Source organism: Rhopalosiphum padi, chromosome 2 (assembly GCF_020882245.1).
Source record: "Rhopalosiphum padi isolate XX-2018 chromosome 2, ASM2088224v1, whole genome shotgun sequence".
In the NCBI taxonomy this organism is placed as follows: Eukaryota; Metazoa; Arthropoda; class Insecta; order Hemiptera; family Aphididae; genus Rhopalosiphum; species Rhopalosiphum padi.
The window spans coordinates 42,157,915-42,230,003 of NC_083598.1; the positions used below are offsets into that span (position 1 = coordinate 42,157,915).

General features: G+C 28.5%; 6 protein-coding genes and 1 long non-coding RNA gene across 9 annotated transcripts; 4 read left to right on the forward strand and 3 right to left on the reverse strand.

Moving 5' to 3' along the window:
* Nucleotides 1-11,967: 11,967 nt before the first annotated feature.
* On the reverse strand, nucleotides 11,968-23,911 carry LOC132920354 (DNA ligase 1-like). Its single transcript, XM_060982681.1, has 9 exons — nucleotides 23,765-23,911; nucleotides 23,487-23,576; nucleotides 20,779-21,094; nucleotides 17,216-17,394; nucleotides 16,617-16,740; nucleotides 15,441-15,556; nucleotides 15,192-15,365; nucleotides 14,410-14,994; nucleotides 11,968-12,461 (listed from the first exon to the last, which is right to left on the reverse strand). Exons 1-9 carry the CDS (start codon nucleotides 23,909-23,911, stop codon nucleotides 12,198-12,200), a joined length of 1,995 nt encoding a protein of 664 aa, XP_060838664.1. The 3' UTR covers nucleotides 11,968-12,197.
* On the forward strand, nucleotides 23,838-24,950 carry LOC132920356 (uncharacterized). The gene is made up of 4 exons (XR_009660722.1): nucleotides 23,838-23,978; nucleotides 24,057-24,202; nucleotides 24,490-24,672; nucleotides 24,802-24,950. It is a non-coding gene; the product is annotated as an uncharacterized LOC132920356 (long non-coding RNA).
* LOC132920355 (crossover junction endonuclease MUS81) lies at nucleotides 24,326-26,942 on the reverse strand. The gene is made up of 8 exons (XM_060982682.1): nucleotides 26,592-26,942; nucleotides 26,107-26,248; nucleotides 25,892-26,022; nucleotides 25,545-25,648; nucleotides 25,253-25,454; nucleotides 24,982-25,188; nucleotides 24,788-24,901; nucleotides 24,326-24,709 (listed from the first exon to the last, which is right to left on the reverse strand). The coding sequence occupies exons 1-8, from the start codon at nucleotides 26,715-26,717 to the stop codon at nucleotides 24,467-24,469; spliced, it is 1,269 nt and encodes a 422-aa protein (XP_060838665.1). The 5' UTR covers nucleotides 26,718-26,942; the 3' UTR covers nucleotides 24,326-24,466.
* A 7,973-nt stretch (nucleotides 26,943-34,915) lies between these two features.
* Nucleotides 34,916-45,439, forward strand: LOC132921512 (EH domain-containing protein 1). The gene is made up of 6 exons (XM_060984572.1): nucleotides 34,916-36,091; nucleotides 42,460-42,568; nucleotides 42,699-42,863; nucleotides 43,006-43,195; nucleotides 43,930-44,100; nucleotides 44,384-45,439. Exons 1-6 carry the CDS (start codon nucleotides 35,292-35,294, stop codon nucleotides 44,587-44,589), a joined length of 1,641 nt encoding a protein of 546 aa, XP_060840555.1. The 5' UTR covers nucleotides 34,916-35,291; the 3' UTR covers nucleotides 44,590-45,439.
* A 1,135-nt stretch (nucleotides 45,440-46,574) lies between these two features.
* On the reverse strand, nucleotides 46,575-50,710 carry LOC132921513 (1-acyl-sn-glycerol-3-phosphate acyltransferase beta-like). 2 transcript variants are annotated; one of them, XM_060984574.1, is made up of 6 exons: nucleotides 50,387-50,710; nucleotides 48,460-48,690; nucleotides 48,259-48,392; nucleotides 48,007-48,188; nucleotides 47,601-47,766; nucleotides 46,575-47,269 (listed from the first exon to the last, which is right to left on the reverse strand). In XM_060984574.1, the coding sequence occupies exons 2-6, from the start codon at nucleotides 48,651-48,653 to the stop codon at nucleotides 47,115-47,117; spliced, it is 831 nt and encodes a 276-aa protein (XP_060840557.1). In that variant the 5' UTR covers nucleotides 48,654-48,690; nucleotides 50,387-50,710; the 3' UTR covers nucleotides 46,575-47,114. The 2 variants fall into 2 exon arrangements, with proteins under 2 accessions (XP_060840557.1, XP_060840558.1); XM_060984575.1 differs by lacking the exon at nucleotides 50,387-50,710 and adding an exon at nucleotides 49,704-50,321.
* A 142-nt stretch (nucleotides 50,711-50,852) lies between these two features.
* LOC132921511 (formin-binding protein 4-like) lies at nucleotides 50,853-57,544 on the forward strand. 2 transcript variants are annotated; one of them, XM_060984571.1, is made up of 10 exons: nucleotides 50,877-51,348; nucleotides 51,981-52,061; nucleotides 52,133-52,252; nucleotides 52,366-53,031; nucleotides 54,035-54,265; nucleotides 54,343-54,458; nucleotides 55,235-55,368; nucleotides 56,056-56,272; nucleotides 56,344-56,556; nucleotides 57,302-57,544. In XM_060984571.1, the coding sequence occupies exons 1-10, from the start codon at nucleotides 51,222-51,224 to the stop codon at nucleotides 57,392-57,394; spliced, it is 1,998 nt and encodes a 665-aa protein (XP_060840554.1). In that variant the 5' UTR covers nucleotides 50,877-51,221; the 3' UTR covers nucleotides 57,395-57,544. The 2 variants fall into 2 exon arrangements, 1 of the variants encoding a protein (XP_060840554.1); XR_009660898.1 differs by lacking the exons at nucleotides 56,344-56,556; nucleotides 57,302-57,544 and having other exon boundaries at nucleotides 50,853-51,348; nucleotides 55,235-55,864; nucleotides 56,056-56,088.
* Nucleotides 57,545-67,075: 9,531 nt separating this feature from the next.
* Nucleotides 67,076-67,834, forward strand: LOC132918963 (uncharacterized). The gene has a single exon (XM_060980319.1). It carries the CDS (start codon nucleotides 67,076-67,078, stop codon nucleotides 67,832-67,834), a length of 759 nt encoding a protein of 252 aa, XP_060836302.1.
* The last annotated feature ends 4,255 nt before the right edge of the window (nucleotides 67,835-72,089 follow it).

The window sequence follows — 72,089 nt, forward strand, 5'->3', positions numbered from 1 at the left end:
ATTATTGTAAATAGTAATAATGGAAATAATTTTGTTGTAGGTATGTCATTTGGCATTTACTATTGATGATAACACCCTGTGTGGGAAAAGAATAGGATATTTAAAAAAAAAAAAATTATAAAATGGGGATACATGCAATTTTTTTTAAAATATGATTTAGATAACCGATTTTATTTATATTTTTATAAATATATAAATATTATACTTAAATTACAGTATAATACAGGGATAAGTTTTTTTCGTTTGTCGATAAAATGAGAAATTATATTTTTATACGGTTTTTGATATAATCGTTTTTGACAACGTACGTATATATAATATTAGGTACCTATATTGAGAGTGAGTAGATCCGAGAACAATAACACGAAAGAAAATAAATAATATTGATCATTTACGGTAGATACATAATATTATTACATTATACAACAGTAATTCGAAGTAAGTACAATATTATAATATGAACAGTAATATCATCATAGCATCGCAGCTTTCAAAGAAATACGCTTTTTTTTAGAGGGATGTGTGTTATTATTTTTTTTTACGAGCTACATCCTTCACCATTTATTTACACGTCAGAGCTCTCTGCAAGTCAATATGAAATATTTAATTAATATTTAAATTATATAACATATTATGGAACGTCTCAGTCCACCTCTTACCCCCCCCCAAAAAAAAAAAAATAAATAAATAAATTTTCTAACTATTGCTATTTCAAAATGTCCAATGATACCGATATATTAATATACCTAACTGATATTAAAAATATAAAATTTTTATATTTATTTATTTATTTAATGAACAAAACCGCATGAATAAATTTAACCTAACCAAACCCATTATGCATAATTATTATATTATATAATATATCTCAGTTTTCAATGAAGAAAAAATTAAAGAATATATCTGCAGTACAACCCTAGTACCAGAAGGCGGTGAAAACTTCTCGAATCGGCTTTTGTTAGCTGTTTTTGATAATTACTCGCGTACATATTATTATTAAAATCATTATACATAGGTAAACGTAACAGTGAGCGCGGGTGTCGTAGGTGTCAGTTTGTCTTCGTTCTCCGTGCCAAAAATTATAGTAGGTATTCATTAGCAAATAATTTATATTACAGTATGCAAACAGAATAATTCATCATGCATGCTTACGTCCACCCCCATTGTTCCTTAAATTCACCTACCAAAAAATTATATTATCAAATACATCGATTTAGTGGTATTTAAACACTTTATTTTTTTAAATGAGAACTTATTTTTTTTAGTGTAAATTATTAAGCAGATGATTTTTTTTTATTTGAACTTCAAAATAAATTACCCTTGTATTTTTAGAATATTAAACAGATATAAAAATAAATAATAATAACATATTATGTGGTATATTAAATTCAATTTTCTTGACTCAGGAATACATTTTTTTATCGTAATTTACGGAAAACAAAATTTAAAAATCAAAAATTTCTTATGCTTATAAAAATAGCTCAACAAATTTGAAATATTTTCAAAATTATACCATGTATAGAAAATAATAATATAAATAATTGGTGAAATTTTCAAGTTTCTATTCGTTTTTTAATTACAACAAATAATAAAAATCATTTGAAGAAAATTTGTTATTTATATTATTATACAGTTGAATCCATTATCGTAAAAATTTAAATTTCGAACTATCATAAAAAATAAATTTGAATTGCTGAATTTTTTTTTTTTAAATATTGAAAAAATGATTTTTATATTTAATTTTTGAATCACAGGTGAAACTGAATTTTTTATAAACTCATCCAACTTAAAATACTTATAAAAAACTTTTGCGACTAACATTGTTTATTTTTTTCAATTAGGTAATTAACATCTTACATAATACAAAGTATGATATTTCTAACAAATACATTTTCAAGCATTTTTACGCACACAAATTTGTTATCAGCATTTAAAAAAAAAATTAAAAATTTCAATTAGGTATCTAAAAGACTATTTATAGCCCAAAAATAATTTGAAATTTTGCTTTATATAGAAAATAATAACATAAATACTTGATGAAAATTTAAAGTTTCTATTGTAATTTTTAACAAAATAAAAAAATCTATTTTGTAGAACAATTGTTTTGTAAAAATTTCCGTTTTTTGTTAATTTTAAATTTTTTTGTTTTTTCAAAGTTACTATGAAAAGTGATATAAGAATTTCTTTACTTAAGATTTCCTAAAATGCCAACTAGATCCAATTTGATACTAGAAACTATCCTCAAAGTTAAAAATCGAAACATTTTTATTGCATCAAACGGTGATGACAGAAAAAACACATCGTTGTAAAATCAATATATTCAACGCTCCACTTAAAATCTAAAATTCTGAACGATGATGGTCTAAGGTTTCGGTAAAATAAGCCATAATAATATTAAATTGTTAACAAATTTTCATTTTTTTAGGTGGGAAGTTTCTGATTATTTAAAAATACTTATAATTTCCAATTTTGACCTCTCAAAAGAACCAAGTTGATCTAATTATTTTCTACCAGAAACCTCTAAAGATGTAGATGGATAGAAAAAATTTTTTATACAAGAAAAAGTGTTTCTAGATACAAAAAAAAATAAAAATATAAGACACACATTGTCGTAAGATCTATCAGTATAAACCGTCAATTCCTTTAAACAAAAAAATTACTATCTATTTTCAATAATACAAAAATCGATTTCGAAATAACTTTGCGTGTACGATAATAATTTAAAACCTCACCTTGTCTAATATAATACCTGCAGTAAATACTAATATTAAATACAGGAAAGGGAAACTGTTTGCGACGAGGTTAAGCGAAAGAAGAAGAAGAAGAAGAAGATGATGATGAATCAAGAGAAGTCACAAAGATATATGTATAGTAATGATAATAATAATAATAATAATAATATAACAACATTGCGAAGGCCAAAGGGCGGAAGTGCTTTCGTTCCGGCGCGGCGGTGGCGGTTTTAATTCGTTTCTCAGTTTGTTTTGTAGTGTTTTAACGCGTTCGCGCGCCACGACTGTACACCGTTCACCTATATAATAATATTTTATATGCATAATATTATATATATAAAATTGTAATATCGCGCAAAACGAGCGCTACACGACCGGATATATCGTTCAATCTTTGCCGTCCATAAATTATTACGCAGCCGGTGCCCGCCGGTTTTCTCAACTTTGTTTCAGCAGTATGCCACCCGAAGCGTTAATTAAAACTTTAAAGCTGCCGTTTCTGCGTGTACACAACAGCTCTATATGCACTACGTACTACCTGCTGCTCAAGCAGCTGTCGACCTGACAGCGTTTTTATATATAAAACAATTTTTACAATACCCTTCCTCTTATAGTATATACGATAGTACAATAGTATATATTAAAATTAATAATATATGGTAATTTGTATAATATACTGAGTGATACTTTTTGCCGAACATCATTATGTTTTTAATAGATAATTTCAAATAGTCAATAAATTAATTTTTATATTTTTATTATTTATTATCGTTATAATTATTGTTAAAAGGATTTTTTTTATTTTTTTAACGATACAACTTATTCATTTTTAATTTAATGGTACATACTACATAGCAGGATATTTTTTAGAATACTATAGAAAAATTAAATGAAAATATAAGTACAAATACTCGTATATTATCTGTGTATATAATTAATACTCTTATAAGTAATACTATGAATTTAATGCGTTAAAAAAACCTTAGGAAATGCACTTGAAATCTCAAAAACGATTCTCGTCTATATATTTACAATTATTTTTTTTTTTTAATTTACTTAGGTTTTAAACACTGGTATTAACACACATATCAATCCGAAAAAAAATAGTGTTACTATTAACAAGCAAACGTTTGTTTAAATTTTTTTTATTCCGGCGTCTGAAACCCGCATCCAGCATCCAAAACCCGGATAAATGATTCGGATGCAAAATCTTGGTTTTATCGTCGATTTCGGCGTACATAGACGTGTAGTAAACTATAGTAACTAATAGCAATAATAAACGGATAAACGGATTCTAAGCTTATTGTGGGCGTATCAAATATAATGTTGTGTAATAATATATAATATACGCCCCTTGTGCCGGGAATTATAACGAAATAGACAATTTATATACGGTAAACTGCCAACCGGCCACTTGCCGTTCGTCTTCTCAGCCCATCCCCGAGGAACGCAATCTCATCATCACATTAAACGTTGTTTACGGTCTTCGGGCCTTTAATATCCGTTTATATGTTATTACAGCAGATTCATCATCATCATATCATATAATCATCATCATTATCGTGTATTCGTTCCTAAACTGCTTTGAACAATCATAGGTATTTGTTTTCCCAGTTGTTGTAGACCTGTAGGATTTTTCCTGTGTGATTAAAGAAGACTTACAAATTATTATAAAATTGACGATTAACTAGGATTCTTTATGACTCGCGAGTTGCCTGTTTGTACGATGGCTAAAAATGCATAAATGTATAAAGAAAAAAATGATTTTTTATATTAAAATTTATCGCGTATAATAAAATATAGATGATACTATTCTGTGTTCCGTAAATGTTTCCATTGATAACATAAATTGATGAGGTGTTTAAAGTTAGAAACACCACCTTACTAATATATTATTCAAGTTGAGAATTTCTTTTAGCTAAACATTTTGGTTATTTGGTATGTGTAGGTTTTAATGTTAACACAGTATCTAAAACAATCCTGTGACGCTTGGATCTCTATACTCCCACTTTAAACGTAACCTCTTCAGTGATGTTGTTATAAACACCGCCGTTTAAAGACAGCGCGATGCTCTGCTATATTTTACACTGTGTCTTTGGTTGTATCCAAAAGATGACCATTATCAGACCATTCTTTGCAACACAGGCGATTGTAAAATAATGGTTGATAGTATAACTTATTAATTTAAAAAGCAATAAATCAATAATTTACTATTTGTTAACACGTAAAATTGTAATTTATAATACACACATATTACATACATACACATAACTGGACTGAATGCCGACAAGACCGGAGCCAATCTGTTGCGTACGAGTATAAGCAAAAAAAAAAATATTGAAGCCCACATACAAGTGTCTATATATCTAGTAACATAAAGAGTACAATAAATTATGTATATTCTACACGTAGTGGTGAGCACATAATAATAATATGCTTTAGGTATATATAATATATATATATATATATTATTATAAAACGTTAGACTTTTGCAGCAACCTTTGTACGAACTAAAATTGTAATACGCGGTCCACTGCAGAACACTGAGAGCATTTATATACATTTATACGTTTGTCGGTGTTTCGTCGAGGGCTGCATCCACCCCTTACGCTACCAGTTTTTTTCCACGCGAATATCGTCAATTAAAAATAAAAAAAACCGTATAATATAATTCTAGCACGCTATTTCGTATTTAACATGAGAAGTCTTGATGAAGTGCTCATGAATTATACACGTGATGGAGGAGGGATGAAGGTTGTAGGTACCTATTGCGAGTTTCAAAAGTAATACCGACATAAAAGGTACAGCGTGTTGCGACCCGCGATTAAACAAACGTGATACAATTACGAGTATAGTGAGTAATGAAAAAACAAAAAAAAAACTCCTAAACCAACTCGATTTTTTGCTTGTTACTTCGCTGTAGCCCGATGAGTATACGTTTAGCGTGGCAGCTATAATATAATCCGCACATATAGTTACGTCGTCGTCGTCGTCGTCGTCGTCCCGCACAAAACCGCCATTAAAGTTTAACAGATCCTTGAATATTCAACAGTCGTCCATTAAACATCAGATAGGTTGTATAGTCGTTATAGCTAGGTAGCTATTTGTGGCATATTTGTGGGTCCACGATAGGCTCCATTATATTTTAACGAGCCGTTAAATTTATCGGGTGCAACTGTGCACTGCAGCGTAACTCAGCGTTAATCTATAGGTATAGGAAGAATTATTTAATACATAATATTATGTAGATCATTAAAATATTTTATTAGCGCATTTAAAAACTTCTTCTTAACGTCCTCTTTAGTCTTTGGAGAATAAACTGACTTTATTTTATCGTTGTACGAGTATAATATAGGTACAGCAAAACCTCGATTATCCGAATCTCCGTTATACGAACCCTCTATTATCCCAGCTGCAATTATTAGCGTATCCGAACGCGGGGAGTCAAAAAGGGTTAAGATATTTCGGATTACGGGTTTTGGGTTTAAAACCAGTTAACATTTTTAGCGGGTTTCGGGTTCATCACCGGGTAAATTTAAAAAAAAATGTAATTCTAATAAAATATTAATAATAATAATAAATATGTATGTACATAATATAAAATTTTAACTGTTTTAAATTTCCAATATCCGAACTTTTGCGTATCCGAACTAGGTGTGGTCCCAATCAGTTCGAATTATCGAGGTTCTACTGCATATAATATATGTTTGGCGCTTACAATTTTTATCACCACAAATGTAGTTTTTGTAATTTACATGATATCACGCGTATAAATGCCGGAAGCACAGAATAGATTAGATTTAATCTATTCTGTGCCGGAAGTCTGGTAGGCTTTCTAGTTCGCGAATACGCATTTAAGGCCGTCACTTTTTTGTTACGCGTAGTCCGGCTACGAAACCAATTTTTAAGTGCGAAAACAATAACATACGTGGCAGCCCGGAAGGGTGTATGATAATATTATAATATAATTATTAATGAGCGGCGGGCTGCACTGGCTGCAGTGATTTAACACGTAGTAACACTATTGTATCGTCGGGCAGCCGTTTAAAGACTGCGCACTGCATAGGGTGAGTACCAATATACTTAATATTATATATTATAACATAATATCGACGAGTCGATTTCACACGCGTCACAGTAATATCCCGTCTTGTGTATCGTAGGTGTGTGTATGTGTGTGTGTGTGTTATTACTTATTATTATTATTATTATTTTACAATCACCCCGTGGCAGTAGTGGCGGACGCGTCTCGTCGTGTACACGCGTATATACGCGCGCAGCATCTGGCGCAGAATTCGGAACTACCGCCGCTGCCGAGGAACGTCCCGAGGGAGGACGACGGCCCGAACAGCGCGCACACTACGCACATCACCACACTGCAGGCACACCTATATTTCTATGTATATTATAAGTGTGTGTGCGTGTTATTATATTCTGTTGTTCGGTGGCGGGTTTTGTTTACACTGTGGGAAAGTGGTTAGTCAAGTGCTCCCAGCAATAAAAACACGCGCCACCACTGTCGCCACTGCCACCGCGACCTTTGTGCGTTTCTCATATAATCTATATATTCACGCGTATACACTGCAGTGGCTGCTACCGCAGCTTTTGTTGTCATTGTCGTCGTCGTTGTTATTGTTATTGTTGTTGTTGTTGTTGTCGCTCACGGAGACAACGGCGGAGAGACACTTGATGTTGAAAAATTTTGATACAGCCACAGACGGGCGAGTACTATACCTACACCTACGCGCCCGCCATCACCCGTCCGTCCGTTTGATCAAGTGCGAGTATAGGAATTTTTTTACGCCTTTATAGCGACCGTTATGGAGTGTGTTAACCTAAAGAGTCATTGTGCAGGCAAAACGATATGGTAAAATACTGCAGCGGTGATCGGCTGCCATAATTAAAATTATGGTAAATACCGAAAACGTTTTATTATATCACATATTTATTGTATCGAAATCGGGATCCTAACGACCTTGGAGGGTGCACAATTTTCCACTTCTGTTGTCGGCATTCATCTAGATAACCCCTAACTGCATTGTTTAAATCTTTTTTCCTTATAATTAACTCAATAATTATTAATCATACAATTATATATATTTAACGTAATTTGTATGTAATTAACTCACGATTATACGAGGACATGTTAAATATATTATATCATATTATTGTCATAATAAAAATATACTTTATGTTGTTTAGTTTATGTTGACATTAAAAAATACAATGGTCAAGGTGTATATTATGTACATAATATTATGGCCCGTTTGAAACATTTTTATGTTTATAAGATCGACAAAATAGTATATTACCTCATATAATTAAATAAATATTATTATTTTTTATAATGTGTTAAATGTGTGTGTGTATGTTTTTTTTTTTTTAATAAGCACAAGTACCTATGTAATTGTATTATATATTTTTTTAATATATCTACTTATATAATACTCGTATTGTACAAACTATGTAACAAAATATAAAAGATCAATGCATACGCTCATACGCATTACAACATATTTTTACTGTTAATGTATTATTCATGTTGATCATAGTTTTCAATTGTATTTAAATGAATTTATATTGCCTCGTCTAAATCAGTCTTAAAATTCATCTAAAGTCTTATCGATTGTAGCAATATATTTTATACATGATGAGTAAGAATGTAAGAATAATAGATTATTGAAATCACGGAGAAAAAATGTACGGAAAAAAGTATTTATTTAGTATGTTTATCTACTTTTATAGTTTTAAAAATGGTTTATCATAAAATTCTTTAAAGTTTAGAACATGCGCCTAACTTTGAACTTTAAAATATTAACAAAGACATTAACTATGCACTATAGTTTACAGTCAAAATTATTAACTTTTGCTTGAAATAAGTAGGAATATAATCAAACTAATCATTACGTTTACGTGATATAAATGATAACGTTGTGAATGGCGTTGCGAACTGCTGTTTATGTAACTATGAAATTATATTATAGGTTTTTTTTAATTAAATTATTAACTTGTAGATTTATATCTTCTGCAATTGTTACTTAAAAGTCAAAATGAGGACAAAAGTGCAATAGACTTACATTTTTTTTTTCAAAAAAAAATAATAAAGGTTTTAATGGATGACGCTCATAGATTCATATTTCCCCGGCCGAAAAATATCTGCACCGGTCATCACCGACCCCCGACCACGAACTTTTACTATGCCTATGCGCATAATCACCCATATAATAAATATTCGTGTAAAACTTATAAAAAAAAAGTTCACACATTGGCCAACGTCGAATACTTCGTGTGCAAAGGTTTAATGGTCGTGTGGATGGTGCGACAATGCAGTGATAAAGACAGCGGCTCGGCGCGCGGCGGCGCTATCCCCAGAGGACGCCCGGAAATTTCCCGACAACGGTTCGCACGATCGTCAGTCGGGGCCAATATTATTATTGCCTCTGCACTTTTGTAGCCGTCTGTCGCGCATATTAAAATATTATAATAACAAAATGTTAATCGCGTGAAAAAAAAATCATCATTTTCTGAGATAATACTCAGCTCGTTTAGATCATCATAATACGTGTTAGATATTATTATATTATAATGTCTGTAAATTGTTATATTCTAAATGTAATGTGATACGCGCGTTCGACTTTACACGGCAGTGTCGTGTAAGCGTTTGCTTATTGTTTTATCTATTGCTATTGCGGTAATAATGAACTCCCCGCGGATGTTTCGAATTTCCCATGCTTGCCGAGGCCCCGTGTCTTTTTTGCTGTTGTGTTATAAGAAATGCTATGGTATTATAATATGCAACTGCTGCAACTTCGGCGGAATAAAATTATGAAAAATAAACGTAGTTTGGAGGATCTGAGTTACAACTCACAATATTACAAATATTTTAATATCTTACCAATAACTACATACGTTTATAAAAAAATATATGCAATTATGTGCGGGTGATGTAAAATATGGAAAACTGATATAAATATAAAAGTTTATGTGAATCAGAAAAAAATAGCAAAAGCATATTATTTTAAAATTAATTATACAAACTTTTCTTTTAATAAAAAATGTGTGGTTCATCGTATAATCATATAATTCTATATAAAATGGTTAGATGTAAGAAAAAATTACCCCCCCCCTCACCCAAAAAAAAAAAAAGAAATATTGTAAAAAGCTGGTCAACACTGAATATACTCATAGAATAAGTTAAGATATATTATACGTTAATTAATGCCATTATCCGTTTATATAAACACTCTATAGTATAGCATTTATATGCAATTAATTATCATAAGTTGTAAAACGTAATCTAAATTCTGTAGATCAATTTATTGTACTTATAAAATATTAAACATGTTTTTAAAATTCGTGTTATTAAAAGATGTATAAGCATTACGTAGTCTAACTACTCTAACTCCCTATCTTCAATACAATCAATAAAGTTAAGAAGGTAATCAAAAATAAATATGTCATTACTTATAGTAAATATTTGCGAACTGTATTTATTTGATTTAATTTAATAAAAAAAAAAATATTTTTTTTAGAAAAAACTTAAAAATACAATATTGTTAATTTAAATTTAGCCATTTAATTATAATATATTATATATTATTTCATTATTATTATTATCATTATTATTACCATAACGGCAATAATTCAATATTATAAATTGTACACGAATTTTATTTAGTGCAACTACAGCTAGGTAACCTACTCGCTAATTTATTTCAGGGACCACTAATTAATATTTTTAGAGTAGCTAATCTAGTAATTCTAGAAGTTTTCGGAGGCCAAACTTACGTCAATGATCAAGTTATTTTTATATATATAACAGTTTGAAATATTCGTGGTTGAATAACCGAACAAAGTTCAATACACTGCTATACACGCCATCACCGCAATCAACCATATTATATTATTTACATAAAGTTTTCTATAATATACAATTTATAAGATAAGTTGATGGTTAAGTGTTCATTTTTAATAAAATGTATTGCATATTTTCAATAAATGCAATGAATTTTATTAAAAACGAAAACTTAGCCATAAATTTATCTTATAGGTTGTATACTATAGAATACTATACAAAATTAATATAATATGGTAAAAAAAGTCAATATTTTAAAAACGAAGTGATATAAATATCTAATAAACATTTTACACTATTTAAAAATGTATTTGGACAAATTGTGCAGTCAAATGAATAAAAAAAATTCGTATTTTACATGACGTGTACTCTGTACGGCTGTACCTCATGTAAAATACGAAGTTTTAAAAAACAATAATGTGTGTCTATATGCGTATAAATAAACAATGCAATTAACTCAACGTCATACATACAACGATATACCCAGCCCCTCCGTTTATCCCCTCAATATTATAAAACTTACTTGCGTACATATTTCAGCCATTCGGGCTTGTCAATTGACAGTTACAGTAGTTGCAGAAACAGTTTTTTTTTTTTTTTTTAATTACAATAATGTTGTGTTTGAAATATTAGAAGAAAAAAAACATTGAAAAAAACGGCCGTATAGTTACTTATAATTGGCGTATTTACAAGGATTCAACATGTGGGGGTATAAAATATATATAACATGTATACGTATTAACGTATATAATATATACTATATATATATATATATTATATTCTCGCATCTGGATATATTATATCTAAGGTTTATATTATTATACCTTTATTTCACCAAACATGCCCGCCTCAATCAGAAATCAAAAAATAATATTTACCTTTCCGACAATTATTAATTTCTACACGTAGTTTCATTGCTTATTTATAAAATCAAAAATTATATATGTTATAACTTGCAACTATACCGCATATTATTATAATTTGAAGAGCCTTACTGAAATTGTACACGCGGGCCAGATAAAGTCACATTACTGTATAGTAATTTTAAAGTATATTGTTCGTTTTCTGTAAACACCGATGAGTATAAATCGTATTTATAAATTTTAAGTGTGAAAATTCAAACTTGAATGTATACCAAATACTACTTGCAAATGAAAATGTTTTATATGAACTGTTTCTTATCTAGATAAACATTTTAAGTGTTTTCTATTATCTTATCTTGATAAAATTTCAATGAATTATCTATGATCTTATATGTAGATATTTATTGGACTATCATTGTACTCGTACAACACTGGTTGTGGCACTACTTTAATTCTGCCTTTTTGTGTATTATAAATAGAAAAAAATTGTTTCGTAACAGCTAAAAACTCGCACAAATCATAATAAATAATATTTATTTCGTTAAAATATCATAATAATTGTGTCATATTATAATAAAACGGGGCTAAAACCACGTTATATAAATATAATGCTATAATAGAATAATGACAATTTATTATAACGTATAGGTATATTATACTTTACAGCACGAAATCGATGTCAATAATAATTATTATTATATACGCGCGTGCCGGCCACAGCGGTAAACTGCAGTATTATTTTTATTTTCATCCGAGTTCGGCCAACACCGAATTCAAGTCTTCTTGCAACACCAGCGACATCTCTTTTTGTTTGTTAACGTCATCCTGGAGTCGTTCCACGTTGGCCTTGAGCAAGTAGTTTCCTTTTTTCAGCGACGTCAACCGCCCCTCGTAGTACTTGGACCGGCGGCATAGGTTGTCCTTCTTTTGTTCGGGCGTGGCCGACGCGGGTGCTTCACCCTCGCTCTGCGGTTCGTCGTCGCTCTCTTCGCTCTCAGACGATTCGCTTTCCTGAAAACATATCACGTGCCGTAAACATAATAGTTTTTTTTTCATAATTATTATCGTACAACACACGGCAATAAATTTCATGATATTATTGATATCTGATTAAAATAAAAAATATATTAGTTCAAAATACCGATGTTAAATAACATCCCCCAATCGTACATTGCATAATGATTATACTATAAAGTAATAGTAATAAATAATAATAATAACCTGAAATTAAACTCTCACGCCTTGTGAAATAATTACCTAATTTTTTTTTTTATCTGGTCGATGAAGACTTTTTACAGGTCACATTGGGTTCTATAGTTAAACTCATTTTTAGAAGTAATACTTTATATAGTTTAAATAATCAACAATTTTTAAGTATTTTTAAATATTATTTCCTTAATATTATTACTAAATTGAGATCTAGTTATTAATCCAATAGATCAGACTACAGTTTTCCTTTTTTAAATTAAAATTTGTGAAATTTCTAAACCATAATCTGAAATGAATTATCATCCATAACACATCATGGAGTCCAGTATTTCATATTTGGTGTACTACTTTATCAAAATATAGATTATATTAAATCTATGTATTATATTATAATATAATAATAATATTTAGATTATACGATCAACAACTAACAAGTGAAATTAGTGATTAATAATTTAGCAAAGCTGTGATTTGAATGCACTAATAGTAAAATATTTTTTAATTAAACATGAACATGCGCGCACTTATACCAAAAGAAAATATAATAAAACAATAATGAAAAAATATTTTTAATAAACCATTTTCAATAACTATAAAAGTATATGATAATTCATATTTACATGTTTTTATTGTTAAAAGTATTATTTTGTGTTTAAACATAACAATCTTAAGTCTTGCGTTATATTTTATATTGAAATTTGTATTTGTCAGCGTTATTGTCAACAACAAATATAAAAATGATTTAGTCAGATTATTGTTGAAATTAACCATAAAACTCATTCGTCTTGGAGACTAATGACAATAGCTAAAAAATAACTGTGTACAGCAATTTTAAATTACACAATTATGTATAATGTTCTCAACAATTCTCAAATTTAAAAAAAAATATAAAAATTAATTTTTATACATACACTGTATAATTTTAATGTACAACTTTTACCAAACTTTATGTTTTTTTAAAAAACAAAGAAAAGCACGTAACGCGAATAATGCAACCTTGCCTTGCAAATAACTTAAAATTATATAAAAAAAATTAATTTTTTTGAACCAATTGAAATAATTAAGTAATTAACTATTGTTATTATACTATTTTTCAATGTTAGTTATCGCAGGATTTCTCATAGGTTCCTATATTGACTTTATAATATTATTGTGTAATTTATGATAATTTTAAGTTTATTATTGGATAAATTAGTTTAAGAAAAACATAAACATTATACATATGTAGTAACATACAACGAATGACAGGATATCTGTAATTTTCCCAGTTTGCCACGGCTGGTAATGAGCAGCAAACTGTTATTTATTATAATTAATAGGGCCCAAAAGTTCATGCATTTGCATGTTTTTACTAAGTGAATGAAAAAGTTGCTGGATGAGATAAAAATTTGAATCACAATCTAATGAGTTCAAAAATGAAATTTTGCATATTTTCACATACTTTAAGGTTTTTAAAAATATATGTACATTTTAAAATAAAATTAATTGCATTTACTTGTGTTAATTATTTTTTTATTGATATATTTCATGAAAATGTTGGACTTTGGGTATATTTAAAAATCTATTTGTAAAAAAATATGTCCTTATGAACACTTAAAAATTATTATATACCTATAACTATAACTATATTATCCTACGTTGATTGTAACACGTAATAATCAATTAACAATGACAACCCATCTATATCCATGATACGGTCTACCCGAGTTATAATTATTTCTACATAGTAAAGCACTTTTAGTGCACTCACTTCTTCCTCTTCTTCTTCCTCTTCTTCTTCATCTTCTTCCTCTTCGTCAGTGTCCCTCATAAGTTTGGCCATCTTGTCCACTTCTTTCTGTAATATTTTGTACTTTTTCTTCTCGGACTTGAGCTCTTTTTGCTTCTTAGCCAACTCCTGTTTATACATCCGGCGGTCCTTGAGCGCAGAATTCTGCTTGTCACGGACGGCTTTCAGTTTCACCTCCAACAGTTTCAGCTCTCTGGCCGTCCTCCTGGCCTCGTCGATCTCTTGTGACGCGTCGCTAGAACCATCATCTGAACTGTCGTCATCATCTTCGTCCTCGTCTTCTTCCTCTTCCTCGGACAGGTGTTCGACAGACGGCATCACAGATAATTTTTTCATGGACATTTGTCGGGGAACCGGCTGTTGAGCGACCACTCTGCTAGACAGCGCGGCTTTCAGCTCCAACTCTAGTTTTTGATTTCTAAGCCAAGCGCTTTCGAGTTTCCGTCTAGTGCTGTCCAGTTCTTCGGCCGTCACATGATACTTCTGTTCCATGTCTTTGACAATATGATCAGCTTCTGTTGCCTCTGCTTTTAATTTATTAATGAGCTACACAAAAATAAGACATAAACATTTTAATGTATGGCAGATATTCTATGAGCCGTTATTACGCTAATCGCAGAAATATATGGAATGATCAATTTAACATAAGACGCTCATCGTTTCGCAAAATACTTATGTTCTTTTAAATAATTTTGAGTAATTTAACTCGGTATATATAATTAATTATATAGATTATTATGCACCTGTTGATCCGTGTCTGATCTCATCGGCCCCGAGGTGCCAGTTGACTTGTCTTTGAGTTCTTCTTGTAGATTTGCAACTCTAGCCAAAAGTCGTTTGTTTTCCCGTTCTAATGCCTCTTTGCTTCGCAATTCCAAGGCGAGCATTTGCTTGGCCGATTGCAAATCGTCTCGAACCTAAAACAATAATCAATCTGGTATAAAGTAAATTAAGTGACAAAATTCTTAAGACGATCAATTATATGGACAAACTTTATCAATGTCATCGAGTTCATCGGGCTCTGCAGCGGCAGCTACGACGTCAGCCATCGACACAGACTTTTGAATTTTTTCATCAATCGTTTCCTGTCTTCTAAACTTCCTGAGACCTAATACAATATATATATTATGAGTTTCTACTCGCTACATTTTGCGAATAGTTAAACATATTATATTAAATACATTTAAAGTGGAAACTGTATCAACTATTTGAATACAAAATTAATTGCTTTGATTTTTTATTATTTAGTATTTATTTTAAGGTATTTTATGCTTATATAATATACGTACATAAAATAACCTTCTTATGATGGATTCACTCTAGACCAACTGATTTTTTCGTTATAAACGAATTTCCGATATAGAAATACTAAAATATACGGAATATAGCCAAGGAATGTATAAGTTATACGAAACTGTTATTATTTTCCATACAACGTGCGGAAATTTCTGTCTTGTAGGAGATCCATTCGTTACAAAGAGATATTACAGTACTTATATATAAATATATATTTATATTTGTAATTTATTATTTGTTTTACTAAAAATCTATTTAACTCTTATAGGAATTAATAAATTATTAATTACTAAAATTAAATAATATCAAATGTTGTTTGAATAGTTTTTTATCAAAATTATAATACATTATTCAATCCGAAATATTAAGACTATTTACCTAATAAATATTCATCACTGTTATCACTACAACTGTAGTATAAAATACAAAGATAAACACATATATCTTGGGCATGGCAAAAATAAATTATTTATTAATTTCTGTAGGTACACGTTTAAATAAAAAAAACAATTTCGATATAATTATTACTTTTTTTTTATCTCACTAAAATTTGTATTGGCCAACACTCAATAATAGGTATTGTATTTTTTTCGAAATTATTTCTGTATTTATATAATTAGATTTCAGATTTTTTTTTTAATCAAAATCGGGGTAGTTGGGATTTTTAATGTCGACATGTATAATATTGTAAAATTCAACAAGTTTCCTGCTACTCACTTCGCCCTGTCCCTATGAGACCTATAAGTTACACCACTATATACTATAATACATTATAATTTCCACATATTTATCTCCTGTATGGCCTTCTATATTGTCGTACACAATACACATGCATTATGTTATTATATTAAATATGTGCAAATATATTATACCTTCTATGTACGGTTTGCTCTTATCGTTCGTCTTTACTTTGCGAAGTTTGACTCCGTGCTGGATGTCTTTTAGCAGCTGATGGTGATCGGTTTCTTCTGCTTTCGTTTCGGATTCATACAAAAACTGTTGAAACAGACGCATTGCGATTATTGTGCATGAATGGTATTTTATTCACCAAGTCTATATGACTACATACCATATACGTATATATACGGTGTATTGTATATAATATATTATATTGTCAATATTACATTTCAACAAAAGTAATTTATAATAGCAATGTTACGAACCGCATGTATTTTAAGATCAAACCGAACTGAACCTTCAATTGTGTGTCGAATCCGATCAAATTTTATAAAAACAAATTAAATATGTTCAAATAAACTTTATATTATTTAATTATACATGAGGCGTATATATATAATATATAGATATAGGTATCAATTTTTGAATTGAACCAAACAGTTTGTAACATCAGTATATTAAGTAGGCACATAAAAAAATTGAGAGAACGACTATTTATTTGTATAATATTGTATACAAATCGCAACGGAAAAATTTCAAGAAAAACAATAACACCTCTGATTTCAACGCTTACCTGACCCTTGGACTTGGTACTAGATATGATCGGAGCACTGCGATCGTTGCACTCAACATGTTTCAACTTCCTACCGCTTTCTACTTCTTTCATCATGTCCGACCAGTCTGGACGCCTCCTCGGTCTACTCCGTAACGATTCCAACTTCTTCATTTTTTCCGGCGTCGGCGGTTTTTGAACTGACAAATAAAATTATTCGATCACTAATGCACAATTATTCCAAAACTGACCTACAGGTAGGTTCTTGCAATATTTATATGGCACGCTCGCAATAATAGCTGTCATCAAATCAAATACACTCTCGCGCGCTTCAAAATCGAAGTGGCAATATAATAATATATAAGTAGCAGACAATAGTTTATTAGTTAATCGTTCTTATCGGATTTATGTACTAACTAAATTCTAATTAAACTTTTCGATTGGAACATTTCCAACACTATATTTATGTTACATTATAGTCATCCTTCGACACTACGTTATACACTTGCGTTTACAGGTACCTACAAGTATACATCTATACTAACAATTTCGACCTTCAGTTTAAACATCACTTTACTGCGATAATAGCCCCACAATATATTTTGCCATTTTGCTATTTGAAAATATTGTTTTTCGCCGTAATCATGGTGGTATACAGCAAGCAATTATTTTTATGAACAACATGTTTAATTATTACAAAATAATTTTTACTAGCTCATAAAAATGTTCAGTTCTCTCATGCAAGTAATTTTTAATTTTCTTTAACAATAATTAGCTTTTAAATTTGAATGTAAATATTATAAGCTTGTATAAAAATTTTTATATTTAATAATTTAGTTTAATGTATTCTACGATAGAAAATTAAATCACTGAAACCGAATAATATTTACAAAAAAAAAATTAAATGTTTATCATAATATATATATAGATACTATAAATAAATACTTCGTTTGAGAACTTAGTTAATAATATGTTTTAAAAAATACTTCCTTTCGTACTAATTCATATAATTTAAACTTTTATGACTTGTTTGGATAAAAGCCAACTATTATTTAGAGACTTTTTTTTATGGAACCTTTATATGAATGACCTAGATTTTATTTCAATATAATAATCGTATCATTCACAGTTATATAACTTCTAAGAAATTTCAAAATTATTACATAAAAATTAAAGTAATTACAAATTTAATTTTTTACACCAAGTTAATAATCAAAATATTTAAGTAGTTAATTGTTAATGCATTTTAAATATTCATAAGGTTGAGATCATAATAAGAAGTGAAAAATAATTTTACGTTTCATATTTTGAAGCGATAGCTCATTTAAAAATTGTTCAAAATGTATTATTACATAATGCTTATATTGTAATTATGCTGTCTTAATTATTTTGATTTAAATTAATTTTATTTGTTTCTATAGTTTATAGTTTTTATTATTTACATTAAAAGCAAAATAACTACATATAAAAATCTAGCGTGAATTAAGCAATATAAAATATAAAATATTTACTATTTAGGCATATTAACACAATCAATAATAAAAAACTAAAATAATACATTTTTAAATAGGTAAATTTATTATAAATTTATTTACTCACAACATTGTAAGTATAATTTTATATTGATAAAATTACTTACATGCATATACTAAATTTTATATTTCATTGATTTATATTGTACTTTTTAGTTTTTTACAGAAATATTATATATTATGTGTATTAATGTAAGTTTCTACACTTGACCTAGCAGGTAAAAGCTAAATACGAATACCCATGTCAATTCCTACATTTTAGAAAAAAATTGTATAATACAGCGGTTCTTAACCGTTTGTAGAATACGGACCCCCGATGAAAGATTTTTAGAAATCGTGGACCCCTTACCAATTTTTTGTCGAATACCTTTTTTTTACAAAACATCCGATGTTATCATAACCAAAATTATAATAATTATTTTATATTACAAATTATAGAAGTAGGCATAACAAAACATACACATTTTTAATTATTTTTATCAAACTTAATTTTTCATAAAACTGTAATATAAATTATTTTGTTTTTTATATTCTTAAAGCTGCCGTGGACCCCCAACATGAGTATTGCGGATCCCCATCATGGGGCCGCGGACCACAAGTTAAGAACCGCTGTATACCAGCGTAAATATATGTAAATTTCTACAAAGATATTAAAATATAATCATTTTAATTATCTTATATGATCTTAATAACAATTTAAAAATTAATTATAGGTATACATATAATTAATATTAAATGATTAAATAATTGTAAAAATAAAATATAGTTTAATTTTTGTTTTAAAATATGCATTGTCAAATTAGTGTACAATCGTCTTAAAAATGTTTTTAAAAATATAATTTTACAATTTTTGGTGTTTTATTTTGGAAACCTATAAGTATTTAATATTATCGTTTATTAATTAATTTTAATTGTTGAATAATCTAAATTTTTGTTTAAAATTTTGTTTTTTAATGGTATATTTTTATAGGTTTTTGTTTGTATGTTACCATTTGTGGTGATTCGGTTCTTTTATTTATGTATAAATTAATTGTAAAGAGTCTTAGAGTTTCGATAATTTTTAAAATTTTAAAATTTGTAAAATAAATATGAATAAAATCCGAATATAACTTTTACATGCATTTATCGTATGTATTCTGTCACAAAATTCTATTATTGCTGAATATTTAGTTTTGTTTGCCATAAAATAGTCTGTAGTAAAACATTCTTCCATTTCCTCTGGATTGAAATAAGGAAGTCCAAAAATATATACCAACCATTTTCTTACATAGGAATTTTCTGAACTATGTTGTGAATCAAATATAAATGACAACCAAACACCTCTGTTTCCGGAAAAATTTCAAAAACTGATACATTGCTATTTTTGCTATTTCGATATCTAAAATAATTCTTTTAAATATAATTCCCACTTGACCCATTTATAGGTATGTATATCGATAATTTTCATTGATGTAATATTATATACATATGTCTTTTTTTTTATATTTGGTAATAAACAAAAATTATCAGAATGTATAGGTACTATTATACTCCTTTTTTAAATTTTATTGCCATAAATTGTGTATAATTGTGTGTAATATTTTTTAGAATAATTAAATTATCCATTATCAAATTGTTTTAACAAATTTATGAATAAATAATTATTTCACTTGGCAAATAATTATCGTATTGAAATAATAATTTAATAATTGTTGTACTTTCTTTTCTTGAATTTGCATATAGGAAAAGCAATCCATCCTTTTCTGGTATCAGTTTTAAATCCGATAAAATCAAATTTCCTTCGTAAACATATATATTTAAATATTTCTTTTCATATTATTTTTTATGGTTTTTCTAGTGGTCTATAACTTTTCTCTAATAAGAATTTCTAATTTGTTGTCATTTTAAAGTTCCGTCATTTACTTTAAATCTATATAGTTAACATTTTTTTTAAATTTTAATAGTACCTACCAATTGTTATTGTATAGCCAACAGCTGTATAGTATACTATATTACATAGATTAAAAGTCATAAAAAGCTTTAAAAATTGTCATTGTAGTGAATATTCCTTACTTATGGGTGGTAAACCACCGTTAGAACTCGCGGGTGGTGGTGGAGGCGGTGGTGGCCCTGGTGCCCGGGACGGCATTACCGGTGCTGGTGGCGGTGGAGGCGGTGCCGGTGCGGAAGGCGGCTTCGGGGGCGGTGGAGGTGTTGGGGCCGGTGTAGGAGTAACAGGAACCTGGACCACCTTGGTCGGTGGTGGTTTTGATGATGGCGATGCCATGGTAGTAGTCGCAGATGTCGGTTTTTTCACCTTTTCCGGAACTTGTGCAACGGCTATTGGCACGACTCTACTGTTGATCTGCAACGGCCCTTGGTGATCGATCTGAATATATGAAAACAAAAGTTCGTACTTGTTTAATATAATTACATTATTATGATTAATTTTTGTTGTTCGCTTATAGTCACACATTAGTGAAAATTCAAAATATTTAAAGATCCTAAAACGTTTTAAAAAATATATGTCCACAAATGTTTGATTAATCTCGCCCCCTCCGTCTCAATTCAATGTCATTATACCATTTTAAAATATATCGATACAATATCTTATATTGGTCACAATAATCCTAATCGTAATAGTCAATATTAAAACTTTTAAGTATTATTAGCTACAAAAGGAAAATTAATAACTACCTAAAAAAATATATTAATATAGGTAAGTACCTTAAAAAAATATCTGGTAGAAATTACTACGTCCTTCCCTCTCAAAGCTTACGACAAATATGAATATAGAGTTAGGAGTCAATATGATCCTCACATTGGCTATCCAGCTTGAAGGATCAAAGGTGGCAACTACAAAATGAACATATTATTATTTTGTTCAATCCTTCGCAAAAAAATTACTTTACTGATTCAGCTATTTATCTGGTACCCGGTTTTATCATGGATAACAACGCTAAATAAATTATTTTCTTCTCAATTACAAAAGTACCCTGTGGCAGAACCAACCTTTTTAATATAAATTGTAAATCGGACGCATTTTTTTAAAATTGTAGTGTATTAGTGTAACATCTTAATCTAATTTGAATAAAAGATATGCTTATAATATTTCTAGCGTTTATGAAGTAACAATTTTTGTAATAACACTTTATATAAAGTGCAGTGATAATAATATGCGATTTATCGGATTTTTTCAAAATTCAAAACACAGAGCCAAGGCGTGTAACCATAATATATAACGTAACCTGTATAACCTGTATTAACCGAAATAATTATAGAAAACCGAGTATAATTGGTGGAGTACTTATAACTCGATCAAACCATAATCCACAATTTAATTTCGGTCACCAGAAATGTATATTTACTCTAATCGATACGAAGAATACATCAGCGCATTTTATTCAGATAAAATCACTTTTTTTGTAATTTTTAATAATCTTGTAGTAAAATCACCCAGAATAAAAAGAGAATAATATTTTTGAAGCTATGCATAAGCATATCGATGTATCTAAAATATATTGTCTATATAAAAAATCTAATATCAATTTAAATTTATAATTATTTTTTTTTAGTCAAATAATAATAACCGATATATAAATGTAAAACCTCTTAAAATATCATCCTTTATAATTTTTGTGATTGATGATTTTGTTCTAATGGATTACTCAAAAACCATTAAAAATCGTTTGACATAAATACGTTTTATCTATACATTGCACATGGGTCTGATGGTCTGAGAGAAAACAAAACCTAATATACCAACATCCTAGTTTAGAAAACTATACTACACACTATACAGCCGTGGAGTTACAAAAATTATATTATGCACTTCTATCTTTTAAATTGTATTACCTAGGTCTGCACTAAATTACTTGTACGATAGGTACTAATAAATTTATTAACACGATTTCACCAAAAGACCAATATTAATTTGATTTACAGTTGTAAAATGTAAAAGTTAATGGTAATATTATGATATGAGTTATAAATTTAATTATTATTTAAATGTTATCACTACTGTGGTTTTATTAATTACTGAAAAATATTTCATATCGGTTATGAATTTATGATACTAGTTGTACACTACTAGCGATAGGTTGCAAATAATTTTCCGTTCCAATTTTAATTATTTTTTGTTTTATAGTAACTCCGCCAACTAAAATGCATTATAGAAATAAATATTTTTTACAGTTTACTTATGGACCCGTTTTACATTATAAAAACTAACTTTAATACTAAACTGTTCATCTGTACAATATTAATTTGTTTTAAATAATTTAACTATTTCTATCGATGTATACTTGAACTCTGTATATTACATTTTTATTACCAATTGGTTTCCACGCTTCATTCGTATGAATAAGCTATTTCGGTACATACCTATGATTAGTGTGATTTTTAATTGAATAAGTTATATATTTTTTTAACTAATTACTCGTGTTTTTTCACGTGGGAAGTAAGCTCATTATAAGTTATTTATAAATAACGTCCTCATGACTTTATTTTTTTTAAGTGCATTTTAAATGCATATATATATATATATATATATATACATGGTAACGTATCAGATCACCTTTCCAAAACGCATTGTAAATATATTATATACGGTGTAATTGTGCCAATGCCTACATTTTATCAAAATTAAAATTCAGAACCATTCTAATTTATCTATAATAACTTGACAATTGTCAACCTACCAGCTCCAAATGCTTCAAGTGCAAGTACAACTGCACTAAATATACCTATTGTAGGTATGTTATAATAAATGTGTTGCTTACTTTGGGCACGATTTTTATTTCGGTAACTTTTCTGCCTTCTGACGGTCCAACTTTTCTTAATTTAAAATGTTTCGCTTCATCGGAGGCGGCCTGTCGACATGAGACGTAACAAAAAATAATATTTATTAAAATAATAAACAATAATGAATTTGTGTCTGAGCAAATCGTTTGACAGCGGTTCACGATACGCGAAAGTGCAGTGGACACGAATTTTTTAAAGTGCAGCAATCAAACGAAACGCATCGCAAAAATATGCATTTAAATTTAAAATTATATACTGCGTTCGATGGTTGGTCATCGGTGACGGTGGAAGCGGCAGCTGCAGTCTTATCTTTGGTCCTCCACGGCACAGTAGCCTTCGGTACCGAGTTAGGTCCATCTTTCACCCACGGTGGACGAAATCTCTGAGTGTTTCCGCCGGACATTCAAAATGTTCTACTGTACAATATAAATAGACAACAAACGCAATATTAACACCGATGGATGATAATGGTAATAAATTAAGATTTAATTGTGTTAAAAAAACAATAATAATAGTTAGGTATATTTGTATTTATTACATTTTGCTAGACTAACTGGAAAGAAAATTCGTTAAAAACGCAGAAAAACAGAACGAATGGCAGTGGCGAACTGGACGGCATAAAAATAGAATTTATTATTATGGTGTGGGAAGATATTTCACACTGTTTGGCGACATTCCATATCAAATACTCGGTGTAAATATATATATTTATATATATCATATATAATAATATACCATGTGAGGGAGACAAGGAGAGGGGCGAGGATATACAAAAAAAAACTCGTACACATCTCAATGAAACTCAAGAAAACACCAATTAAATAGCATCATCAAAAATGACTATATTTTAAATATAAATTTAACACATTTATTTTTATTACTAAAATTATTTTCACAGTAAAGTTTACCAAACAAGTATTCATAATTTCATTATTTAGCTTTACATTTATATCATAATTTATACACGGTTGTCATTTGCAGAGTATATTTGAAACAATGTCTTGCTGATGGCCGGACCGACTGTTTTGATTGGTATACCATAAGATATATTTGATAATAAAAGTGGATTACCTGATCTTTTAAATGCATTTACAAGTAATCTCGGACTAGGGTATTGTTCAACAATTGCAAATGCCTTATGAACAGACAAACCTCGGATCTGAAGTAATTGTCGAATCAGCATATCTCGTACAGTCATGTTCTATTAATTAATTAATATCATATTAATCATACTACAGAAAATTAAAAATTAAAATTATTTTGTATGGCACTAATATACCTTGTTTTTTGCAGAGCTCGAGGAAAAAGTTTTAAAAGATATAAGTTTTACAATGTTTGAGGAGTTTCCATAACCGGAATCGACTTCATCAACATGAGTTGTAAGCGTTTTGTCCTGTAAATAATTTAAAAACATCAATAAACTTCAAAAATAAATTGATTTATATAGAAGAGTAAGACAATATTATACTATACCTTAAACATATTTGTAAGTATATTAGAGAAGTTTGCAATATATTTCATAGACTCCAAATGATTATCTGTCCTCACAATTGTAAATCCATCTATGACCTCAGTGTTTGCCAATGCTTGTTGTAAATGAGATATTGGTAATCCATGATATTTTTTTTCATTCTCAACTAGATAGATTTTATTTTCAAGTCCACATTGTTTTAATCTAAACTATGAAAATTAAGATTTACAAACTTATTGTAGAATATTATATTTTCATAAAAAATTCATTTACTTTCTGCTCGTGAAAACGGCCATCCTGAATGCTACCTGATAAATCATCTAATCGTTTTCGTTCAAGTATATATGGTAACATAAGTTCTTTTCCGCTTCTATCACGACAAATCCAAGCAAAATCTCCAACACTCAATCGTCTCATTTCAAAAGTCACATTTAAAGATGACAATTCTGAAATGACTTTGTCTACATTGGTTTTTCTAGTATAAAAATAAGTATCAACAAATTAAATATACTTGTTTGGAATATACCTACTGTTATTAAATCATAATATTATACAATACACATACCGTAAACTACTAGATTCGCCTGTATCAATTAACAACATTACAGTAAATTCATTTGGCCACAAAACTATCTTCTCATTTTCTACCACAGCTGTATGGTTATTTTTCTATTTCAAAAAGATTCAATTACAGAATATAAACAATGTAAATTATTTTTGATCTAGGTAGTGAAAATCTATGCAACCGTAAATGTAATGAAAAATGTATAACCATTAAAAAAAGGTTAATTACTATATTTTTACTATATTATATTTGTATAATATTTATAACTCAACAGTGACATAAAAAGTTAGTGTTTATTTTAGTGATGGGTTTCTGTAGTCTCTACCTAATACTTTTTTTATACTTACAGGAAAATCATTATGAGTAAGAGAAATTATTGGATTCTGATTTTGATTACTTTGATTACTTGTTGAAGGTTTTAAAACATTGACAATTTTTGTATTTTTAGAAATGTCAGCTGTAATACCTTCATCTGCATCTGCAATATATCATTTAAATCTGTGAATATTAACATGTTATATAAACAGAATAATTAGGAAACAAAAAATAATTATTTAGTTACCTGAAACTGTAGATATCTGCTTATTGTGCTGTTCAAGCTGCTTATCCAATTTGGCACATAATTTTGGACCAAAAAATTTTAGAATTAAACATTCTTTTCCGCTCTTAAATGGCAATGGACATTTTCGCAATGAAATTAATGCCTATAATAATATGTAAATCGTTAAAAATTGTCAAAATAATTATTATACATAGACACAATATAATATTGTATAATGATATGATATATAAATGTATATAATTTCTTTTAATTTTAAAACAGTTAGGCATTATAAAATTTGTAAAATGTATTACTATAAAATAATAGACTTATATTTACAGTTTAATACATTATACAGTCCTCCATAGTCTAGCCTCAATTCATGTAAGAAATACTATGTATGTATACACACATTTAACGTTAAAAGAAATCATTATATAAACATAGGTATTGATAGGATTTTAATAGCCTACAATTTAAATAAAAAACTCACAAAATCAACTCACACGTTGATAACCATGACGGACTTCCAAACCTTTATCAGTAGCTTCTTTTAACCATTCTGAAATCCATTTTTCAAACAACGGATTTGGTGATTTGCGACTTTTATTTTTAGTAGTCTTCTGTGACATTTTAAATAATTAAAATTCATAGATAGAAAGTTTTTTTACTAGAATTAAACTATAATTGAATTACAATAAATAAACAACAATCAGTTTATAATACATTTTGGTGAAATAATACGGTCACATAATTTTCAAAAACGTATAGAAAAATAATTGGAAAATAACACAATTCAATTCAGTAACGAAAAATTCAAAAATTTAATTTAGAAAAATGCATGTCTATAATCATTGATCATTGGTCTAAGCCCTTTGATCTTATCAAACTTGATAGGTGATAACAAAAACGAGTATAGTTTTATTCTGTGGTATAGTCACCACCACGATTAAAGATATATATATATATATTTAAGGTATATCTTAAATCGTGATAGTCACAAAACAAAAAAACGGTGTAACCAACCGTAATTCCATTATACTCTAAAACAAAACAATGCTTTCTATTCAATTTCGTCGGTATTTATTAAATTTTAAGAGAAACGATGAATGTATATTGCTTTTACAATAGTTAAGACTGTTAAGAGTTAACAATGTGAATTATTTTAAATAACGTGCAAGAAAAAATGATTTTTTATTTGTTTTTGTGCTTTTCTGCCCTTTATACAATTTAAATATTTCGACTTTTTATTTTGAGCTATTTATAGACATTTGAAAACTGAATTTTTTTTTCATAGATGACGATAAAAAATTATTCGCCTAGTCAAAATTCTTGAAAATTTAATAAAAACGATTTATATAAGTTTTTCTTGGATATATCTACATAAAAATATTTAGACACAGTTTTGTATGCATTTGAAGTTCAAATATTTATAAAATTCGTCAACATTACAACTAAGTATTTTGTAGAAAAAAATTATAATTTATAAAGTCGTTAATTTATATAACTAAAGTTTGAAAATTTAATACAATATTTCTCATAATGTCATAACAATTTCATAGTGACCAACTAAAAAATGTATAAGTCAATTATTTTTTATAGACATTTGAAGTTCATATTTGAACAAAATTATGTATTTAAACGATGAATATCGATGTTCATTATTATTTTGTTGTTATTTAAAATCATTATTCGTGGTAACTTAGGAGTTAGGGCTTTAAAGTATGTTATGAATTTTATTTCGCGCAAAGATATTTTCAAAAATGTAGATTACTTTTAAAATATTTACAGTGATATAATAATAATATAGTATTAATTATATATAAATTATTATTAATTATTATTATTGTTATATACTATACAGTCAATTAAAACCCATTACTTGCCCACTTTTTAAATGACAATACGGTTGTGTGGTTACAGGGTTTATTATTATTTTTTAATTGAACAGGCTTGTAATATATATAATTAGGCTTAGGCATGACAATAAACAAAGTTATGTTAATAGATTTATAGAAGATTGGATAGACTATGATAATTTAAAAAATATAATACCAAACTAATGTATTATCATCAAATAGCCCAAATATTTAAAAACGTTTATCGATTTCATCTATAAGAACATTTTATACTTGTAAAAATCTTCGGAGTACCTATAATGACAAAGGAGTACGACTTGACTAAGTATTGTATAAAATATATGTTTAGATTATTTTAGACTATATTTTAAAGGAAAGAATGATTTTAATTTTCAATGCCTTGTAAGTTGTTCATTATTCATCATAATATTAAATAGTATATTAGTATATTACTCGCTAAATTACATTCAATTAATAATTATGAATGTAAATCGCATAATGCACCAATTAAAATGTTGAATAGGCAGTCAATAATCGTTAGCGGGGAAAAGTAAAATGATGTTATCTTTTCTTTGTGTGTGTGATATTTATTGGAACCAAATAAAAACTCCATAATAACATTTTTCTATAAAGTATAGCCGGTATAGGTGAATAATTTATCCTTATATTAATCTATGCAGCATGAATATTTCTTGTTTCTTGTTTGGTTTCTGCTAGCATATAAGTATGAAAAAATTACTAGTTACTACAGAAAATCCTGTATCTACTAGGTATTCTTTCTACTTTCTAGTACCATAAAGATATTGATAAATTATTTAAGAAAGTGTGGTTTTAACAGAATTCGATCATATCTAATCATTTTTTCAGTGAACTTAATATACAATATACACAGTGCTTAAATTGGAAAAAATGAAATAGAGAAGCTCAGTCCAACGATTTTAAAACTGCGTTCTAAGTGCACAATTACTTAACACAGACCCGTGGCCCATGGGGGGATTTTCCACCCCTTTACCAACCATACTTATATTTTAAATATCACTTTTCACCTACACAGATATTTAAATTCCAAATACAATATATTTTGATAGTAATACCCACATTATAAATGTTAAGTAGAAAATAAATAAATGATAATAATCAACATCATACATAATTTATTTATTCAATATAATACTAAATAGATAACAAAATTAATAATTATTGTTTTTGATATTAAAAATCGTAAAATTCGTTTTATAATTGATGAAAATTGAAATCCACATTTTAATAATATTTTTTTTGAACATAATAGTTTGTGCCGTTCCGCCGTTCCAAAGAAAAATATAGTTGGGATACGCAAAAAAAAAATAGTAGCGGAGCTCCGTCCCTCTGCGCACTTCCCCAATTCGTGCACTGAGTATATAATACATATACCTACCTATATTTAAATACAATATTAAAGTATATGTAGTAATATAGTATTATAAAGTATACTCAAATTGTTTTGCTCTTATCATAAGTTCACTGTAATTGTACCTAAACTGCAGTTGCATAATTTAACACACTTATCTTATTTGCTAGCCGTTAGGTAATAATTAATAATAGCAATAGTATAGTAAATCTGAAATACCTACTATATTTATAATATAATTATTTAAATGTTTAATTATTACATAGGTACTATAAACATCATCACTAAAAACATATTTCGTCGTCATTACTCATTATACGCATATTAGTTTATTACTTATATTTATTAGATCTACAGATGAGATGGTATTTTATTTTATTTTTGTTAATTAAAAAGTATACAATTATTAATAGTGATAACAATTCTAAAAATAGGTACTTTTAAAGTTAAAAATAATATTAAATAGTCTCTTTTATAGCTAGTTGACAGGTTGTGTATTATTACACGTCTGACGTCTGACTATCCCAATATTTTATAACAGACGTAATAGGTATTCATAATTATTGTATATTCATAATGTACACGAGTATTCTCAGTGGGGCCCAGTATTTCATTATATGAAATTAAAATTAAATAAATAAATAAATAAATATAGATACAAGTTATACATTTCTAACTACCTATTCAGTATTCAACAATTTTTTATTGATAAAGCATACTTATTACATATAAATTTATTAACATTATTGATATATATCGACAGGCACAGAAAATAATTTTTAAATTGTAATTTATAACTTATATTATTTGATTCGTCAAAGCATTGTGGTTACCTAGCTATACTCTAAATTAATTCAGTATTAATATACTATTACTATATTTTTTTCTAGATTATTCACGAGAAGATACAATTAAAAATGTAAATAATCATCATTTATAGAAAATATTTTTAACATTTTAGATTTTCAATACTTTGAAAAAATTCAAATGAGTGTTATAGTTATTATTTATTATATACAGTGACCAATAAGTAATGACTAATGAGTAATGACCATATATTAAACTAATATTAGCGTGTATAATTTAAATAAAATATATATAATAATTTCTATACTATATGAATCGTACCTATGAAAGTATATGCCATATGGCATGTGTTGTTTTCAACAATGTCTATGTATTAATAATATAGTTTTTCTATTTTCTATGATATAATAGTTCTCTTTATATTAATTGAAGATATAAAATACAAGACCATGAAAAGTTTTATACGGTCCATAGGTAATTTCCTGTATATATTAATACAGCGAAGTATTTTTTTTTTATGACTTTCAACACTGATATTTACTAACACTATGTCGTAACTACAATCAAATTGATTAGAAATAACATTATATTTAAAATTTTTAAAATTAAAAATTAAATAATAACAACTTATAATATAAATTATAATATATACTTTGTACATTAAAGATTACTTATGATCCTTTATATAAATATTGTCCAATTCATGATTAATATTTATTTTTATGAGATATTATATTATTGTTTCGACAAATAATAAAGTATATTGTATAATACAATGTATTATGTACACACATGCAATGTATTGTTTACACCTGCATTGGTGTTATTTGTTAAGTACACGGACACACGGTAAACACTAAATAGGTCATCGAATATTATTTATTTAATGTAAATATAATAAATTCTAAAATATATACTAATTAATAAGCATTGAATATAAGTATTAAGTAATAAATAATATTATTGTGAGTTATAAATTATAATATATAATATTTCTGTAATATTCAAACTTAATAATTTCGCTATTATGTGATGATAACGATAACTGATAAGTGAACCGTGTATTACTACAAATTACTCAACTATAAGAACTCTAAACCGTATAAACTTATGTAAAGTTTTTTAAATTGTGTTTTATAAAATAGTTTTTATACGAAAAAAAATATTAAAATATTATACGTATGCCACCAGTTGAATTTTGGAAAGGTAAAATCCTTCATTTATTACGCATACGTTTATTTTTCTATGTCGTAGTAATATTATTTTATTAATATTCTTAAATAATGGAAATTTTATTAAAATACACATTATGTAATAACTATTTGAATTTATTATGTAGTCATTTCTTATTATTAATTTTAAATTATTGTATAGTCAAATTGGTTAATATTTTCAAGTGATGATGTTATATAATATGATGCAACGATATAGTAAATATTATATTTAATATAAAATATAAATACATCTGCAGATTTTAAATATCTGGTAGAATTTAAAATCACGAGTTATCCTTATCCTATATAACTCGTAATTCTAGAATCTCAGCGGAGCTAAGAATGAATGTTGATTATACAATACTCTTTTTTTCTATATATATATATTTGTATCTGTATTCTAAAGATACTTTTTTAATACCTAGAAAAAAAAGCTTCGATTTTAAACTTCAAAGGATATCTCTGGTTGTAAATTATATAGAGCTAGTTTGTGTTTAGAGATTTCACTGCAATTGTTAGTAAATAGTAGGTACTTAACAAAATAATCAAGAAAAAACAAAAACATTACGAAAAAACGGGAATATCAACTCAAAATCAGTTTTTATTAAAATCGATATTGTTGTAATGCAAAAACGAATAATTGTTGAGACTCGATATTTTCGTCAAGTGCTTATATATAATAGCAATACCTATATAACATTTTAAAGTCATGATAAAATTTTAAAAATATTTTGGTTTTTCTAAACATTTTTAATTTTTGACTTTTGAGTACTTATTGAGTTGCCTTAGCTCCCTATATTTTTATTTATAAGCAAAAAGCTTAAAAATTAATACAATGTTCTTCACACAGTAATAAATTAAAAACATCGACAATAAATGAATTCATCCACATCCAGAATTTTTTGCCTAATATATTATTCAAATTAAATGTTGATATTTTATTATATTTTAGTTTACTCTATGATGTGTTTAAAAAAAACCTTCCCAAATTTAATTTTAAATTTATTTTCCCTATAATACGTGTGTATAATATAAAATATCACAAGTTTTTACTTTTTACCGCGCATTTATATTATTCATATTGCATATTAATTAGATGTATATTTGTAAAATATATTTAACTATTCATATAGGCCATAAACGGATTATATAGAAGTGGTTTGATGACCCAATAACTCATAGAGAACAGAGAAGTTCGATGATAATGATTTAATATGAATTAGAATTAAGGAAGTGTTACTCTGCAGTTATGTGAAAATGTGAAGTGCCGATTTAAAAGTTACCTAACTACCTATAAATATTGCATGACTAAATTAATATTATGATTCATACATTAAATAGGCGCTTCCGAGGTTTTGTATTATACCTATATACCTTGATCTTTTCGAATATTATTGTTAATGGGTAATTGTTATACATGTATATGTATATTTTATTATATTATAGTACTCCGATTAAATATAATATTTATAATTTATTATTAAATAATAATAATATGTTTACGTCAGGGTTAAATATTAAAGTAAATAATTAATCAATAATCAGTGCTTATAGATATAGACGATATAGTGTATGGTGTTATCAATCAATGGATATAATAGATTAATAGATCTACCCATAGACATATAATAGATATATATTATATGTCTATGGATCTATCTATGTTTATTTATTTTTTTTTATTTTCCTAACGTGGAGAAATACTGAGCCTCACCAAGGAAAATTAAATGTCCGATGGTTCACGGAAATTGCGATTATATATTTATATTTACTTAAAACTACACCTACAATATAAATGATGCGTCGATGCTTCGTGCTTAAATACTATTAATAATTATAACAATATTAACAAAATTAATATTTATTAAAATATTATTTTTATATATCCTTATGGGTACATAAACTATAGGTAGGTACATCTAATATCAACTTTAAATTATTATAAGAATAATTTAATTTTGAGTAGGTACAATAGTAATAATTTATGATGATGAGAGGCGAAAAGAGAGAACGCTACACGAGTATTATTTGTTGTCAGCTCAACTTTACTTATTGTCTTTCAAGCATCTATTATTATTATACATTTACTATTTACGTTCAGTAATATTCACGTTTAGATTCGTAATTATTAATTGTTTGGGTGAATTTATTAACCTATTACTAAATTTTACAGTAACTTTGTTATTTGTTACATTGTTAAAGTAACAATATGTCATAACTATGGCTTTAAAATTAAAATTCCTATCGAATAAACCATACAGCGAACATATTATAGATAATTGTGTTACAAATAGGTACATTTTATATTATTTTATTAATATGAACGTGAACTGCTGAGCGTAAATTTGCTGTTACATACATGCAAGTTGCAAGATGAAAAGAACAAATGTGGGTGTGGTGCTCTCAAAGAGGCGTTAAATTTTAACAGTGGCGGCGCCAGGATTTTTTTCTAGGTAGGGCCTATGGGAAGCCAATAATTATAAGGTAGGGCCACAAAAAATTAAAAATGAGTATATTATTATGTATAAGCCTTAAGGTTAGGCCAGTGGTAGGGCCATGGCCCTACCTTGCCCGCCCCTGGCAGCTGGTGCCACCGCGCGCTCACCACTGAATTTTAAGTACATAATACGTATAAAAAATTGTTGTGAGTTGAAAATATTTAAAATAAAGAAAATATGAACAGTTATTAGTTATTATTGATTCAACAAATTAAGTGCTGATCGAGGGCATATATATTGCAGTAATATCAAAATACGTAGATATTCTGTGTCAAAAAGTTTTCTCTAAAAACACGTTTTTTAAACACATTTTAATGCTACAGAAATATAAGACTTCTTCGGTACCTATTTTTTAACGATGTTATTATTGCAGAATAAAATATTTTTTTTGTTTATGTCAATTGGCAATATTACAATAATTTAATGATGAATAATTCATAAAGATGCTCTATAAATTAAAATTATTATATATGTATAGATAGATACAGCCATATAGGTAGCATATTATTAAATCTTTATAATAAATAATTCATGAGCATATATAATTTGACAAAAAATATCATCACGCAGTAATTCATTACATAATTAATATATGTTATCGAAATCTCATAATATAGATAATCGTCATTCGTCGGCCGAAACTCATCAAAAACTTAATAATAAATTGATAAAAGTATAAGCAACCGTCTAGATTCTCGATTAGGTCGGGACAGGTATATAGATCTCGATTTTTTTACTTACAAATTAAAATTATTATTATTGTACTTGGCAGTTGGCGTATTTCTGTAATGGTTACAAATGTTACAATGATTCACCGGCTCTTCGTTATTTTTTTTTACGTCAGACACGAAAATGGATTCGTTAAAAATCGTGTGACTAACATACGAAAAATTCGCAATCATATTATTATTATTATTATGATTATTTGGCTGCATATTCTAAGCTCGGTTCGCGTCACTGCGAAAAACCTGTTCGGTGGTTTGGTACACTTGCTTGATAAGACGCGTAGCGATCGCAGCCTGTTGATAAGCAAACGTCCAACTCAGCCGCGGCGCTGCGGCAGTGTTGTTATGCCTTATGCACCAGCCACTATAATGCACTATGCAGTGTAAACCGTGAAGTCAGTGTGGGCCGTTCGGGCACTTGTTAGTCGTTATAGTTGTTACGATTTCTTTTTTTTTTTTTTTTATCGCCGCCGCAGTATTATCTGCCACCGTTCCTATACAAACACAACCCAATCTGGCAGGTTCATTAATCATTTGACATTTAGTATTCAGTATTTCAGTGTTCACTATTCGTCCCGTTTGTTATCATGTCCGTGGTGCGCGGGTAACACAGTAACGGTGTATGATATTATCGTGAGTCGGTGTCGGTGCTTACATACACGTACGAGTGCGCGTCTTGAATACCCATTTTCGTTTATGCAAATCGCCTGATCATGCTGGGCTGGCTGAGGAAAGATGATAACAAAAAGATCGAGACGTACGAGTCCGTCCTGGACGGACTTCGGGAGAAATATAAGTCCAAACTATTGCCCCTGGAACTGGCGTATCAGTTTCACGATTTCCACTCGCCGCAGCTGGACGACCCCGACTTCGATGCCAAGCCAATGATACTGCTGGTCGGCCAGTACTCTACGGGAAAGACTACTTTCATAAAACACCTTTTAGAATCCGATTTTCCGGGCATCCGTATTGGGCCCGAACCCACCACCGACCGATTCATAGCTGTCATGTACGATGACAATGAATCGATTATTCCAGGCAACGCGTTGGTAGTAGACCCAAAACGACAATTCAGACCTCTGTCGAAATTCGGCAATGCATTCCTCAATCGGTTTCAGTGTTCTTTAGTAAATTCACCCGTTCTAAAGGGTATCTCAATAGTTGATACACCTGGTATTTTATCGGGGGAAAAACAGAGAGTAGACAGAGGTTATGACTTCACCGGTGTATTAGAATGGTTTGCTGAGCATGTGGATAGAATTATTTTGCTGTTTGATGCTCACAAGTTGGACATATCAGATGAATTCCGTAGATCAATAGAAGCACTTAGAGGCCACGATGATAAAATTAGAATTATTTTAAATAAAGCTGATATGATTGATCACCAACAACTGATGCGTGTTTACGGAGCACTGATGTGGTCCTTAGGAAAAGTTCTACAAACTCCCGAAGTAGCCAGAGTTTATATTGGATCATTTTGGGACAAACCATTACGATATGACGGAAACAGAAGGTAATAATTATTGATTTAAACCATTATCTATTAGTCATATTATGCTTGTATCTACATATATTATGATATCATTAAATTGATAACTTAATGAATTATTTTAATTGAAATGAATATGTGAAAAGTTCAATATAAATGTATTTAAGTTGCCTTTGGTTATATTTCTATATTGTAAGTACCTATAAGATCGCTTAGCTAATAATTAGATTTATTTGAAGTTGATCATATTGTTTACAAAATAAATACCCTTTTTAAATTAAATTCTTCAGTCAGAACAATTAGAGTGCTCTTGTGGGTTTAGTGTTACTTATGCTAATTAGACCAATAAAACTGAATACAACTAGATCTGGAATTAAGTTTAAGACAATTGACTAACCAATTATATTTACATTATGACAATTGGCTATAAATTGTTCCAGTTTCTAATGATTGGAGATTCATTTTATATTTGTACACACATATATATATATATATACCTTGATATTGTTATTTTCTTTATTCCTAAGTAGATAAACAAGGTTAGTGGGTCAATACTTTCAAGACCATACTACTCACCATAACAAATGTTTTGACAATGTACAATTGTACAAACAATATTATGAATATAATAATTTATTTAATTGAATTGTACTTGTAACAAACCAATTGAAATTCCACTAGTAAATTTTAAAAATGCAATAAATTTTGTGAAAAATGTGACTTATTTTTAATTTACTATTAATAATGTTAGTGTATATTGATCAACAATTTTGTATTTGATAATTCAAATAAAAAAAATATCATATTTTATAAATTAAATTGATTTACATTAGGTACAATTGGCATATAGCTATCCAAATAAATTGAAGGTTTTGTCAGTTTCTATAATATCTGTTATTATTTAAATATTTATTATTATTATATTTTTATAATTATATAGGTACTAAGCTAATTGTAAGATTTGAATTTTATTATAATTGTGATATTCAAATATTTGTAGGTATGATCTTTTTATTCAATTAAATGGGATTCAACTCGTTTTATTAAAAAAAAAAAAATTAGTGTAAATTGTTAGTTGTTTTTATTAGATACGAAGATGTATTATGATTTATTGAATTGCACAGTATTTTTTTTTTAATAATTTCGTCTTATATAAATTAAAGTTCAATATTATTATTTATAGGAACAAATTAATATCAAGTTGATAAACATGTCACATTAATTAAAGTGTAGTCAAGTACGTAGATATTATCGCGGGTACAAATAAATAATCTATAAGACAAAAATATTCACATTCTTTCACATTTGAATTTTTATTTTCATATTATATTTACAAAAAAAAATAATACTTTAACACAGTTAATATTTTCAAGTGTATAGCGAGAGGATAAATAGATAAATTGCTGTCACGCCCATACAAGTTATTTTAAAAGCATAATTTAAGCACAATGCCCGTCAGTTTGTAATTTTCGTAATTATTTGTTGCATTTGAATACTTTTAATTTCAGGGTTAGAAACATTCATTGAAACACTTTCAAATGAAAATAATAATGATATAGTATTTATTATATTAAATATATGTACTTATAATAATATAATGTTTGAACAGTAGCAAGGCGTGTGTTTATATTCCAACATCACAAGCAGAAGCTTGAGTTTAAACACACACATTATTAAATACCGACGAAACAGACCATAAAAATTATTTTATGACGACGATATCATATTTTATCTAATATGTACATCGGCTTGTAAAATGAATAATGTGATCAGGGATACGATGTGCAAATATTAGTGAACCTGTTAGTTAATAAATATTTAACGTCTTAATTCGTATGAAATATGACTAACCTATCTATATTTAAAAACGTTAAAAAAGAAATCGATTCCTGTAGTGGATACTATATGCGAGTTTTCTAACAGGCGCAATTTCTTTTCCTTATAACATTATGTAGAACTACTATAGTTACAAGTAGTTACAACTAAGGTCAGTGACTAGAACTGCAATTCATAAAATATCTATAGGCCTTATTCTTACGTCCGTTGTCACGTTGAAACATTTATATTTAATGTATAATATGTTTCCTATCTATTTAGATCTCAGTTTGACGTCACATTGTTTTGATTATGTGTTCAAATTTTAAAACTAAGTATACAATTAATTATTTTTTACAAAATTAAATTATATTAAAGTAAAATTGAAAATTTAACGAAATACTGCAGTTAGCAGAGACTTAGAAAATATTATGCTAATAATAGTTTTTATGTAATACTTTCCGTCTATTGTCTAATAATATGCCTTTAAATTTATCTTTATAAAAATTAATGTGCCAATATTATTTTATCATTTTTATCAAGTGATCTTTTCAAATCATAATAATAATGATTATTGTACACATAAATTATGAAATATAATAAATTAGTTGGGAATATTAAATAGACTATAATTATGTAATTCGGAAAATTCGTCATTAAATTGATGTATTTTTTTTTGTATAAGATACAATTATTTCAATCCTTGTTGCTAGTTATTAGGATTATATTTTTTACATTTAACTTATTATAACAATTATCTGTTTAAACAGAGTCAAGCCCTATTTTTTTTATCCTTATCTAATAAAAATATTTGTTTTAACTATTAATTTGCCATATTATACTACATTTTTTGGTTAGTTTATACATTTCTTATCTGTATATACTTGTAATTCTTTTAACAGTAATTATTATATATAATTTCAAACATTAAATTGTATTAACTTTTATTGACATTTTTCTTACATGATTTGAATTCAAAACAAAACAATATTTTTTAAATAAATTTATATTTTTACTTTTTCTAATAACAACACCATACATTTAATACTCTGAAAAAAATAATATTTTTCTAAGAATTTTTAAAACTAGTATAAGTATTTAAAGTTTAAATGCGTAAAAACATTGATTAGTAGTGTACAAATATTTTATGGGTTTTTGGATAACTTAGCACTACTTTATTCCGTTTATCTAAACTTAAGATATATATACCTACTCATATAAATTAAATGTTCTATATAATTGACTACTTGTTCGAAAATTTATATTTATAATGCATACCTAGGTATAAATTATTTTATTATATTATATAATACAATTTAAAAGAAATGCGTATGCGGTAGCCTGTAAACTATCAAATTATGTTGATATAATAATAATATGATTGTGTATACATAAATTAGTAAAATAACAATTAAACATTTTCAAATGACGATATGAGATTCAAATGAGATTCAAATGACGGACTAATAATTATTAAACACAATTCGTAATGTCGCTTATAATATTCGAGGGAAAAAAACCACGACGAACATTATTATCAGGCATCAGCCGTTGTAATTTATATTGATTCAACTGTGTTAATCTATTATACAATAATAATATTTATATAATAGACATTGATGGATATACTCAGTCATGAAAGAGTGACAAATGGTTTATTTTTTATTATTTTTTTTTTATTCATCGAATTGAACCCGATAATATATTACAAACGTGTATACGTGTAAGCCAACGCAATTATTATTAGTATTACCAACGTATAGGGTATATATAGCTTATTAGCCATATTAAAGTATCCACTATAATAATAATACTTTAAAGTTAAGGAAGAAAATTATATACTAAACAATAGCAACAAGCTAGCTGAATTTGGCTATATTATAAGAACATTATCTTGTTAACATTTATAAAAATTTTAAATAATATTTTTTTAGATAATTCAATGTTTTATTATTTAGTTTTATAATTGATTTATTTAACAAGTTGGTTTTATATGATTTTATTGATTCCATAACTGCTTGTTTAAAAATCAAATTCGACAATATAGTAGATAGATTAATAATTCGTTTCATAAATTGTTACTTATTATCATATTATATATACTCATATAATAAAAAATCATCCAAGATGACATTAAATAAGTCTACCAGGGAATATTCTTATTTTAATAAATAAACTATGATAAAAATAAAACGTTAAAATGTGAATTTAAAATCCCAATACTATGACTTACTTGCCGTCATTGAACAAACTCGATACCGGATCTTTGATCTTAAATTTTAATTCTATTTTATGTTGTATATTTTACTTTATATATATTATATGTGTAAGTGAAATACGGTGTAAATTAAATGGTGGCCTTTGAAAACAGTGTAATGAAAATTTGATAGAAAGCTTTTATTACACGAGTGTTAAATGTAGGTACCTAAATATAGCTAGAATGCTACATATTATATTAATATATTATTATTTTTGTTACTCCCGCCTAAGGTGTTATATTTTTCAAACTAGGTATATTGTATACGAGGAAAAAATAATTTATGATTGTAGCTCACATGTCTTGTGACTTGTTCTTAACGTTTTATGAAATACTTTTAATTAATTAATACATAATATAAAATCCATAGTGTAACTGATAAATGTGTGTAAAGTAAGATTATTTATTATAACCTACAGACATCCCTATTTTTGTTCGGAAATTATTTTATTAGTTTTCTAGGAGTATTCGTTTATGTTTGTAGTTTGTGTATTATTATTTTATAGTTTATTACTATACTAATACATTATGTATAACATAATAATACAAATTATTATTACTATTATTATTTCAAGTTCAATATAATGATTTTGGCTTATATTTCTAATAGATTTGAAAAACTGCAGATGCAGACTGTATCCATTTAACATTTTTAGTCAATAATAATATGAGTACCAAGAAGAGGTAATACTTCTATTATAATGTATATTCTAAGAAATATTAGTATTTTTCATCGTATTTATAAAAGATCATCGAAATTATAAATAATTGTAACGTAATTCATACGTTATTTATTATGCAAATTATTTTTAAACCACATTAATTATATTTTTTTACAACCGTATTAAATACACCCATAATAATAGTTTACAATTAGGAATTATAATTTTATTTACTTATAGTAATAGTTGCTTTATTTGAAATTAATTATATTTTATTTGCTCGTGTAATTTTTACAACTCTGCCCTTTTGTCACAATTATTGATGCTTAATTGTAATATTGTGTTGTTATTTAGTTAAACTATACTTTACTGTGAAATGAACAATAAAAACGAAAAATGAACCATGAAAACTTTTCCTCGTAACATATAATGCATATTTGTAGATATTATTTTCACCTGCTAAATCTCTGCTGTTACAGAAGATTCGAGATTGATGCATTTGATTTACTACATTTATTATGAGTTAATTTTTATATTTTTTAAGTGTTTTATCGACAGATTTATTACAAAATTATGTGCTATAAAAAATGTGCTATAAATATTTCAAATTATTTTTTTTATAAACGTTGAAATATATAATCACTGAATTCAGATCCAAAAAAAAAAAATATTGTTGTACATAATATACCATCGAAATGAAATATAAAATAATCTGTCCCGATTGCTAACCATAAAATGTTATCACTTATCACATTTCTTAGGAGAATCAAACTCAAGTCTATAGAGACATTAATTTAATACTTACAAATAATTTATATTTTTTTCAGTTGTATAAAGCACAATTTATTCAAAACCTTATTTATTATTAAATTTTCCTTTTATATATTTATCTAAAATAGCATAAGAAACTTTTATCAAAGCTTAATATTAATACAATAAATAAAATATTTTTTTTAAAACATCTACATTTACTGAAAATTAGTGCAGCTATGAATTATTATTTATATTTTTATAAAGTCAAAAACAATCATAGTTTGTTCACTTTTTTTTTCTATGTTCCCCGAACAATTTAAATCGCAGACGTATCCGTCGACTTGTGAAAAACAATGTAATAATGAAAGTAGGGCATAAATTACTCAATGGTGGGAGGGGTGGAAATGTCCTATAATTGGGGGACAGGAATGTCTGAATACCGTTTATGACCTGTATATAAAAAATAACAATAATCTACACTACCATAGGCACAACACATTGCACAATACTACAGAGTTGTTTGTTAATATTTTAAATTTGAGACCAATTACTTATTTATTATTATAGTTTGTATAAATCATGTTTTGAACTTTGTGTACAGTATTCGTATTCATAATATATTATATTTGCAATGTCGAGTTATATATTAGTATGGTGGTCGGTAGAGTCAATCAGTTAAAAATAAACTATCTTTTGTATAAAGCGCATAATTAATATACTTATGGAATTTATATAATATACTATGTATTATATGTACGAACATTTTTCACCGAATAAAAAGGACTGATGAAATCGATAAAATAATTCTCGCCACTCTTCATTTTTTTTACGAATAGATTTTAAATATACTAACGCCGCGCCGGAAATAAGTATAATATAATAATAAGCTGTTTTGTATATTGTAGATTATTTGAAGACGAAGAACAAGACTTGTTCAAGGACCTGCAGTCTTTGCCGGGAAACGCGGCACTAAGGAAACTAAACGACTTGATAAAGCGCGCAAGATTAGCCAAAGTAATTATTGATATTGGTGGAGCACGAACGTCGTCGTGCACTATTGAAATCCGAAATGCGCGCATGTTACTATATAGCGGATAATTGCAGTATCGTTTCGTTTAAAAAAAACGTTTTGTGTTATTTACAGGTTCACGCTTATATAATCAGCGCGTTACATAAAGAAATGCCTGCTCTTTTTAGAAGAGATGGCAAGAAAAAAGAATTGATCAAAAACCTTGGCACTATTTACCAAAATATCCAGAAAGAACAACAGATTTCGCCCGGAGATTTTCCTGATCTAAAAAAAATGCAGGTTTGTAATAAGTTATAAATTTATAATATCACCGGTTTCCGTATTATATTGATTCGCTTTCGTTTTATAATATCCCATGTATTATTCTTCATAAGTTTTGTCATATTTTATTAACCAAACTACTTGCAATGGTGTTTTTCAGGATGTACTGGTGAATTTAGATTTTAGTAAATTCCAAAGTCTTAAACCGCATTTGTTAGAAGAAGTTGATAAAATGCTTGCCAACGACATTGCCAAGTTGATGGCAATGATTCCTTTGCAGGACATGCAAAATCGTAAGATGAACAACGGAGACGCAGAACAGCAGCAGCAGCAGCAGGCGGTAGTCAAAGGTATTTATTTTTAGATTTTTTCACGTTATCATATTATGCGTAATACGCTGCAAGAAAACATCGCGATTAAACACAACAATTTATGACACACCGTGAAATTTTCGTAAAATCGATTTTATGTATTTATCATTTAATTATTTAAAAATTCTAAACACAAAGAATAAGATACACATTTTCAATAAATTTGAGGTTTTATTATTACCTATAGCAACTACCTCCAGAATATTATATTTGATAATATACCTAGGTAGTCTTATTTTGCTAAATAATTCGAAATGTTGATAATTTTTCATAAAATGTTACATTTTTAACTGTTTAACACAAATTCATTTATTTTTATTTCAATAATAATAATATACTATGCTTCATTTGAATTGTATGAAACTGCTTATTTTACTAAGAACCATTATAATAATTTATTCACGTCGCTTAGACTTATTATAAGTAATTTGTTTTAATTTGATTCAGTTAATATTACGTATTATTAATACCGCGTGTTTAATTTTGTATACTCGTATTTTTGTTTTTAAATGTTTTCCTTTGTATATTATAGGTGTTTTATAAACATATATAGGTTAACTCTATACGCTTTAATATTCTAATCAATAATCATAGTGTTATGTGTTTCAACTATAATTTGTTATATATTATGTGGTGTATGTGGGGTGGCCCCTTCAATAATATTGTATTATTTATGTTAATTATTAACGATCACATTTTTGTTCACTTTGTAGGCGGCGCATTTGTGAGCGTCCAGGACACAGCAAGCCCGTTTGGGTACAAGAGGGGAGAGGGTATCGACGCTGGCAAGGGCGAAACAGGTTGGGTGGTGGCCAAGGAACGGCAGAAATACGACGCGGTGTTCAATACGTTGGAAAAGTCCGACGGAAAACTGTCGGGAGCAGGTACATAATTATTATATATAACAATAGGGCTGTGAATTAATGCATTTAAGACTTGAACAATTTTTTAAAAAAATGTATAAAATAGGTAGGTCTGTCAAAAATGAATTAATTGTACTAACTTAATTTAAAATCACTAAAAATTGAGCAGTTCAAAAGTTACAAGTTGTAAACTTGTAAAGTTTAAAATCCTGACTCATTTAATCTTTAACCTTCTCGTCGCAGTAGAGACGATTATTTTTTCTTGTAAGACTATTTAATCAAGTTTTTTTCATTATTTTCGCAGTGGCCAAAGCCGAAATGGTCAAATCGAAATTGCCCAACTCTGTGCTAGGTAAAATATGGAAATTGTCGGACATCGACCACGATGGTTTCCTGGACATGGACGAGTTCGCGTTGGCAATGCATCTGATACAAGTGAAGCTGGGCGGACACGATTTGCCCGTCGAAATACCCGATCATTTAGTTCCTCCCTCAAAACGGGACGTTTAGCGATAGACGAAAAAAACAGGAATCCTATTATGTATATTATGTAGACACAACACCAAAACGCGAAAAATATCGTTCTCGACTGTACAATTAATATTATATATAACTTATACAATGCGATTTTTGTGTATATTATATATTATGGATATACCGTGTACGTTAATTAATTTATATATTTTTATAGTCAATCGAACGAAATGCGTAGCACAAAGTACTCTCCCCCCCCTAAGTCCCGGCCACTCAAAAACCGTCACTTGCAGTGAGTTTAAACGAAATGATAACACGTTATAATCACCGAACGGTAACTGAAAAAATTATTTGATATAAATACATATTTTAGGTAATGATTTTATAATTTAGAATACTTTACTATACACTTACGGTATGATGAAAAAGTGTTGCTTTTTTGTTGTTGTTTTTGCGGCATTTAATTTTTGTATCAACATCGCAAGTTCCATGTGATATTTATTATTTATTATATACTTAAAATGAGAAGAAAATGTCAATTTTGTCCAATCATTGATAAATTATACGCTATTTTAATGTAGATTATACGATGTAAATTAAATTATTATTTTGTACTACTCGACAGACTTAATATTATCGTCCAAAGTGTTTTTGCCCATACAACATACATACACGGTGTCAGCAGAGACCAATAATAATATAATATGATATTTTTTTTTTTATATACATATTATATATTGTAACAAGTAAACTACCACTATATACCTAGTTAAATTATATTTTTATTGTATTTAATAAATATTTATGTAATTTATCTTAAAGAAATGTATTTATATTTCTTGTTACACATGTTTTTGAATTTTATTATATATTTTTGAAATTAAAAGCTTTATTTATTTAAATAATATTTTATTGCTGTAGCAGAAATCTGAAACGCGCACTCAACTTCCACGTACTGAGAAGTTGAGAATTCCACATTTTTGAAAACTGTTTAAAATGTGTCGACATGCATTTGTTGTTTGTGTATTCGCAATGTTTTGATTTTTCTTTCAAGTATCATGTACTCTCTCATGTCACTGTGGTGAAAATAATAAAGCTTTTAAATAGCTTATACAACAAATTTATTTGTGATATCTTCAAAATGATGTATAATAGTATATTGTTTCAGTTTTGGTAAGTTAGCAGAACTAATTAGTTCTTTGCTGCTCACTAAAGTTGATTTAAAAAACAGTGACACATTATTTAATATTCATATTATATAATATAGAATTATAGATAATTATCATGAATAAACAGCAATTCATTTAAATGATTATACCAGTTTGTAAATCAATTTTTGTTTTTTCTTTTAAATAGTAAATAGTATTTATTACGGTATTTGTTTAAATATGATAATTTTTTTCCTATGCTTTAATGACGGCCTATATTATTAACTAAGTTATTAATTCTTCAAACTATAAAATAATTATCCATTTTTCTAAAATATCAAATTTATTTGAGAAATAATGTAGCTGTTTAAACGTAATTTTTAATTTTTTAGTTTTATACTTGAAGTTTTCAATGTGGAGATGTAAATCAACTCAATAAAATACTATAAGTTCCTAATTCAGAAGAAATGATCTCATTAAGTTTTGTAGAATGATTTATTACATTTTAAAAATAATGACATTTCAAAATTGGTGTCCTAACCACGCTCATACACTGAATAGGAGCTATTAATACAATACGTATTGATACACTCATGTTACTTCTTTGAACATATTGACTAATAATGACCAGTAAAAAATAAATTCTTTGAAAATAACATTCTATCGATATTTATTTTTCATCATAACAGATCACTATTTCTTGTGTTTCTCCTATCAGTAAATCTAAGTGTTGTGAATAATCAATCATGAACTATTAACATTTACTTCATTTTCTATATCTAAATTAATGTTAATAACGAAATAAATTATTAATTAAGAGATTACACCATTCACAACACTGTAAACTAAATATAACGCATAATAAAAAACATATTTAAAACGAATACATTTTTTATTTTAAAATAAAAATACAAATTGTACATCATGGATGTACATTTAAAAATCTTTGTTTAGTTGAAACAATTGGTTGATTTGAAAACACATCAGTTTAAACAGTTTATAAAATATAAAAAGTAATTTTTGATGTAAATATATGATTGATTTTTTTTATTCTGTGAACAAGTTTATGTGCTTGTTTAATTCAGTATATAATTTTTCTTAATAAAAAAATAACATTATCTTATTTTCAATCAAAAATAGTGTTATAAATTTAAATATTTTTTACTTTAAAGCGTGACAAATGCTAATGAAAAATGAAGAGACTGTAATTCAAAGTTTACAGGTTATGATATTGTATGTCTTAACAAACAAAAAAGTTTATCAAAAAATAAAAAATACTGTAAAGCACACGTTATTAGTACCAAATAACTATAAGCTTGATGCTGAATCATAGTCACAATGGTAACTAATTACGTATATACACACTAAAATATTTAAATTTAAATATTCATCAGAAGCAAAAATAATACCATTTTAGCTGACATTATAATATTTTGTTTTCACTTCTGCTGAGGATTTTGTGTACATTTCTTGCATTGAAGTTCTAGACTTTTCAATAAGACCACTTAAGTCTTCTTTGGCCATTCCCTCTGTGGGTATTGGAGGCAATATTGTTATGACTGCGTGGCCTTAAACAATATAATGACCATAAGAAATAATAATAATAACAATATAATTTATGTTGATTAAAATTTCAAACATTGGAAAGTAAATATCTTCTATCAAAAAAACAATTAGTATTACAACTTACTTCATACAAATATTATTATAATTTATTCCCCCCTCTCCCTCCCACTAAAAAAGCTATCATGGCATTTACTTAAGATGATTTATTTGGTTATATGAATAATTACTAGTTTGTAAAATGTTCACAGCTATTACAGCATAAAACCTCACATATAATAGCAATAACTGATTTCTATACATAAAATTTATTAGTGTCGGACATTTATTACTTACCGGGATCGAATATACGTTTTCCATGATTCAAGAAGAAATATTGAGACACAACTACTGGCTGTATTGGACATTGAGCTGAAATAGCAACATGGAATGCACCTTTCTTAAAGTTCAAAAGTTCTGGTCCACCGTGTCTTGTTCCTTCAGGAAACATGCAAATCTTTGCCTGTCAAAAAATAAGAGAAAATAAAACAACTCAACAACATTATGATATTTATTTAAACAAAAATTTAAAATATCAATAAGATACTAACGATTATTATAATGATGTACCTTTTTTCATTTTGATGATGTACTCTCACTTAAATGTAATGTTTATTATAAAAGAAACATCAAAACTTTCTTTGGAAATTAAAATAAATTAAGATAACAATAGTGCTATAGAAAAAGTTATGCTATTAATTACTTGTTTTTCGCGAATAGCTTCTCCAGTCTTATTAAGAGTCTTCTGAGCACTTTTTGCATTCATACGGTCAATAAATATTGTTCCCCACAGCCATGATCCAAGACCAAATGGCCAAAAGTAAAATATTTCTTTTTTGGAGATCACGGTGCATTTTTCCATAATTGGATATATTTCAGATAAAACTGAAATAATAGTTAATCAGAAAATGTACGGTTTATTATTTATAACAATTCCTAAAAGTAAACTATTTACCTAATAAATCCAAACAGCTTTGATGATTGATCAAAACAACACATCCTGAATTTTGTACAATATTTTCTTTACCATTTATTTCCCAAGTTATCCCTAATACTTTTGATACTTGACGTCCACCCCATGCTGGTAATCTGATAAAATTATAAATAAATTATTAAGCTTGATATTTGATGGAAACATACACATGTCTTTATTTACAATCCATTCCTGTAGTCCCTCGGCCTCCATAACATTAATGGTATGAATACAGTTGCAGAGATGTATGACAATACTGTAAATATGGTATATTTGGCGAAGTAACGAAAAGCATGACTAGAAGTGTACATGATAATAATAAACATGATTGCGACAGTGCTGGTTATTTCAAACTTATAGTCGTTTATCAGTAACATTGTTATGAGGTCTAAGGTCGTAACATAATCAGGAGCTCTGGAACACAATAATTTATTTTGTTGAACAATTCTATATAGGTATAAATTAAAAATTATTTAGAAGAAATTCTTTATAGAATATGAACACTGTGCGAAGGTATAAATTATATGCTAAACATAAAAATTTTTAATTTATTAATTATTTTTTTTTTAATTAATGATCCCCAATTTGTAACATTTCATAAATAATAATTGTTCTTGATATATGCTATCGAGGTCAACTCCGTACAACACTATATAGGTATATCTAATTTTAATCATATTTTTTTATACCGAGTAATAATATGACGTTAATGGTTTAATCAACAGAACAGATTATTATTATTTTAATCATTATTATGTAATTCTGATGACATGTATATGAGTATGCCAATTTTCAGGTTATTTGATATTAAAAGTCTTCTACAACAATAAGACAAACATTATTAATTATTCATACTGTGTCAAATTATAAATAGGTTATGATAATAAATATTAACAAAACACATTAATTAAACATAGTAACAATAAAGGTAGATAAAGAGTATGTTGTTCATAACGAATGGAATTATTTAAATTTTTTACAAGTTAGTGTTATTGAGTAAACATTAATCAAATATATTCAAATTAAAATAAGCGGATATTGTTAGTAATTTATATTCATATTTATAATTTTCAAAAAGAATTTGTTAATGAGCTTGATACTTAGTGTTTATTGTTGTTATAAGGTATTATAATATAAAAAAGGAGCTGCGTAATATTTGATAAGCACAAATTTGTCTAGCATTGTGCAAAAGACAAATTCTATTTTTAAACGTAATAGCATTACAAAGGAGAAAAATGTATAAAACGTTGAGAGATACAAATCACGAGACTGAAGATGTTTATAAGGAAATTTGAACAAGCTTTGTTATTTTATTACTTATCAAGTCATTATGGTAAGTTAGGTACTTTTTAATATTACATTATTTCGATGTGGAACATTCCAAAAGATTTCATCTCAGATCGGAATATTTTAAAAAACGTACTTACAATATTAGTTTTTCAATGATCGTGTAAAGTCGGATTTGAAGGTATTATTGAATATTACACTATAATATTACATCATTGACACGGTCGACGGTGACGAAATAATAAAAAGAAACGATAGGTACCTATATATATATATATATCGTACAAATGTTCAATTATTGACACTTATGCGAATTCCGAACACTACACGGTTTGGACGATTTCGTCGAAATAATTTATAACAATAATAACATATTCGATAGGGTTTCTGAGAATAATATTGGGAAGAGTCGTGGCCGAACTCTAAAACTAGTGCGAATTCGACGACGGAGTTGCGTTACTACTTATTATTGCGCAAATGAAAACTGGTCGTCATCTAATGACATTGCTCCACTAATCCACTCGCTTAATGAGTAATGTGTACGGCGTCAAATGTCTCACTGTCTCGAGTGTAATAATAGTAATAACAAATAACACTCAAACGATATTATTACGATAATGTATTGCATGCATAATTGATTTACGAGACTGATTATGCACCGAACCGCTAGACCGACCGACGACCGGCGTTAGCACTAAGCGTGAATATGAATAAGAAGAAAATATAGTTAATCGTGATTGTGACAGAATTAATATCATATCATATACATAATATATAGATCGGTTAACGATTCCAAAAAAAAGAAGAAAAAAAAGTCATTTACCGTTTACAGTTGAAGAATACCGCCGCTCACGCATCGCGTGTACGTATCCCACAGTGCGTGAAAACTAGAACGACGCGCGGGTGGGAGAAAATCGTCAGATCGGAATATTTCAACACGTGCGGTATGATATATATCGATCGGACGAGAAAAACGATATCCGGTCGGCGACAATTCGAGCCAAAAACAGCGGCGATCGTATCACGTATCACGTCGCGACGTTGCGTCCTCCGCCGAGGCAAACTACACGCCAGAATCGAAAACCATTTTAAATTTGCCCCAAATAGGTGGCCAACTCGAGAGCAGCACATACAGCAGCAGCTACTGATAACGACGTTCGTTTATGATAATATTATTTTTATAAGTCTGATTATATCCGTGGTCTGATTGTTCCCCGATGATAAGCCACATGCGTAATATATTGTCGTCGGTTGGTCACATTGCTCGGCGAGTGGTTTGGTGGTCTCGATGTGTGGTATGATGTCACGCGCCGAACAATCCGCTGGTCCTTATCACGGTGCGATAATAATTATTCATTTTCCGTCTACAATATTATACAAACCATAAAGGGAAAAAGGCGATTATTTTATACTTTTTATTTATATTACTGTTGTCAAAGATCGGAACGGTAAAAAAAAAAAAAACAGTAAACCGTATCGTCATCGTAACCGCGCGTTCAAATGTGTACGAGACGATATCCTGTGCCAGTTGTTTTTGAAACCGCCAACAGTGATAAACATAGTAATAATAATTCCGGTTTTCCGTCGATTTTCCTGACTCTCGAGTTTCCGCGTTAAGTACGTTCGGGTCTTTCGATCGAACCGCCGTCTACGAGCTTATGGTTTTACGGGCAGCTTGCACCTTTCCGTCCGACAAATCTTTTCCATCACAGAGGATCGTCACTGTCTCCGCGATGAACAGGAGAAAACTGAAATTGGACATGACACACTCATCTTCGGATGGAGGTAAGTCAACTAAAGCTTTCGCCGCAAAAGCCGAGACTAGTACACGCGTTTGATTGGTTATTATGATTACATCAGCTCTTTTTAAACACATTCGAATAGTTGATTGTGTTATTGTGGTGTACTGGTGTTAAGCAATTGTTTTACCGTCCGATTGCGATGTAATTTTCTCACGTGATTGTCGTTGTTGGTCAGGTCAGACCTTAAAACGTAGTTTTTACTTTGAACTGATGTACTAACTATTTACATTCTATGAACTGTTTTAGACACCAATAGAACCGTTTGTTTTTGTTTTGCTGATTGTTTGTACCCTTAAACCATATATTATTTCTCAGAATTTGTGGTTTAGCAGATTTAACTACCATTGAGTAAATTTTTAGTTGAATTAAGTCAGTGTTTTTTTTTATCACCATTTAGCCATAACATTTTTTCATAATTTTAACACTTAATTTCTTTATAGAATACTATTGGTGCAATTTTCTAGTAAATTAAATAACCAAATCATAATTTTTTTTTAAATTTCCTGCAATTATTAATTTTTATAATTAGTAATGATATAGTGATCAATATTTGATCACATCTATTATATAACTAAAATATTTTATTATCTATACCAAATTATTTTATGTTTACAGAATCCCGAGAAGTTGAAAATTATGTTAATAATGTTAAAGAACAAATTATGAATACAACTGAACATAATAATTCTGACTATGGTTTGTTAATAATAAGTACCTACTTGATATACTAAACTAAAGTATATTTTGTATTTTTTTTTTTTATGTAGTATGGCAGGAGTGTTATGATGATGTATCAGGATTTATATACTATTGGAATACCCAAACAAATAAAGTCACATGGGAAAAACCTGAACATTATGAAACAGCACATAGTATTGAAAACCAAGGTATGATGTATATAGTTAATAAAATGTAAAATTATATAACTGATTATATTATATTATGAATTATAATAATTTAAATATAAATGTTGTAATAAATTTCTGAAATAATGTTTTAGATGTTTTAAACAAGACAAAAAACTCCAGAAAACGGCTTTCAAGTGATTCTTTACCTACTCTTGATCCAAATTCATGTAATAGTTCTAAAAAATCAAAACTGGAATCTAAAGTTTTAAGTGCATTAGTGGCTTATGGAAGTGATTCTAGTGAGGATGAGAATGAAGATGATACGGATCAAAAAACTACTATACTTCAAAGGTTGCAACAAAAGGCTGAAATGTTCAAACAAAAAGAATTAGCTAAAGTACCTAAAGCTACATCACCTGGTCCGTGTAAAACAAACGGACATCCTGATATTTTAGATATTATTGACAAAGAAGTACCTCCAGATTATTTAGTAGAAAAATCTAATACATCAAAATCTTCAGAAAAGAAAACTACTGGTGATATTTTTGATATTTTAAATAGTGAAGTACCTCCTGATTATGCTGATGACACTTTAAACAATAATACTGAAGAAGAAAATAAATTAATTGTTGTTCCAATGAATACTAATACAAATAGTAAACTGCATCCGAAAACTTTTATTAATGATTCAAAATCTAAATACCATTCAAGTACTGACGAAAGAATAAACATTTCAACTTCAGATTCTTTTAAAGAAAATTCATTGAAATCTATTAATCTAATTGCTAATTATGGCGAAGAAGATCCTGAAGATTTAGGTAAAAATTTTAGTTTTAAGCAGGGCAAGATCTAACATAATTTTTTACCGGTGCTAAGTATAAAATTAGTGCTCTCTCAATTTAACCTCCTCTATTATGCTACTATTATACGTAAATACCAGCATAGATAGAGCTTAATAAATTTAGTTGGGGGGGGGGGGGCTCAAGTTCCAGATTACTTAATGAAAATAATTATTAATAACTTCTTATTTAGTTAAAAATAATCTTGTTTATGTATTTTAAAAACAAAAAAAATAAAAATCAGCCACCACCAATTTAACAAATAAACTAAAATGTATTTATGTATTGCATAGTATTGCAATATTACTACAGATACAAAAATAAACTGTAAAATAAAACAACTGATATAGAAGAAATAACTTTAATTGTTTTAGGTACTAAATAATATTTTAAATTGTAAGTAAAAAAAAAAAGTACTGTTATATGCCCTTTAAGTAGTATATTTATGAATAATGATACTAAACTGTAGGTACATAACTAGGGTATATATTTAGGGGGGCTTATCCCCCATAGCCCTTCCCTAGCTCCGCTAGAAAAAACATTAGAAAAAAAAGGAAAAGAAAAAAATCTTAGATACTTGATTAGGAAAAATGTGTATTATATACAAACCTTAAAATAAAAATTGTTGCTTGACTTGTACGTTTTAGATAAAAAAAATTTTTAACACAGATAATCTACATGGAAAATGGTGGTATTCATAGGCAAAGTAAAAGTAAAATGTTATTTGTATTATAATACTTATTATATTTTAATGAATAAAAACTGTTAATATATTCCCTTATTCTTTGGTAATTTGGCGCCTCCTAACTAAGACTTTCGAGGTAAGATCCCTCTTCTTGTATCTAGCCCTGGTTTTAAGTATTTTTTAATACAACCGCCAAATTTTATTTGATAATTGATAAGGAATAGGAAATTAAATATGTATTAGTAAACTAACTATATATATATTGCAAAATAAAATAATTTTTTTATTATATTACAGATGATCAAAAAAGTGAATTAAACGAGAAGTCATTTTCTTATGTCCAAGACCCATGTGCTAATATTAAAATTGGATTTGGTTATTCTGTCACTTCCAATCCTAAAAATGGAGGTTCTATAAATTTTGTTAAAGGCGAGACAATAAATGTACATGACAATCATAATACCAATAAAAATAATGTTTTAACAAAACATGAAAAAGATACTATCAAAAATTGTGATATAAAAAAAAGTAATGAATTGTTATTATTTTAAACTAATATTTTTTTATTTTAAATACTATTAAAGTATTTTTATTTTTACTACTAGCTAAAAATTATATTGAAGATTTATCACTGCTGATCTCATCAAAATTACATTTTCTGTCAGATTGTGAAAATAATGAAAAATTGTCATCTGTTCAAGTTATGACTATTAAAATTGATGTAAGCTTAATTTTATTATAGTTAAATCAATTTTTATCATCATAGTAGTATATGTTAACAGTTATATACAGCAGTAGTTACTAACCTTTTACGAGCATGACCTTGAAATTTAAAATTTAATTTTCTATACTTAAAAAAATCATCAATTATTATTATGTAAAATATTTTAAAAAAATAGCAATTATATTTATAAGTATACCAATTATTTATCATATTCATAACAATTTTCTGCCATAATCTTTTTTTCATTTATTTATTTTATAATGATTTTTCTTTTAATGATCTCAAAAAATCATGCTTAAGTATGTGAATTATGCACTCTCACTCCTCAGTGAAAATCTCTTCGGCATCAATTTGAATTGTAGCCTGAATTTCAGTCATTCAGTAGAACCAATTTTATTTGTTAATAGCTTAAAATATATTAGAATGAAATGACCTATTATCAAACATAAAGGTGAAAATGTTATGTCTGTTTTCATCGTCAGTATTTATACAATACTTTAATTTTTAAGTGAATTATGAGCATTTTTAAATATTAATATTTTACATATTTTTAACTCGCTTAAAAATTAAAATATTGTTAAAAACTAATGAGAGAACACAGATTATGTTCATAATAAATAAAGTTTGAAAATAGATTATTTTACTCCAATATTCAAGCTAAACATACAAAATTGGTTTTACTAAACTAAAATTTTCCATACTGTTTTTAAGATGAAGACAACACATGCAGGTATAGTGTCCTCTTAAATTTATAACAATATATTGATTTTTAGACTTTAATGGAGGCGTGGAAAGATAATTCTTTGAATGATGAATATTTCTCTAAGTGGTTGGATGAAATGGCTATCGAGTTATGTACTTTAGAAGAGTCAGTTGCACCGGACGGATGGACATGCCAATGGGACAAGTATGTGACATATAATTTGTTAAGATTATGGACTAACAAAATGTTTCATTATAAAAGAATTAAAATATGTATTTTATTTAATAATATTCATTTAGGAGGGGGTTTATTGTTATTGAGAGTTTTTAAACAAAATATTAGTAGTACTATTGATTTCCAATAGTGCAATTATTTTGTAATAAAGGCTAAAGCAGTGTTTTATCATATTCATCTGAAAACAAGTAGGTATGTATGTGGAAGCATCTAGATACAACATGATCAACTTCAATGCAGATTGAAAAGAAGAAAAATCAACAAAATTGACTTGAAATGTGCAAATTAATTAATTATTACTGTAATAATATTATATTTTTACTACTTTATATTTAATAGTATTCAATTGTATGGTTTGCATATGAGCCGTGTTAAGCGCAGGTGGAATAATATGGCGGAATTAATATCTACAAGACAGGTTTGTCTCCAACAGGCTCTACGACAACATTTTTTCATTATTAAAATGGTTATTTGAGTCGAACATAAGTATCATTATTAAATAAAGTTTTATTCTAAATTATTAATATTAATTTACAAAAAAAAAAAAAAATTGTTAGTTATATTTTAAGCATAATTTTTTTTTTAAATTTTTAAATGTGTTTTCAAAACTAATAATACTGTTTGTTTTATAATGTTGTGTTATGGATATTATTTTAGAATTAACACGCGGTATTACTATCAGAATGATGTTGATGGTCGTACCCAATGGCAATACCCAACAGAAGAATCTGAACATACTCCTTCACCACCTATGATATCTAATGCAAGTACTCCTCCTCCTCCAAATATTTCTGAACAAAATTCTTGTCACCCTGAACCAGTGGACATGGATATCGATGAAGATAACCATAAAGAAGACACTGAAATTATTGTTGTATGGATAACAAAAATAATTGTATTTGCCATTCTTTTCTGTATAATTATTAAGCTCTTATTTAACTCTAGCCACCAATCCCTGGGGATGAACTATCATATGAATTGAATTCATTTTATGCTGATCTTGCTCAGTTTGAATCAAAACCAGTTATTGAAACAATGATTGCAGTTCCATCACCTGAAATAGTTGAAACTGCACCAAATTTAAAAATCCCTATTGATACATTCAAAAATACTAATGATGAAGAAAAAGAAATTGTCAAACCAAAGAAGAAAAAAAAGGTATTAATATAATTTCAACTAGTTGTTATTATTAAAATGAAGGTACATTATTTCTTTACGGTCTTTGTTTGTATTATTTTGACACTAATTATTATTAATATAAAAATTTGAAATCTATGTGTATCAGTTTAATATACATGAACATAATATTCATGGAATTGAATATTATAGTAGCGGCCAAACGTATGTGTGATTGGTGACTCTACTTACCTGTGGCAATATTATACAAGATAGTCTTCAAACATAAACAGCTGTTGGCGGAGTATTAGAAAACTAATATTTTTATTATTAGTTTTAACGCCTTTTTTAAATTCTACATGATAGTATTCACTCACATAGAGTCAGCAAAAAATTATTTTATTTAATCTTGTATAATATGTATAATATACATATATATATGAAATTTGAAAGCTTTGGTGTGTGAATATTACCTAAAATAATAGGTTTTAATTTAATGGCGAAGTCACCAATCGCACATATGTTTGGTCGCTACTATAGTTGTACTATAGTTTGTACGTATTTAGTATAATATCTATCCTATTGCAAAGACTGGCAATTTTTACATCTTGTAAAATTTATTAAACTTTTAATCAGCTTATAAATTTTATTACACAAATAAAACAATGATTGAACTAATATTAATATATCGTTGTATCTGAATGGAATTAAATTTTTTTATAGTTAATCTAAAATGTATAATTAATATAATATTGACATGATTGTATTGTATGGATTTTGTTTACAGGTTGGAAAATTGGATGTGGGTTTAGGATTAAAACAAAAATATGTATCGTCACTGGTACAAAAATGGCAACAAATTCAAAATGAAATCAAATGACGGCTGTTTTATCATTCAATTTTGTTTGTTTTAGATTAATTTCTAAATCTTTAGTCTTACCAATTCAATTATTTATAATCTGTTTGTAAATATTGTAATTACTTTCAGAAATATACCATAAAATATATTTTAAATAAGTTAAATTTTAAATGTGTATTGAAACATTTTTATGTGTAAAGTCAGTTATTAAGAAAATGTCAGCACACTCATTTTTATACATTGAAACTTAGTATTAAAGATTAACTCTAATTCAAAATGAATGTATACTTTATTTTTATAAAATTTTGTTTAATTGGTTATATCAAATTACATAAAAATGATTGTGCTGACATTCTTTCAAGGAAAATGTATGTAGTATGTATTAATAAATAAAATTTAATATAGAACATTAAACATCTAACAGACCTCATTGAAATTAATTTATATGTTATGTTCAATAGTAAAGTATACAACTTAATTTTTTATGCATACAATCAGTTTTCATGCTTAGATTTTTGAAATTATTAAATTTATATGCCGACTTTTCTTAAATTATAAAATTTAATGGCTATTGGTGAATTTAATCAATAATGTTATATATTATTTTAGTTATATTCTTGTATACTAAGTGTTATATATTTTTAAATTTATAACATAAAATAACATAATTATTAATTACTAACATGTCTTTGTTGTGGCGTTAATATGATCCATGTTGTACCATTGATTAAACGATACATTCTTATGATGATAGTATTTTCATTAATTCTGTTTCTGTAGTTGTACTTTATCAAATAAATGTACATAAAAAAAAAAAAATGGATAAAACAATGTGTTCACATGTGTGAAGTAATTTAATACCAATTTTGTTATTTAACTAATTGACATTGAATATCACAATGGGTACTGCAGCAGTTTCTCAAACATAATCCAGCAAAACCTAGCAATAACCATAATTGGGTTGGTAATATAGCTTTATTATTATACTTCTGGCATATTATTAAATACATGTGTAGTATGTACTGCTTTATTATTATAATATTTATAGGTACCTACATAATTAAGATAACATAAGAGTGAGATATTGAAGTAAGATTCAAAATATATAATGTGTTGAGAGTTTCAAAATATATATCAAAGAAGATTTTCATTAAAAAATGACACTGATTAATTAAATAATATTTGTGTCGAGAACTATATAGACCAAGGTATTATTGTGTCTAAGTGCATAACAACATTCAGTATTTATTGATCTCTAATGTTATAACAATTGATTTAAAATTTGGGAGGATTCATCAACCACTCCCCTAGCTGGCCTAGCTATAACACAGATCATAGGCGTCCCCAGACATTTTTCTATAGTACATTATCATGTTTATTCTAGGGGGGGCAAGTGCCCCGTATTGCCCCTCCCTGGTCACGCCCATGCCACAGATATAGGTACAGACATACAACTTTTGAATTCTTGATGTAATACCTACCTGCAGGAAATATAATTATGCAGAGGCATATTTAGGTGGGGGGAAGAAGAGGGGCAACCGTTCTGGGCGCCGAATGTAAGTCTTTTATAGAGGCTCCCGCTAGAACTGCTAGAAGTTAATTTTTTTATGGTAAAAAGGAACGCCAATATATCTTTCAACCTAGGGCGCTAAAATCGTAAATACCTACCACCTCTGAATCTATGTACCTATATTGTATATTCTAAAGAACACAAAAGATGACAAAAAGATAAAATACATTTTAAACCCACTGTATGGTGTTGAAGATCAGGAAACATTAAAATAATTAGAATACAATTTTATACTTGCAAATATAGCAAAAAAAATATAATAAAACTCAATACTATAAGATTTGCAATGGAATAAAAATGAAGAGGCAAATCAAAAACAAAATAAATAGCCGAAAATAGGTATACCTACGTTTTCTAATTATAATAGTACCTAAATTACAAATTAATTTATTCTTACTTCTTAGGATAAATACTAAATAATTCGGAAATAATGAAAGTATAATGAATAACAATTATTATCCACAAACAAATTGGGAAAATCCATCTAGATTCTATATCTTTGTGGGTTTGAGAAGAATGTTGCACGCAATAATTTTGAGAAATAAATATTTTTATGCATTGAAATTTTTAATTTATAACTTATATAGCTCAGTTCGGTCACGACCGTTGATAATGAAACATCGTGTCTCGGTGTTTATCCTTCTTTTCGTAATAAACTACAAAGTTATAGTCCGTTTTTTAAAAAAGAAAAAACATCCACGAGTTCAACAAAGTGTCATTCTTCTGACTTGCCAAACCAAACTTCAAGCCATCGAAAAGGAGCGCCTCCGGTCCATATTCGGTAACAAACTTAATTATTACAACCTAATTATCGTCGCGGTTATATCAAAATAGTACGGCCGGCCGTCGGGCGGCCGCAGTCCCGCACGATCAGCCTTATCAGGCTTCTCTGTATCTAACGGCAAAATAACCGTCGCCATCACGGTCTTAGAAGATCTTCTAAGACCGTGGTCGCCATACACAATGCCAGATAATCAACAACCTAAATCCGTCCCACCCACTCCCACCATTAATAATACAGAAATCTCGTCTACAGAGTGTGTCAAATAATAATGTAACTTCTCAACAAATCTCCGACCAAACCGACGGGTTTACTGTGAAAACAAATAAAAATAGTAGAAATGGTAAACATTCGCTGCCCCACTCACCTAGCTCTCCTACACAACAAAGTAAAACATTTGTTTCATTAAATCGCTTCTCACTGTTTTCAAATTACACCGAGCCCTCGGAAAAACAAAACGACAACCAATCAACCGAGATGGATTTAGAACCTGAAACAACCACACCTGTTATCAAGCCACCTCCACCAATATTCATTCGCGTAGTTAATGACTTCAATGCTTTCTGTAACTCCATCAAAAAGTTAATCAAAGGTGAACATTTCTCATGCAAAAGCTCAACTAATGGTGTAAAACTTTCCACTACTTCAGCAGACTCGTACCGTTTGGCTATCAAATTTCTGCAAGAGTCCAAAGCAGATTTCCATACATACCAACTGAAACAAGATAGGGCGTATCGGGTAATACTGAGAAATCTCCACCACACTACACCAATAGAAGAAATCAAAAATGAATTACTTGCCCACAGTCATCAAATCAGAAACATCACCAATGTTCTCCAACGAAATACAAAACTTCCTCTCCCGCTCTTTTTTATTGACCTGGAGCCAGCCATCAACAATAAAGACATATTTTCGATCGATTTTTTGTATTACACCAAAATAAAAATCGAAGAACCTCGAGCCAACAATTTAACAATACAATGTCTCCGTTGTCAAGCGTTTGGACACACCAAATCTTATTGTAACCATCCCCCAAAATGCGTCCGTTGCGGAGCCAACCACCTGTCCACGTCATGCCAAAAATCCCAGAGTCTTCCAGCAAAATGTGCTCTCTGCAGCGGTGACCACCCTGCGAACTACCGAGGATGCCCAGTTCATAAAGAATTTCAATCTACTCTACAATCAAAAAAAAACTTTAACTCTCAATCAAATTATGTTCACCCAACATCTGTAAACGCTACTTCAATTTCAGCCTCAAACTTCCCCAAAACATACGCCCAAGCCACCACCGAAAACGCAAACAATTCTTACTCCCCCCGATCCAGACATATCCCTCAAACTTTCATCTTTTCTCGAAGAACTAAAAAACCTAATCTGTCCTCTAATCTCTCTATTAACCACTGTTATCAATAAACTTATAGTTTCTAAAGATGATAAATAATCACGAAACTATTCTCCACCCGATATCCATCCTTCTTTGGAATGCAAACGGCCTATTGCAACAAAAAAATGAATTAAAAGCATTTCTTACTGTAAATAACATAGACATACTTCTAATAAGTGAATCCCACCTCACCACACACTCAAATTTTCATATTCCCTGTTACTCAACATACCACTGCGATCACCCTGATGATACTGCGCATGTTGGTTCTGCATTATTAATAAAAACAAACATTAGTCACGCTGTACTTCCACAATTCCAAACTCCATCCTTTCAAGCTACAAATATAGCAATTTCACTAAACCATGTACCCACTACAATCTCATCTGTATACTGTCCACCGGGACACGCTAATAAAATAACCGACAATGATTTCACTCAGTACTTCAAATCCCTCGGTAACACATTTTTATCCGGAGGTGACTTCAATTCCAAACATAACTTATGGGGATCTAGAGTATCCAATACTAGAGGCCTTTCGCTACACAGATATCTACTTTCTAACAATCTAAAATACTTATCTCCTCCTGATCCAACATATTGGCCATCACATTCCAACAGGTCCCCGACATTCTTGACTTTTTCATCCATACTCTTCCTAATAACATCAACTATAATATTGCCAATCTCGCAGACCTCTCGTCTGATCACACTCCTATCCTATTAACTTTAAATAATCAACTGGTCTCACTGAAAAAATTCCCCACTCTCACCCCAGGGATAACCGATTGGAAAAAATTCTCCCACATCGTTGAAAACAATATATCTCTAAACATTTCTTTAAAATCTACTGAAGAGATAGACTCTGCTGTCTCGACCTTCACCACGCTGATAAAAAACGCCGCGCTTGACTCTTCAACCTCCTTGCCCACCAACCGCAATAAAAAATTTCTCCCTGAACACCTCTCAAAACTGCTTGTTGAAAAACGCCGAGCTAGAAACCGATGGCACCATACCCACCTCCCCAGTGACAAAAGTCGCTATAACAATCTTGCGTGCTCCCTCAAAAACCTTTTACGCATTCACAACACGGAAAATTACCAACGATATTTACACTCTCTATCTAACTCAAACAATTCTATTTGGAAAGCTACTAAAAAAATCCTAAATAAAAAAAATGTAATACCACCAATTAGATATCCTGACAGATCCTTCGCTAAGACCAACTTAGAAAAATCAAACCTGTTTGCCTCTCTTCTAGAAAATAATTTCTCTCCTCACCCCGACGTCAACAACATCGACTACACATCCTTCATTGAAAAATCTCTAACCAATTGTCTTCCTATGTCCTTACCCACTAAACATACCTCCCCCAGCGAAATTCAATATATTATCAGTAAATTATCAAACAAAAAATCCCCAGGTCACGACCTCATAACAAATCGAATTATAAAACATTTGCCCAAAAAAGCCATTCTTCTCTTAACCTTCATCTTCAACTCAATTCTTCGTCTCTCCCACATTCCTCGTTCTTGGAAACACTCCATAATTATTCTAATTTCAAAACCTGATAAACCTCCTGACCTGCCTTCCTCATACCGTCCTATCAGCCTCTTACCTTCATTCTCAAAAATTCTAGAAAAGATTATACTAAAGCGATTAAACCCTATATTAGCAAGCCATAATATAATCCCCCACACTCAATTCGGTTTCAAAAATAAACATTCGTCTATCCATCAAGTTCACAGACTAATCGACATAATTGCACAAACTCTCGAAAACAAACAGTACTCCACTGGCGTCTTTCTCGACGTAGCTCAGGCGTTCGATCGCGTTTGGCACGAAGGCCTACTATATAAAATTCGTTTTCTACCAGCCCCCCTGTTTTTAATTATGAAATCTTTCCTTCATAACCGGTCCTTTGTCGTTCGCTGCGAGGACGAACTCTCACAAATCCACTACATAAAAGCAGGCGTCCCCCAGGGAAGTATTCTAGCACCTACTCTTTACAATATATTTACCTCCGACATTCCTCACTTCGAGAACACCACTCTTGCTACTTTCGCAGATGACATAGGCATAATATCAACTAATGTTGACCTAACCATAGCATCTGATAATCTTCAATCCCATCTCAACGAACTACAAAACTGGTTCAACTTGTGGAGAATCAAAATAAATCCAAATAAATCTACCCACATAACCTTTACTCTACGTCCAGACCATAGTCCCCCCATGACTATCAACAATGACACGATTCCCAAAGCACAAGCCACCCGTTACCTAGGAGTCCACCTCAACAGTAAACTTACTTGGGCAGTTCACATAAAAACAAAAAGGAAATCACTCAACTTTAAACTCCACAAAATGAAACACCTTCTTAGATCAAATCTCCCACTCAACACAAAACTCCTAATCTATAAACAAATTCTCCGCCCCTCAATGACTTAATACAGCTATGGGGTACCTCCAAAAAATCCAACATTCAAAAATTCCAATCCTTCCAATCAATTTATCTTCGTCTCCTCACAAACGCACCCTGGTACGTCAGCAACCTCTCACTCCACTCTGACCTTAATATCCCATACATAAGCACCTTAGCCTCCCATTACTATAAATTATTTCACAAAAACACATTAAACCACCCTAATCCACTCATTTCCAATCTCTCATCCGCCACTCTCCCAGATAACCCTTCACGTCGTCTAAAGCGAAATTGGCCCAGGGACCTCCTCAACCAATAAAAATAAAAATAAAAAAAAAAAAAAAAAACATAAATAAAAGTCTAGAATTGAAGTAGTGTTGTTTGGACACTCCCTTCCATCAAGCCGTCCAGTTTTGTATAAAATAAATCAACCATATTACTTATTGTATAGTTAATACAGATTGTATATATTCTTTTTCTAATAAAAAAAAAAAAACTTATATAGCTGTTGCCTGCAGTTAGTTGGCTGCTTGTAAATCGCAAGTTCCTACCTATGTGTTTATTTATATGTTTCAAACTTTTATCTACATTCAGGGGCGCAGACTTCTCTTCCAATGATTATTGTTTTGTTTTTATATATTTTAAAGCTTCCTTAACATTGTCATTTAAATGCATTTTTAATAATACCTTATACCTATATAGACATATAGTACACATTTTTGATATTAAAAATAATAGATATCAGTAATTTAAATTACAGCACCTAATAAATATTATAATATTTAACAAAATATTTCGTAGTCTGAGAGAAAATAATATTAATTATTAATGGACAATGTCATGTTAGAAACGTATTATTTCTTAATTTGTCTACGAGTTACTCACGGAACGTGAAACGCTAATACGTAATAACTAAAAGTGTAGGACTTAGGTAATATGTATAGTTATTATTTTTAGGTTATCTATGTTACTAGTAATTATATATTAATAAACATCTACGTGTATTGTAAATATATATTTAGATGTTGTTAAAATAAATGAGCACCAAATTTTAACATCGTACCTTTTTAGTATATTAATAAACGTTTACGTGTATTGTAAATATATATTTTGATGTTGTTAAAATAAATAAGCATCAAATTTTAACATCGTACCTTTTTAGTATATTAATAAACGTCTACGTGTATTGTAAATATATACTTAGCTGTTGTTAAAATAAATAAGCACCAAATTTTAACATCGTACCTTTTTAGTATATTAATAAACGTTTACGTGTATTGTAAATATATATTTTGATGTTGTTAAAATAAATAAGCATCAAATTTTAACATCGCACCTTTTTAGAAAATAATAATAGGTATCAATTCTTTTTTCGAAACTTAATATATTATATGCTTGTATTTTGCAGTTCTCTCGTCAATAACTATGATTTCTTATAAAGTTTTAATAATATTGTCAGTGACAGTGATATTAATTATAAACTTTAGTGATGCTGTCAATAAAGGTAACAACTAACAATGATTATTAATTTTATATTTAAATTAGAATATGAAATTTAAATAAAGTGTTATTAATACTTTTATATTTTACAAATTTTAACTGGTGTCTGGTCTTATACTCTTTTTATAAAATACAATGACATGTTGTAACAAAATAATCAATAATGAATCGTAAATTGTAATGGCTATTATGAACTATTAATATAATATGATGTATACATAATTAAATTTAAAAAAATTAATTTATTAGGAAAACAAAGTAAGTATATAGATAATAAATAGTAAATTATACAGGTTAAAAATAATATATATATATATATATATATATATTTACTTTAATCACTCTGCATAAAAAAAAAACATTTTTCAAAGGCAGAACGCAGAAAGGACTTATTTATACTTCCCTAATAATATTCTAAGACAATTGGTATATTAATTTATAAATTTGCATAGGTACATACTATAATTTTAACTTATTATATTATATAAAGGTAAAAAAATAAGTATTAAGAATAATTATTTATTTTTCCCACATTGTATAACAGCTATTTTAGCCTATAATATGTGTATAAGTACATCTTGTAAATTTAAAAATCAGTAACAATAAATCGTAAAAATGTCTATTAAAGTACAATAGTTTAATAAAAAAAAAAATATGTAATTTTCAATATATATAATATCTACGAATCAATATTTCGATAGGTGCATTTCTTATTTTTAACACATGGTTTTTTAAAACTCAATTTTATTGAATTTTTCTTTTATATTTTTAAAGAAAAAATATTCTTGATTATGTACAAATCAGAGTGAAATACTAAGTTCACTTTATATACTTCACAATATATATGTAACTATGCTAAAATTCAGACATTATATCTAACATATAGAGACAGAGGGCGCTCGTTGGTCAAATCGTTGGCTAGATAGCGACGAAGGTAACAAATAACAATGATTTTATTATTTTATATTAAAATTAAAATAAAAAATATTAATTAACACTAATTTTAATGTAATGTATATAATTTATTTATTAAATTTTAAATTTTATACTGACCTTATACTTTAATTATAAATTACAATGATATATTGCTACAAAGAAAATCAATAAATAATCGTAATGGCTAATATGAACATCTATGTCTATTGTTTAATTTTATAATTAAATTAAAATATGATATTTAAATAAAGTGATATTAATATTTTTATATTTTACATACTTACTTCAGTAACTTATTATTAAACGTTAAGATTTTAACTGGTCTTATACTCTTTTTATAAAATACAATGACATATTGTAACAAAATAATCAATAATCAATCGTAATGGCTATTATGAACTTCTTATAATATAATGTGTACATAATTAAATTTAACAAATTTTATTTTATTAGAATATGAAAGTAAGTATATAGATAATAAATATTAAATTATACAGGTAAAGTATTATAATACAAATGGATTCCGCCAAATGTGGGCACCGGTTAATACGGGCATCCGCTTAATATGGGCAAAATGGTCTGGTCTCAATATATATGTATATTAAAAAACACCGAGTAATATGGGCACTCAATTCGGTTTATGTGGACAATTTTTTAATTATTTTATCATAATGTTAGAATACACACTTATGTATTTAAAAACGACTAATTTACATATTATAATTCTAACTTGTTGTATTAAATAAAGGTAAAAAAAATTCGAAGTTTGTGTGATCAGAATAATAATTTATTTTTTCCATATCATATAACAGCTATAGCCTATAATATAGGCCCTATATTATGAGTATAATTAGGTACATCTTGTAAATTTAAAAATCAGTAACGATAAACCGTAAAAATGTTTATTAAAGTGCAATAGTTTAATAAAAAAAATATCTTTATTTTTCAACATATATAATATCTACGAATCAATATTTCGATAGTAAAATTTCTTATATTTAACACATGTTATTTTTTAAAACAATTGTTCAATTAAAGAATGTTTTCAATACAATTTGAATTTTTTAACAAAAACAAGTACCGGCATATCATTAAATGATACGCTAATGAATGGTCCAAAACTACAGCCTGATCTGTTAGAAATCGTAATTCGATTTAGAACACATAGATATGCGTTTTCGGTCGATATAAAAAAAATGTATCGACAAGTATTAATACACAAGGAAGATCGCGATTATCAACGCATAATGTGGAGATCCGATCCAAATAATGAAATTAAAATTTATAAATTATGCACAGTTACGTACGGTTTAGCACCTGCAGGATTTTTGGCAGTAAGTTGTGTTAACCGCGTTGCTGAAGACACCGCAAACGTAAAACTAAAAGAAATTATAAAAAACGATTTCTGTGTTGACGATTGTCTTACCGGAGCGGATACATTGACGGAAGCAATACAATTACGTAATGAACTAATTTCAGTTATGCATAAGGCAGGATTTGAATTATCTAAATGGACAGCAAATCATAAGAATCTAATCCCGGACACAAATGAAAACGAAGCATCGGCTGTATCAATGGATAAAGAGAGTGTGAAGACGTTGGGCTTATATTGGGAACCAAACAGTGATTATTACACCTACGTCGTTCAAACTCCGAAAACAAACATTAAGGTAACCAAAAGAGACATTATTGCTGGAATAGCAACACTATTCGATCCATTAGGTTTAGTAGGTCCAGTAATATTAGTGGGCAAAATATTATTACAAGATTTATGGCGTGAAAAAATAGGACGGGACAGTCAAATTCCACCACACATGCAATTGGTGTGGGAAGGTTATATCAGTTGCTTAAATGAGCTCAATTAATTTAATATACCACGTTGGCTTGGATCTGATAATGATAAACAAATCGAAATACACGGGTTTGCAGATGCGTCCATGAAAGCGTACGGCGCCTGTATAGGTATATATGCGTACGTCAGATAAAGACGGTAATATCACATGTCAATTAGTGTGTGCCAAATCTCGTATTACGCCAATAAAGGTAATTTCTATTCCTAGATTAGAACTGTGCGCGGCGCTACTCTTATCACGTTTAATGTCCACAATTATACCAGCACTTAACATAAGTGTGTCTAAAATATATTTTTGGACAGATTCTACTGTCACTTTGGCCTGGCTAGCAGCAGATTCCGGCAAGTGGAAAACATTTGTTGCAAATCGCGTCAGTGAAATCCACACTTTAACTAATAGATTGGAGTGGGGACATGTAAAATCGAACGACAATCCAGCTGACGTATTGTCACGAGGGTGTACGCCAAACGAATTAAAAAACAATACGCTTTGGTGGCACGGTCCGGTATGGTTAAAGAATAATGAATTTAAATGCTCAACAGCATACACCGAAGATTACGAAAATATAAATGATATTAAAAATGAAGAAAGGATTACGCCTATTGTGGTGTGTACAACAAAGGTGGGCGCGTTATTCGATATTGATAAGTATTCGTCGCTGAACAGATTATCGCACGTCGTTGCGTATTTGTTACGATACAAAAACAACTCATTATCAAAACGTAATAACATTCCGCGAATTACCGGCCCGCTTAATGTATACGAGATATCAACCGCAATAAAAGCAATAATTAAACTATTACAAGGCTTATATTTCTCTTCCGAAATTAAGGATTTAAAAGGCAAACGTAATGTGTCGTTGAGTAGTAAGATATACAAATTAAACCCGTTCATAGATGATGATGGCATCGTGCGCGTGGGTGGTAGACTAACCAACGCGACAATTATTGATACTGATCAACGATTTCCGATTATTATACCTAATGAGACAAACTTTTCAAAATTAATTATATTACGCGAACACGAAAGATTAATGCACGCTGGTCCGCATGCTGCACTTGCTACGGTGCGATTAAAATATTGGCCGCTCAATGGGCGAAGATGTGCGCGAAAAGTTGTATATCAATGCGTGAAATGTTTTAGGGCACGACCGAAAAACGTGTCACCTTTAATGGGTAATTTACCTAAATTCAGAGTGGATCGGCCAAGTAGATGTTTCGAAAATTGTGGAGTAGATTATGCAGGTCCGTTTCTATTAAAATGCAGTAATCGACGAAATGCCGCAGCTCAAAAGGCATACATATGCGTGTTCGTATGTTTCGCGACAAAGGCGTTGCATTTAGAGCTGGTGTGTGATTTAAGCACGGATGCATTTATCGCAGCTCTAAAAAGATTCATATCCCGCCGAGGTCTTTGTAAAAATATATATTCGGATAACGCCACTTGTTTCGTAGGCGCGAACAACAAATTGAACGAATTAAAACAATTAATGATCACAAAAATCGTATTAATCAATTTATGACCGGTAACGAAATGATATGGCACTTCATCCCTCCACGAGCACCACATTTCGGCGGATTGTGGGAGGCGGCGGTTCACAGCATTAAAAAACATTTAAATCGCAGTATAGGATCCGTAAAAATGACCTACGATGAGTTTTATACGCTATTAGTTCAGATTGAATCATGTCTAAACTCACGACCACTTACCCCGTTATCTACTGATCCTTTCGATTTATCTGTCCTTACTCCTGGCCATTTTTTAATAGGAGACTCACTATCAGCGTTGCCGGAGCCAGAAATAACCAACTTAACCAACAATTTATTGTCACGGTGGCAAAAGGTACAACACATTACGCATCAAATTTGGAGACGTTGGAGCACGGAGTATTTAAGTCAACTCCAGGAACGTTCCAAATGGAATAAGTCTGATAGTTCCGTTTTAAAAATTGGGTCTATGGTTTTGATAAAAGATCAAAATTTGCCTCCGTTACAATGGCACCTGGGCCGTGTGAGCGAAATATTTCCGGGTAATGACGGCGTGGTACGAGTCGCAACAGTCAATACACGGAGCGGGCCGAGGAAGAGAGCGGTGAGGTTATTATGTCTATTACCAATACAAGATAATGATGAATCAAACCCAAAATAAAAAAAAAAAAAAATTTTGTATATTATTTTCAGTGTATTATTCAACTAATTAGTGTAATTTTTGTGTTTATGTTATGTTGAGTTAACGAAACTATTTATTATGTATTATTATTTATATTATTTCAATAACCCTTTTGATTGTGGGCTAAATTTACTATTTATTAATTTAATATGTTTTGTTTAATTTATTTGTTCTATTTGATGACCGTGACCTTAATTATTTTATTACATTATGTTGAAGACTATGCTTCAAGGTGGCCCCTATGTTCAATGTACATTTATCTATATCGTCTTGGGTCGGGTATAAAGCAGGCACGGGTCGTCAGTCGTTATCTAAACGTTGCGTCGGTGACAATACCGTAAAACTGCGACAGTCACCTCATTAGTGACAATAAGTGTACTCTTGTATTAAATTTATTATTATTAAAATATTATTTTAAATTATTATTATCCAATAAAATTACAATATCATACAGTCCACTGGGTCTTTTTATGTGTTCAATTGCATCTAAGCCCAAACAACAATTTCATTACATTCTTATTTTATTTAAAAAAAAAAAAAAATATTCTTGATTAAATACAAAAGAGTTTGAAATACTAAATCAACTTATACATAATTAAATTTAAACAGTGTGTAACAGATAGACTTGACCAAAAAAAAAAAAAATTATGCTACTTAAACGTATGACAAAAATTGTTAATATTATATGATGAGTAAATAATTTTAGAAATATATTCATGTCAGCAAATTCTCAAAAATCATATTTTTCAAAAAATTATTACGTTCCAAATTAATTTAATCAAAGATTATTGATATTCTAAAAATTCTAAAAATAAACTACTTGACTTAGATAAATATTTTTTACCACCAAAATTTTTCTTATGTAATCAGATTCACAAATTGGCTATTTTAAATTTATCCAAAAAAATTTAAATCAAATTAAAATTTTTTTATTTTCAGTACCTACTAAAAAATAAACATAAAAAATTTTAATTATACATGTAACGCTAGGGTCTCTTAATAATAACTAAAAAAAAAAAAAATTGAAAATATTAATAAAATTAAAACAAAAGTTATTCCAAAAGTCAGTTATATCTCTTACACTCTGTATATTATGTAATTCTGATAAAATGCAGATATATACTTATACTATATAACATAAAATAATTAGTCATTAAATTTACTGTGTATAACTTAATAAAAAGTGTGTGTTATGTAATACGTTAGTTGTTCTGATCTCATAAAAAACACAGACATTTTGAAGAACAATAAATTATAATAATTATGTACGTAACTTCAGTTAAATACTTATATCTTTTCAGTGACATATCTTTTTAAAACATTTAAATCTCCTTTTGTATTATGTCATTCATGCCTATTAATTATTATATTAATTTAATTAATAGTTTTAAGGAGTTTATATTAAAATAAAAATAATATGTAACATTAATTTTATTGTAATGTCTATTATTATTATATATTTATTAAAATTTAAAGTTTTAACTGATCATTTATTTTTATTATAAATAACAACGATATATTACTACAAAATAATCAATAATTAATCATAATGGTTATATATGGTCATAAATCATAATATACAATGTATTCATAATTAAATTTAAAAATTTTATTTTATTAGATTATAAACGTAAGTATACATAGATAATAAATATTAAATCATATAGGTAAAACCTATTATATTTTTATTTTAATCCCATAACACAAAAAAAAACCATTTTTCAAAGACAGAAACAGAATTTTTTTTTTTTTTTTAATACAAAATATTCATGATTAAGTACAAATCAGTGTGAAATACTAAACTCGCTTATAGATACTTAAATATATATATTTAATTTTGCTAAAATTCAGACATAATATCTATGTAACTATCACGGTGAATTTAAAAGTGGCCAGTAATAAGGTATATTTTGCAATATTAATATTAATTGCATCTAAGCCTACATATTTAGTATATACATTTTTTAAAATAGATAAAAGTATGAAATAAATAAAATATTTATTAGTCTTTAAATTTACTGTGCGTAAATTAATAAAAAGTTTGTGTAACGTAAAACTTTCGTTATTTAAAAATTAGATCTTGTAACATAAAAGATAT

Bases quoted from the DNA above. Each gene is read 5' to 3' on its own strand.
- LOC132920355 (XM_060982682.1), bottom strand. From the start codon at position 26,717: ATGTCACAGAAGACTACTAAAAATAAAAGTCGCAAATCACCAAATCCG. The intron at 26,023-26,106 runs GTAACTAAATAA...GATATATTGCAG, and splicing joins GCAGATATCTACAGTTTCAG to ATGCAGATGAAGGTATTACA. The intron at 24,710-24,787 runs GTATATTAGTGC...ATTAATTAATAG, and splicing joins CGAGCTCTGCAAAAAACAAG to AACATGACTGTACGAGATAT.
- LOC132918963 (XM_060980319.1), top strand. From the start codon at position 67,076: ATGAATGGTCCAAAACTACAGCCTGATCTGTTAGAAATCGTAATTCGA.
- LOC132921512 (XM_060984572.1), top strand. From the start codon at position 35,292: ATGCTGGGCTGGCTGAGGAAAGATGATAACAAAAAGATCGAGACGTAC. The intron at 36,092-42,459 runs GTAATAATTATT...TGTATATTGTAG, and splicing joins CGATATGACGGAAACAGAAG to ATTATTTGAAGACGAAGAAC. The intron at 42,864-43,005 runs GTTTGTAATAAG...GGTGTTTTTCAG, and splicing joins CTGATCTAAAAAAAATGCAG to GATGTACTGGTGAATTTAGA.
- LOC132921511 (XM_060984571.1), top strand. From the start codon at position 51,222: ATGGTTTTACGGGCAGCTTGCACCTTTCCGTCCGACAAATCTTTTCCA. The intron at 52,253-52,365 runs GTATGATGTATA...ATAATGTTTTAG, and splicing joins ACATAGTATTGAAAACCAAG to ATGTTTTAAACAAGACAAAA. The intron at 56,273-56,343 runs GTATGGATAACA...ATTTAACTCTAG, and splicing joins AAGACACTGAAATTATTGTT to CCACCAATCCCTGGGGATGA.
- LOC132920354 (XM_060982681.1), bottom strand. From the start codon at position 23,911: ATGTCCGGCGGAAACACTCAGAGATTTCGTCCACCGTGGGTGAAAGAT. The intron at 15,557-16,616 runs GTATAATATATT...ATATTGTATTAG, and splicing joins GAGCAAACCGTACATAGAAG to GTCTCAGGAAGTTTAGAAGA. The intron at 15,366-15,440 runs GTTTGTCCATAT...TTATTGTTTTAG, and splicing joins AACTCGATGACATTGATAAA to GTTCGAGACGATTTGCAATC.
- LOC132921513 (XM_060984574.1), bottom strand. From the start codon at position 48,653: ATGTTACTGATAAACGACTATAAGTTTGAAATAACCAGCACTGTCGCA. The intron at 48,189-48,258 runs GTAAATAGTTTA...CTATTATTTCAG, and splicing joins AAGCTGTTTGGATTTATTAG to TTTTATCTGAAATATATCCA. The intron at 47,767-48,006 runs GTAATTAATAGC...ATTTTTTGACAG, and splicing joins AAGCTATTCGCGAAAAACAA to GCAAAGATTTGCATGTTTCC.